This window comes from Pavona decussata, unplaced genomic scaffold, assembly GCF_977016875.1.
Source record: "Pavona decussata unplaced genomic scaffold, jaPavDecu1.1 SCAFFOLD_100, whole genome shotgun sequence".
Classification (NCBI taxonomy): domain Eukaryota; kingdom Metazoa; phylum Cnidaria; class Anthozoa; order Scleractinia; family Agariciidae; genus Pavona; species Pavona decussata.
Window position 1 is genome coordinate 2987549 of NW_028145515.1, and position 67452 is coordinate 3055000.

At 38.0% G+C, this 67452-nt stretch overlaps 4 protein-coding genes and 1 long non-coding RNA gene across 9 annotated transcripts in view; 2 read left to right on the forward strand and 3 right to left on the reverse strand.

Moving 5' to 3' along the window:
- Positions 1-3571: 3571 nt before the first annotated feature.
- LOC146472346 (uncharacterized) lies at positions 3572-5932 on the reverse strand. Its single transcript, XR_014866635.1, has 2 exons — positions 5183-5932; positions 3572-4911 (listed from the first exon to the last, which is right to left on the reverse strand). It is a non-coding gene; the product is annotated as an uncharacterized LOC146472346 (long non-coding RNA).
- Positions 5933-8695: 2763 nt separating this feature from the next.
- Positions 8696-26868, reverse strand: LOC146472347 (transmembrane protein 163a-like). Of its 3 annotated transcripts, none has more exons than XM_085119757.1 (8): positions 26614-26868; positions 14851-14973; positions 13599-13642; positions 12362-12456; positions 11140-11236; positions 10279-10390; positions 10027-10168; positions 8696-9178 (listed from the first exon to the last, which is right to left on the reverse strand). In XM_085119757.1, exons 2-8 carry the CDS (start codon positions 14966-14968, stop codon positions 9124-9126), a joined length of 663 nt encoding a protein of 220 aa, XP_084975883.1. In that variant the 5' UTR covers positions 14969-14973; positions 26614-26868; the 3' UTR covers positions 8696-9123. The 3 variants fall into 3 exon arrangements, with proteins under 3 accessions (XP_084975883.1, XP_084975882.1, XP_084975881.1); XM_085119756.1 differs by lacking the exon at positions 26614-26868 and adding an exon at positions 21993-22158; XM_085119755.1 differs by lacking the exon at positions 26614-26868 and adding an exon at positions 15776-16245.
- Positions 26869-32536: 5668 nt separating this feature from the next.
- Positions 32537-43412, reverse strand: LOC146472348 (transmembrane protein 163a-like). Its single transcript, XM_085119754.1, has 8 exons — positions 43194-43412; positions 39848-39970; positions 39495-39538; positions 39250-39344; positions 37992-38088; positions 37146-37257; positions 36260-36401; positions 32537-35093 (listed from the first exon to the last, which is right to left on the reverse strand). Exons 1-8 carry the CDS (start codon positions 43306-43308, stop codon positions 35030-35032), a joined length of 792 nt encoding a protein of 263 aa, XP_084975880.1. The 5' UTR covers positions 43309-43412; the 3' UTR covers positions 32537-35029.
- Positions 43413-44047: 635 nt separating this feature from the next.
- On the forward strand, positions 44048-59923 carry LOC146472349 (glycerol-3-phosphate dehydrogenase, mitochondrial-like). 2 transcript variants are annotated; one of them, XR_014866617.1, is made up of 14 exons: positions 44048-44482; positions 45445-45619; positions 46722-46846; positions 47548-47645; positions 48596-48759; positions 50165-50272; positions 51550-51751; positions 52708-52778; positions 53337-53459; positions 54227-54540; positions 54833-55123; positions 56327-56608; positions 57855-58209; positions 58243-59923. XR_014866617.1 is itself a non-coding variant. In XM_085119730.1 (13 exons), exons 1-13 carry the CDS (start codon positions 44396-44398, stop codon positions 57972-57974), a joined length of 2160 nt encoding a protein of 719 aa, XP_084975856.1. In that variant the 5' UTR covers positions 44048-44395; the 3' UTR covers positions 57975-59923. The 2 variants fall into 2 exon arrangements, 1 of the variants encoding a protein (XP_084975856.1); XM_085119730.1 differs by having other exon boundaries at positions 57855-59923.
- A 1997-nt stretch (positions 59924-61920) lies between these two features.
- LOC146472350 (transmembrane protein 163a-like) overlaps positions 61921-67452 on the forward strand; it is a 15356-nt gene continuing 9824 nt past the window's right edge. For both annotated transcript variants that reach the window (XM_085119835.1, XM_085119836.1), the window contains exons 1-4: positions 61921-63080; positions 63477-63569; positions 63731-63774; positions 66397-66497. In XM_085119835.1, coding sequence (XP_084975961.1) covers positions 62960-63080; positions 63477-63569; positions 63731-63774; positions 66397-66497 — 359 coding nt within the window. In that variant the 5' untranslated portion in view covers positions 61921-62959. The remainder of the gene's footprint in view (positions 63081-63476; positions 63570-63730; positions 63775-66396; positions 66498-67452) is intronic.

Below are 67452 nucleotides of genomic sequence, written 5' to 3' on the forward strand. Positions count from 1 at the left end.
CACTCGTTCGTAGCGCTCACTCGTGAAATATTTTTCGACACTCGAGGAGAAATTTCGTATCTCCGCGCGGCCATGTAATATCCTCTTCATAACTTTCCTAATGTTCCAACCTTCGCACATCGGAAGGACAAAACACTCAAAGACTTCTCTTGCTTCCATTCTAAATTAATAAAAAAAACTCCAAGATTTGCTGTAAACATATATGGCCCTTCCCCCGACTATCTACCCCTGCCTCTCCAAGGACGGCAATAAAAACAACAGCAACAACAACAACAACAACTTTAGTTTTTTATGTTGTTTTGTAGTAGTATGCACTGTAATGAATGTATTTACCTGTGTTGTTCTGCTCACCGCTGGCAATCGAAAGGAAGAAGAGGTGGAAAACATAAGAAAGCCAAAACACCTATAAAGATATAGCAATAGCATAATATTCTCAACCGCATAAATTCCAAAAGTGGCTAGATAAAAACTTAAAGACTTAAACCCCTAAATGGCATCACAAGAAATTACTATTCTAAACAGTAATAGTAAATGGCAAGAGAAAATTAAAGTGGAGAGTGGAATTAAAATACTGAAATATCACCAACTCAACATTATTAACGAACTTGCCGTCAAATATCAAGATTATTTTGGAAAACAATTCTCCAGTCTTCAATATGACAGGATCATAAAACAATCTATTTTCTCTTTTTATTTTTTTATTAGGCAAGTTTTAGAACAGAATTAGCGACAATTTGATATAGTTATATCTTTGGGTATCTTTCGATTTATAACGCTGTTTATCGAGGTAAAATAAATTTTAATCGAACAGTTAAATTAAAAACCGTTGTTAGGTTGCTGTTCATTAAAAACAAATCTTGAAATTATATAGCCAGAATTTTTCAAGTTTGTGGAGATATTTCGTAAATAAAAATGTGACTTAAGAAAAGAATCACATAGTATAGTTCTAAGTCTCAATTGAAGTAATAGAAATCACACTTAATTCAGGGTGTAATTTTGTTTATTGCAAAGACCAGGTTTAGTCAACTCGAAGATCCACAAATCATAATATAACAAACAAAGCCAATCCCTTGGTCACCACATCAGATAATCTGCAAGCCAAAAAATACTGTCCGGCGGCCGAGTTAGTTTGTTAAACAGGGTTCCGGCATTGGAAAAAATGGACTCAGGCAATTCGAGAATGAAAACGTGTTGGAAAATTATATAAATAACATTCTTCTCCTCAAAGAATTCAGAAGAATTTACAATTTAAAAGTACCGGACAGGAAGAAGAACTCTTCTTTCACTTTGTTGAAAGAGACAGATTTGAACTTACCTTAAATAACATTTTTAGCTCCATGATTTACTGTAGGATGGACGTAAACAACATTTTTTATCGCGTTACAGTTTCTTACTCCTGATAACTCTTAGTAATTTTCCTTTATGAAACACGTTCTTCAGGCGGTCTAAATAGTTGTATGGTATAACAAATGTTACTTTCCCACGTTACCTAAAATTCTTCGGGTATCCCCCGGTGCCTTTTAGATTTTCATAATTATAAACCAATGTTTTCTGGCACCCCTGCTAGCGAGAGGTTGTAATAACTTACTATTGTACAGTTTGGCGAACGCTCATCTTGGTGATTTTAAGGATAGAGCAAAAAGGCGAAATTCTAACTGTTTTAAAAAAATCACAAACACAATTCTTCTGTAAACAGATAAATTCAATAAAAATTATGATGTACTACTTCACAAGAGTTACTTACAAAGTCCAGTTTTAAAACCAATAATCCTTTTGCAATGGTCAAGTTCAATATTTTTTTTATCATTGTTCAAAGTGTCCTCGCACTTACAGTCGAATTCATCATTGATTTAAGGTGGCAGGGGAGGGGATTTTACATTTTTTTTTTCAAGTATAGTAAAAGGTTTCTGTCTTTAATTAGACGCACCTTTTCAAATCTTCACCGTTAATTGTTACTTGGTTTGTTCTGCATTCATTACCATCCAGAATAATTTATATTTTTGTCAATTTCACAAATATTAAAAAAAGAAAAATTGAATACCCAATTTAGCCCACTTCTCAAGTCAATATTCCTTGTGATCTTCCGTGACTATAAACTAAAGGAAGGAATTATTTAATCTAAAAGAAATTTTCCAAAGAATTTGTTAAACTTGGAATCGAAAACGCAAACCTTACATAGAATTTTACGTCAACAAGGTCGTTAACATGAAAAGTAAGTTTTGTAAAGGAATTAAAGCAATTGACACTCCAGCCCTCTCCGGTTTAAAACTTAACGGCGATTATGTTAAGGAACAATGAAGGTGGTTATAGGAGAAATTCAACATGTTTTGAAACAAACTATGGACACCCCACTATAACGGAGATTAGTTTTCGAAAAATGCTCAAGAACGCCTTTCCCGGACTCAAATCCTAAAAAGGTATTATTGTTTACCTTCATGCCGTGACGCAAGGGACTCCTTACAACCGGGTTTAGTCGCTCAAACAATTTATGAACTGCTGTGAAAGAAATATCATGTTTTGCTTTTTTTTAAGCCTGATGAATAAATAATAAAGGGATTTCTTTCTTTCACATATCATTATGTCACTTATCAAATCCATGCAGTATGCAGGATGTTTGTTACATGAACCTAGTTTAATAGCCATCCTTCACAAGTCTCATATGGCTCAGTGGTAGAGCATCCGAACTAGTAACTTGAAGGATAGTTCAGACTCCTTTTCGGAGAGCTCGAATTCTTTCTCGAGTATTACTGTGTCACGGACTGAAAAAAATATCTCCATTAATTTACGTACCATGGAAAAAAAGCGAAGAGTAGGGAAAAAATCATGTGTGTCACGTGACAAAATACTCCACAATTCGTTTGCAGCGTGTGCCGGGGTCTTCTCTGTACCGTCATTTTGAATGTCGCAAAGACCCTGGTGATGAAGTTTCGTTGGAAATTGAAACTCTTTATGATGGTCAAATTAACTTATCAACCTTCTTGATCAAGCCAAACATTCGTTTCCACTCACCCACCGACGCAAAACCGTAGTTTCTTTAGAAATTAACCCTCATATCCATAGATAGCTACTTTGCTGATGTGACAGTTATTGAAAACCATTTTTATCTTTCAACAAATTAAAACAGCAACTGTTCAAGTAAATCAATGATTTATGAGAGTAGTATAGTAAGTTTACGCACAGTGGAAATTGTCAAAAATGCGGGATACACTTTCTTTCAGTCTTCCACTGAATTATTCTAACACAGTGAATTTGAAGAAGCCTCCATCCTCCACTTTTTTAGGCGGAGGGGGAGTGGGGTGGGCGAGGGATCTCCCAACTCGTACTCTAGACCCCACCCTACTTTCTCCACTGACCGTTGTCTATGTACCAGCACATTTTGAGGCAGGGTTACTGAAAGCTATGCACTGGTCTGAGCAATTTTAAGTAGAGTGAGGGCTTTAAACCATATTGGATAATTTAAACGTAGTTTTCGCATAGTCTTCGATTCGCGAAAATTAAGACCCAGTCAAGTTGTCCTCCATTTCGATGTTTACCGTTGGCACGGAAATTCCTTAACCGCGAAAGGAAAGTGTCACGGAAATTATAAAGTTTATTGAAATCACCAGATTATAACTAGAACAAGAAATTAAAAGGAAAGATTTAGAGTTTTGAGAAGTCGTCAATGTATATATTTTTTATTCTTTTAACCTTTAAAGTCATTAAACTATACTAGATTGAAGAACTTGATTGAGCAAGCGATGCCATAGAATCCTAAAGTGTGACGTCACGAATATTTTAATTTGAAATTATCTTCTAACGACTTTTTCTCCAATGCAGACGTTCTTGAGCTCGTCGCGTCACGCATTCCTCCCCAAGTGGGGAGGAGTGCGTGACATGACAAGCTAAAGAACGCCTGCATAGGAGGCTACTAACGATTAGAACTGAGACAAAATTAGAGAGATTTTTTTACAGTCATCGGAGTATAAACTGCCAATATCTCACCCTCAAATTTCAATAAGATGCTGAGTTTTGGCAAGTGGGCATTTTTCATCAAGCTCTTTTTGAATATCTCAGCAAAGTTCATAATTTCTGGCTCTAGTTTTTGTGACGTCATCGCTATAGGACCCCATTCTCGTTACTCTTTGTTTAGACTGGGTAAGATTAGAACGCATTTGCATCAATAAAATTACAATTTATCATATAATTATGTTTCAGTTTTACAATCTAAAAAGTTTGAAACAGTTAGATTAAGTAGGTCACAAAATGGAAAGTATAAAAAACTTTCCATTGTTAACACTACAAAACATTAATTACGTTACATTGAATGATATTTATAGATCTACGCAATTAAATTCAGTTCTCGTAAAGGGGCATCTTAATCTTGTTGAGCACGTTGATGGCGTAACGAAACACGACCTTTTTTTTTTTTTTGCTTTGCAGAGAATTTCATTATTGTAAGATCAGCCTAATGCTACGCTAACGTCACAGAAAAACCTCTTCCGTCAAGAAAATGGACAAAGAATAAATTTGTAACTACAAAAGATATCTTACATAAGAAGGTAAGACCTTATTCATTTCATAGATTCCTTCGCGTGGATGTTTTTGGTTTCGACTTTTTTCCCGGCCTTCGTCAAGTCGTTCGCCATACATCTGCGTACATTTCCACTGGCAATGCTATAAATATATAAAATCATATATAATATATGATGCACTTGCCTAAAGGAAGTTAGGAGAGCACTCAAGATGCTAGAAATGCTTGAGGCGCAGCCGAGAGCAACTCTTACGTTTCTCTCTTCAAACTTCCCACGTTATTAATAACTCAATAGCTTGAACCAATTGTCAAATCTCACAAAATCCAAAAAGACCGGCGCGAAGGAGATTTTAACGCGAAAATGGGTGATAATTATATCCAATTTTTACAACAGTAAAATGCTTTCTCCATTTTTTGAATAGCCTGCAATGCAGGCGTATTTTTGGAGCGGGAGCGCTGAATAATCCTTTGTTGCTGTCATCTTGGGCGAGGAAGCGCGAGAGGGCTGGAGCGAGTCAAAAGTGACCCTAAAGGAGACGACGACTGGCTGAGAAATAAAGGAGGGGGGCTCTCATTTCCTGCCCCCCTCCCCCTCCCCCTTCCCCCTTAGCCTCCTTCAAATACGCGAACTAAATTTATTATTCAGCGCTTGCCCATGAAAAACGCCTGCACTGCAGGCTATTTTTTGAACTAAGCTTAGTTTGAAATTTAAACATGATTTTCATAATATTTAACGTCAATTTATTTTATTAGTTTAGGTTCCTTTAATTAGAACGCTAACCCTGTAATGGACTAGCATCCATTTGCTTCGGGCTACAAAGACAAAAACTGGCGTGGTTAAGCTCCTTCCTTGTGGGCCACTGAACTCATGATAAGACTTTGGCTTTTTGAATTAGAACACTTGCGTTAGAAGCTTTTTTGTAAATTGGCAAATTGTTATAAAAAATATAAGTCCTATTGCCATATTTTTCTTATTTGTTTTTATTAAGACTATTATTAATAAAAAATGTTTCCATGAACCACAAAGCAACTAATTTTTCCTTATTCTATTTCTAGGGTTCCCAAAACGGGGTTAGGAGGAGGGATACTCTGGAGCTGGGATCACCAAATGCCAAACCGAAATCTTTCTTGTATAGCCTGGAACCCACATTGTTTCTGTAGTTAAAAGTCCTGACAAAATAACCTATTCTGGTTTATCTCGGTCAAACGTCAAAAATAAGAAAAGTACGTAAAAGACAACGTTTTTGTTTGAGAGGATTTTTGTGATTCTGTGAAATTACTTAAGCATTTGAAAATTTACTAAGTGGATCAGTCTCCACTTAGGGACCGTTCATTTTTTATGAGCATGGGGGGGCTGGTGGGATTTGGTTATATACCACTACGAAACTGTATGACCCCCCCCTAGCATGCAATTTTTTTCCACATGGCCCCCCCCCCAGCAGAAACAATTTTTTTCTGATGACCCCCCCCCCCCCCCTCCCGCCCAACCAGAAACAAATCATACTCCTAACTTTAACAAAACGCTTATGTACTGTTTATATCAAAGATAAACGTAATTGTTACTGTGATTTCTTTACAGTACTATTAAAAAGTTACCATTCTCTGCTTAGGTTAGGATTTCTCTTGTTTAAAAAAACGTTTTATAGATAGCAACACGTTTACGACAACGGCAAACCCTAAATTTCCATTTAGATTCTCAAATGAACTAGAAAAATTAATCAAGCAAATGGTTAACGTGAATTATTAAATTCTCAGCCTCGGATATTGCATTTCTAGCGTTCTGATTGGTTCACTAAATCCCGGTTATCAGCTCATATACCGTAGTTTGACCTTATATGGAAAACGAATGCCCCAGGTGTCGCTAAGCTAAATTTTTTTTCCGGCGGGAAGCGAAAGTTTCTTCGGAAAAATGTAGAACAAAAGAAAGAAAAGGAAGAAATACCAAACAATGCCATCTCAATATAACAACAATAAAAGCCACAAAGTTCGGTATGACACTATTTAATGGTACGTATCTCTGAAGTTTCCTTTAAAATCTTTAAAATTGCACGATTTTACGATTTAGATCACATAAACTTAACAACAACAACAACAACAACAATAACAACCGGTTACCTTCAAAAATTTCAGGATGGCTTGCAAATCCTGGCGGCAAGAGGTTAAAATCGATCGAAGAAATTTCTCAAGAAGAGCTTAATGCCTGCCTTTATGTTTCTACGCATTTACGAGGACTCCAGTTACAAAAGTTCATCTATGAAATCCGTACGAGCGGCGGCCATGTTCGTTTCCGTCGCTCGGCACCACTCAGCAAAACATTTGCACAAACGTGCACAGCTCTTACGCTTCTCGATAAGCTTGAAGTTTAAAAACTTGCACTGAATGCTTGGCTCAGTGAGGTTGTACCTCGTACACTTGGACTTGCAAATTTCAGCGCAAAAAAAGCCGTCCTTGATCCCTTCCTTCGCTCGGCACCACACAGCAAAACATTTGCTCAAATGTGCACAACTATTACGCTTCTCGATGAGCTGGAACTTCAAAAGCACTTGAATGCTTGTCTCAGAAAGGTGGTAACTCGTACATTTAAACGTCTCTTGAATTTGAGATGTCCGACTGTGTCTGATCTTCTTCGCTTTCGATTTTTCATTCAACTCCGTTTGCAAAGAGCTGCGCGTGTCATGTGACCATTAAGTTTCGCGCGCTTTGGTGGGAAGTTGCCTCAACATCCGGTCGTTTTAATTTGAAAGAAATTTTTACTTAAAATAAAATTCAGTAAACTTCAACAGCAATACCCAAACGAGGAGAATTTAATAAAACAATTATTCCATTTGCGCTTGTTGGATATGAGATTGGCTATAGCCAACTCGGCGCTTCGCGCCTCGTTGGCTATTTACCATCTCATATCCAACGCGCGCTCATGGAATAATTGTTAAATAACTCCCCTTCGAGTAGAAACAATTAATACACGTACAGATCTGACTAACAAAATACGGATCGAAGCATACCAATCAACGATTACGAGTCATATTAAACAGAAAAAAACAGCGGACACACAGATATCAGGCGCGTAGGTAAGGGTTATATAGGGGTGTTCGTTGAGCCCCAAATCTTGCTGAGCGCTGGAGGCGCTCTTACTAGGGGGTCCGGGGGCATGCTCCCCCGAAAATTTTTGAAAATCTAGGTTCCCAGAAACCTCATTTCCTGCATTTTTAGACCCATTTTAGGCGAATCACAAATTTGTTTTACAGCAGCTTTTTAAGCTATATACATCATTTCTGCGGCATAATTGTTTCAACTTAAATAAGAAAGTTCAATGTACATTCCGCGCCCTGCCAAGTTCTGATAGCTTTTCGATCTGCTGATAGTCATACACCAAGCTGGTAAACTGCATCATTCTCGGGTGTAGGCCTTCAAACAAATTGACTATCTCGTCAAGATTGACAGGCATATCATATTTGATATGCATTTAGAACCAGGGCGGACATTCTACTCTCTCGCATGGTACACCTCATGTAGTTGTTCAACCTCCTCATTGTGCTTTTTCTTCCGCCAGTATTGATCTTCAAAGGGGGTTCGTTCAAACCCCTCGAACCCCCCTCCTACGCGCCTGGATGTTAAAGTACTGCCATTAAAAATGACAGTTACAAGCTTTTCTGAATACTACTGAGTCTACTGATACTCCTGGGTTCAAATAATTTACCAATCAACAGTCTTTATAAAAGTGATTACTATTAAACCGGCAGAACATTAATAAACAATCTATTGATATAGTTCTGAGTACAACCACTTAATAGAAAACTACTCCCCTACGGATGATTCAATAGTGAGACTGTTACGTTTTTATATTGATTTGAACTTGTACAAACATAGGTGTCTACTTCAGTTTATATTCATTATTGCTTTTCCAACAGATATGCTTCATTTCCTCAGTTGTTGTTAATATGAAATGCAGATTTCGACCTCAGTATGTAAAACAAATTAAAAGTGGTTAGGAAATTGAAATAATATTCAATTTCTTCATCTGTTTCTGTGTTGAGCCACTTTCAATTTCCCCTACTAGCCAATTATTGCTGGTGATCCCCCCCCCCCCTCCTTCACTCAATTTTTTTTGGTAGCCCCCCCCTTTAGTGCCATTTTTTTTCTCGTGGCCCCCCCCCCCCCCCAAATCCCACCAGCCCCCCCATGCTCATAAAAAATGAACGGTCCCTTCACGTCAAAAACAAAAAACTTGAAACTTTCCTTTTAACGGGCTATTCTTATTTTGTACGTTCGGCCGCGGTTAAACTAGACTAGGCTATTTTGGTTGGGCTTTTTAGTACAGAAAAAAATATGCGATCCAGGCTCAACAAGAAAGATTCCGGCACGCGTTCAAGCCTTGGGACAATTTCAGATAGGTCTGAGCCCCAAATTTTCTAATCTTGGGGCCGGGTCGAAAGACCTCCATTTCTTTTCTAAAGTGACAGAGCCCTGGAAAGGTAAGCTCCCTGAGGGAACCACGTTACTATGACTTAGACCTTCATGTGAAGATAACAAAAAGTTTGATGCCGTGGATGAAGATATTCCTACGCACTGACGACCCATGTAGCTCAAAACCAAATACCAGTGATGGAACCGAATTACTTGTTTGGAACGGGCTCCAGTCCTTTAGTAAGCAGAAGTTCTATCATCGTCCTGAAAACAAAAATACCCTGCTGAGTCTACTCACAGATAGCAGTGTGCTATTGTAGCTTATTGTTAATAGAGTGGTTTATCAATTGAGCATCGAAAGTAATTTCTTGTTAGCTTTGGTTTTGCACAGTTCTAGGCTCTATGATTGGTTGGCAAAACTCGCGCCACTTTCTCAACCGATTGGAAGCTAAACCAAAACCAATCCCCACACGCTTTTTCCCGCGCTTGGCTTAACATGTATCTTTTTCGATTTCTGATTGGTTCATTGCGCTATTTGTTACATGCAATATAAAACCACTTTTAAAGGAGCTCGTTGCTCCTGACCTTAGTTATATTCACTACAATTTTGTAACAAATAATGATAGTTTTTTTTTTTTCAAAAGAGCTATTAATTTTAAAAAAAATCAAAAGTGCAAAAAAGAAGCAAGAACCAAAAAAGTTGAAAAGCTCAGGTCTTACCGTTCCCAACTTTCCATTATACTATGGCTCAATTTAACATACAGTCAGTTGAGTCACAATAGTCTGATAGAGTAAATAACCTGGCCTCCCATAATCCTTCTTGTAGTTCAGTTCTTAGGTGTGCGGATGGTCGTGGGTTCGATTTCCGTTGGTACGCTACGTGTAGCCGTACCCACCCCTCGAGAGGAAATCGTGGGGGTGGGGCAAGGGGAACTTTGTGCCAGTTGGGTACGGTTGCACGTTAGCTATCCCGTCGGACTCGGATATTTCTTTGTCTCACGCTAATAACATAGTGACTACTAATTTTTCAACAATTTCGTACGAAGAGTAATAATAGAAACAGGAAATCTCTAACGAAAAACATACAAAACAAGAACTGTGTATTCATTTACCTTAAGCCATAAACAAAGAGAGTAAAGGCGATGAAGATAGCAGCAGAAGCGTCTAAAAACCAGATGTTTGGATTTTCGTCGTAGATAAGATCGCTCATGGCCATTACAAATGCCATTACAGCTTCTGCTGTCGAGTTGAAGGCTGTCGAGAAAAAATATATTACATTGTACATATTACATTAGTTCAGTCATGGAATGGTTCGATTTCACAACGAATTGTAAAAAACTTAATTTGAGATGTCAGTGTCTTACCGTCTGTTCTTAGGGCTCTGCTGTCCACTCTGTAGGCAATGAGGTATTTGAACCAGGCAAGCAGCACCATGCATCCAAACGTAGCGAATGTAGCGATTAACAGAGCTGAGCTCTGAAACAAATCGTGAACAGTAATAAATTAATCACTATTGGACAAAATAAAGCTATTATCAATCATTCACAATCTTAGGTATGACTTTCGTAAGTATTTAGTACCGTAGTGCTAACTGGGGTCACTGTAATAACAAGCAAATAATGATTGATTGATTGATTGATTGATTGATTGATTGATTGATTGATCGATTGATCGATTGATCGATTGATCGATTGATCGATTGATCGATTGATCGATTGATTGATTGATTGATTGATTGATTGATTGATTGATTGATTGATTGATTGATTGATTGATTGATTGATTGATTGATTGATTGGCAAATATTCCACTTAGCAATTAGTCACTTGTCTTGTTACAGCTTTGAATTGAACAGGCTCCAGATTCTTTCCATTTTCTGTCAAACTTTTTCTTTAATTTCCATACTTTTCCAGGTCTGGAAAATTTGTTTGCAGATTCCATACTTTTCAAGATTTCCAAACTCTGTATGATCTCTCAAGACTCTTTCTAGCCTTGATAGGCTGCCCTTGAGATGTATCGTGACCCAACAGAATAGTGATTTCCGAGTAGCTGTGAGCCTCATTATGCAAGCGAGGCTAAGTGCTAAGTTTTTCTTATGAATGAACTGACTAATTTTCATAATAAAAACTTAGCACTTAACCTCGCTTTCGTAATGAGATTCAAATCATCTCGGAAATGGCCTATTGTGTAAGATAGCACCCCTTATAGCTTGTCTCGTTTCTTACCCTCTTCGGTTCGTTGTCGATAACCAACATGTAGACAGCTTTTGACAGAATTGCACACGCGGAGAGAACAAAACACCCACCGATCACAATACAAGCTCTGGAGAAATAAAATGCAATAATAAAAATACATGACTGGGCCCAGTTGTTCAAAGCCCGATTAAGCTAATCCTGGGCTGACGAGAATTTTGATTCGAGTTTTATTACTAAACAGTTAATCGGCTTTCGAACAACTGGGCCCTGGTAAGTAGATGGGAAAACAGAAGAATAAACATTTTGTAGACAGAATAGGCCATTTCTGAGTTGCTGTGAACCTCACTATGAAAGCGAGGCTAAGTGCAAAAACATTTCACATGAAAATTAGTTTTGTTTGCATATGAATGAAAACGAATTTCATAACAAAAATTTTGCACTTAGCCTCGCTTTCATAATGAGGTTCAAAGCAACTCGGAAATGGTCTATTGACTTCTCGATACTCAGAGAAACATTCAACTTTGTTATTTGAAATATGATACGATAAATGTTGTTGTTCAGTTATTATTATTCTATACTCGTTGTATTTATATCACACCAGCTAGCGGTTCTATTTTGCATTCTTATTTGAAGATTGTATTAATTATTTTCATTAATTCTCGGTTATTGCTGTTGTTATTTTCTATTGATGCGTTATTTTTATTGTAATAGGTCTTATCACGGTTTTCGACGCCATTTCGACGGGTAGGCAAACAGGCTTGAAATAACAGTGTTTGTATGGAAATCCGAAAGTTTTGAACTTTCCATACATTTGTCTGTATAGCGAACCAGCCGTGCATGAACTGCTACTAAAAATAGTTCGCGGGAAAAAATACAGGGAAATGTATGGAAAGTTCAAAACACGACTGGACGCTTTCTGGCACAGCTACATCCCTCCAATTTTGTTCTTAAAATCCTTTTTCTAGTGCCAAAAGTTTCCAATTCATGAATTTTTCAGAAGCGATGTTTTATGCAAATTATTTGACATTGGATTTCCATACAAACACTGTTATTTCAAGCCTGTTTGCCTACTCGTCAAAATGGCGTCGAAAACCGTGATAAGGCCTATTGATATTCAACCCAGAACCTCCGTGAAAACAACTTTGTGAAGGAGCTTTCTGGTAAGATATTGATTCATAACTACTACTAATAATAATTTTGAATTTTACCGACAAACTCTAAGCATTAGAAAAGAGAGACGATCTAAGCTTACATTCTTTCTCTCTCAAATGAATATTTTTGTCCGGCTTTTCCACAGAATCGCCACACCACCACTGCGGAAGAACATGCGTCCAAAATAGCTGCGAACTACCAAAACATAGAAAAAGTAATTAAGCGGGCAAAAGAACAAGCAAATAAATGAAGGAGTAAGGAATGAAGGAACGAGGGAATAAAGGAATGACTCCACGAACGAAAGATAAGCGAAACAGTGAATGAACGAATGAATCGTCATAAAGCATTTTAAAACAAACACCCTAATTGTCAGGAATCTATTTTCTGACAAATACACAATTTTTCTTAGCAACTGCTTTGAAACGATACATGCATGCACCACCTAGTTTGGTCATAGTCCCATCCCATCAGGACATTTCACGTCCTAGTCGTGCTGTGACGGCAAAGAAATGTACCAAAAAGTGTAATGCACGTGCAGAGTTGTTGTTTTGGTTATTAAGCCTATTGCTTTCTTGAAGTTCTCGTTACCGTGGCCGCTGTCGTTGCTAAAGCTCCCTACAGTTGTGTTCATTAGGGAACTTCCTCGATAGGGCTAATCTCTGACACTCCCTTTTATATCCTTACATAATTTTTTTCAATTCAAAAATTAGTGTTCGCTTTGCACAAAAAACACTCGACTCGACTTCTACCAGAAAATGTTTCAAAATTAAAATTAGCAGTAGACCTACACCTTTCAAAAGCTCTATTTTCACTGGACCCCTGCATTGTTTTTGGGGCTGCATGGGAGCATTGTTCTGTTGTTCGTAGTTGTGTTCTCTCGACCAACCATGCAAGTCGTTACAAACCAAGATGGCGGCAGCTCGAACTAAGCTGGGAGTCTTGAAAATCCCACAAAAAATAGGGACTGCGAACAGTCAAAACACTATACGACAGAATTAGTGGAGGAGACTTCATTTCCCTCAGCTATATACTTTGTAAATCATACGAAAGCTGTTATAGATCAAGTCTTACGGTAATGGACAATAATTAATAGTTCCTAATTGTTCTTGCCTGATATACCGCCCTGGTTATAACTGTAATTCCTTGGCATCAAAGTAAAGCACAGACCCTGAGTACAAATTTCTTGTTTGGCTACCATTCGAACTGACTGCAGTCTAAAATTTTAAATTGATTTGGTCTGGCAACGTAAAACTTTCCGAGTGGCTTACTGGCGGCGCCAAATGTAACATGATGTAAGAGTTTCATTTTTTAAGGGTAAACATAAAGATCGTTCTCACCGCGAATCCAAACGCTGCTGGGCTACCGTCAAGGGTTGATAATACTGTCAAAGAATAGATAAGAAAAAGGTTGACACGATAACTCCAGCTTTCAACAACTCCAACGACCATAACTTTATTTATCCACGGCAATGAGAAAATTATTATTTAATAGCATAACGTCAAGCTAAAGAATTTCACTGGAAACTGGCTCGGCTTCCGTACGACTACTACTAATAAGGGAAATTGCTTTTAAAAGAAAAACGACCAGAAGAAAATTAATTGGAACCTCGATTTAACAATGTGCAAAGGGACTAGGGAAATTGGTTCGTTAGATCGAGGTTTTGTTCCATATATTTTAAAAGGCCGGGCTAGAAAATAGATCCTTCGTTATACAGAGGACTTCATTATATAGAGGTTCGTTAAATCAAGGTTCCGCTTGTTGTTGTTGCTGTTGATTTCAGTTTCTGGCACATTCCCCAAGATGAGCATTAGGTTAATTCTAGTCCAATAAAGGTGATTGTGTATGATTCACATGCAGATAAGTAAAATAAAATAAGATATACAGTTATATAAGCCAATATTGGCCCTTATCGTCTTGCCAGACGGTCATAGCAGTTTGCTGGATGTCAGTTTTTCTTGGTTCAGCTCCTCTCGTGGCTAATCCTACCAATAGGGAGCTTAAGCAACGACGACGGCGACGGCGACGCCGCAAAGCAATAGGTTTAATGAGCAAAAACAATCGTTCTGCACGTGCGTTTTACATTTTGGTACATTTCTTTGCCGTCTTCTGCAAAACAACAACGCGAAATGACCACATTTAATTGAGGTTTTGTGGAGAACGTGAACAAACGACTGTGAATTTTTCATTTTCTTTCTTAACTTAAACACCACTCCTACCAATTTGGTTCCTGGATAGTTCGCCATTTTTGAAATAATTGCGAAGTAGCACAAATGAAATAAAGATATATTTTCAGGTGACGTTTTCGTTGCCTTTGCCGTCGTCGTTGCTCATGCATGAGCGGCAGGGCCGGCTGCAGTATAAGCCAATATAATAGAAGATTTGCTAGGTAATAACGAGTAAAACCATAGTTCAAGGCAGAGGTGTTCAGTGAATACAAAGATGGCAGGTAAACATTCGAGTGGTTTTGACCAAAACGCAAAGAAATCTCCGTGACAGTATCCTCTTAAATTGTCACATATTCGGATTGGACTGATCCCGTGACTATGTACGCAAAAACAAAACAAAAATTATCAATATGCGAATACGTACCAAAATATACCGAACCCAAAGCCAAAGTTACCACTATTGATAAATACGAGACAAGAAACGCAGCCCGGAGCCATGAGGGAGAAATGTCCGTATCAAGTTTTTCCACCTCGCGAAACATTCCATCTGCAAAACGCAATACGACGAAGTTTAATTAAAAATATTCATTTGACTACCAAAGTCAAAACATATAGGTGGTTTGCATTGCCACCATGTTGGTGTACAAAAAAAAGAAAATTTGTTCACATAGTTTGTATAAAAATGGAAGTTAACTCCCAGAAGAGAAAAAATTTATTGTTCCTGTATAGTACACCAACATGGCCGCCATGACGTCACATACAAACCATCAATAGTATATTTAAGAATATAGCACGTTAAAAGGTCTGGCATGAGGAAAATAAGTAAAATAAACTCAACGAAAAGTTTCAAGCCCATAAGGTTTTAATATATATACTTCGAATGAAATAACGCTAGCGCTTATCATATGATGAGGCTGGCGTTTTTTTAAAATATCAGGTAAACCAGTCCGAGTACACAAGTTCGTGGATACGATTTTTTGTATTCATAATCGCGACAGTAGCAAGAGACAATGTTTGGTTTTAATGAGGCAAAATACAGCCAACTTTAACCTGTTTACTTTTTAATGAGCTAAAAAGTCCTGTGAGAACTGCAGCTTTCTTGCCTAGTTATTTGTAAAGCAAAAGACAAAAACTATTTAACTTCCGTGCTCTTTAACGGCAGGAAGAAACATTTATGCACCTTAAATTTAAGAGAACGTTTGTTCTAAACATACGTATAACGCCTGCTTGCATTCTTGTTTATGATCAAAAAACAAGCAGGCAACTTCAAGTTCGCTGCGGCTTATTCAACATAAGTCAAAATTAAACTGTTACAAATTACACACGCAAACATGTTATTCCCCACCAACCTTCCTGCGCGCATCGGTTTGTCCGCCTGTGCCGTTCGAAGTCAAAGAGTCGCGATACATTTTTATATTGAATCCACTCTTTCTCCGTTGGCGTTGTGTTGCTTTGAAGCATGTCCAAAGTAGCGTTTTATATCTTTTAATTTGTACCACGGCTTCAGCTCAGCGCAAACCGTACTGGCGCACAAAACATTTGAATGTAACTTTCAACAAATGACGCGTCTCTTCAAATGTGATGCCTTGTTGGACACTCTCGTGACGATTTTCCCCTCGAATCTTTTGTTAAAGCCCCGCGTCGCGGATCCAACCTTTAGCTTTTAAAATTTTTTGCCGCTTATGGGCAGGTGTTTGAGACACGAAAGGAATCAATAAGTGATAAAAATCCTAATTTCGCGGGAGCCATACAGCGAACAGTGGGCCGCTTAAAAATATTCTTATTATTCAAAATACCGCGTCTTTGTTTTGGGAAGTCTTCAATAATTGTCTATTTTTTTCTTTGAAATGTAAATTTTTTCAATTCGATTCCTGCAGCGATATGACGGCTAAAAAGTAATGAGTTTGGAGTTAAAAGCATGTTTGTAAATCGATCCATTAGCACTTTAAGTTCTACTTTGGTTTTCCCTTTAGATATTATAAATATAAAAGTTCAGCTGTTAAGATTAGCTAGCTAATTGAACATTTCCTTTGTTCAGTACAAGGTGTACTTAACAGTGTTTTTTTTTAATGTGTCGAGAAATTTCTATGAAATATTAACTTGAAACAATGAAATTGCTCGATAGTTGCATCGTATGGTGTAAATAATGAAACGACAGCTTAGTGGATGGACACTCGGTTGGTGGAATATATTGGCTCTTTATTCCGAAATGTTACAAAATTCAGTGAGCTATTAAGAAAATAATTCTTCTGGTGTTGCAGGAAGCCAACTGGGTAAGTTATTGTCTAATTTGAATGGTCAAGCTTTTTTAAGAATTCCATCCACAAATTCAAAACTTAGAGGCATTTGTACAGCGATTATTATAATAAACATCACCACAGGAAAGTACTGCTTTGTAGCTTTCATTTGAATGGTCACTCACAAACCACCTTGTACATGATTTTATCACAAGACGCAAAATTTGCAACCACCTGATATATGATTGAACGTTTGACACAAAGAATAAAAGTCTTCTACATCAAGCGATCTTTTTGCACTTCCGTCAAGGCACTAAATAAATTCAATTTCATGCACACTGGGTTGTATATCCCTATCTAAAGGTATAAAATGTTCTATTTGCATATTAAAATATTCCCTTTGAAGACTTGGCAGACAATGTCGACAGATGAGTCCTACAAGAGTTATGTATATATAACTAGATAAATAAACATTTTCGAACAACGTCTGACACAAAACTAATAGTCTTCACTATTAAAATCTTCCATATAGCCTATATAATTTTGTGCTGAAAAACGATTTTGATGTCTCCAAAACTTTGTCTTAAAACAATCCGGCGCGCTTTCAAAAAAATAGTCTGTTTTTTAAATTCTGGATAGCGGCCAAGTAATTACAAAAAGCGGAAAATGCAACGATTAGTCCATCTGGTATGATTTCAAGCTTCGATATCGACGGAAAATCTTCAAAGCTTCGCGCATCGATGAAAGACTAAAAAAACGTTATACATGAACTAGTTTAGATAAACTAACTCGGATAGAAAAGAAGGAATAAACGAAGCTAGCGTGATTCAGGTTCATTACAAAATGAAAACAGAAACGAAATATTCAGAATATTTAATTCACAACAAAACGTGACTGAATTAATCAGTAAGCCATGCCGGGTTTATCTGCCGTGTCAGGTGACGCTTTGTAACGTTATAAATTATTCAGATTTCTCTGGAAGCCGCACTTAACTGAAATGTCATGACAGTTTTTTGGCATTTTCAGATATCGGCACCACAATGAAACACCTCGTTTCCGCAAATTTAATTAAAGTGCATCGAAAATGTGGTGATAACAACAGACTTCAGCGCTTCAGGCTTCTAATACCGGCCCTACGAGTCAAGAAACAAGCACAGAAAAGAAAGACTGTCTGGTTTAAATCATACAAAGGTCCCTTCAGTGCCAGGTTCTATCGTCTTATAAAAAAATCTGACTGCTACGCTGCCTGATGACACTGTGAATTACTTAAGAACCAATAAAAATCCGTAAAAATGAGATTCAAGATCAAACTCCATCCCAGGGTCTCTCCTCCGGTGTCTCGCTCCCCTGGATCATGGACGTGAAGAGAAGAGAGCCTGGGAACAAGGTTGACCCAAGATGGCGCTTCTCGATGCTCTGATTTGAGTAACTAAGTACCCTTGGAACGCACGCCTACCTCCTTAATTATCGGAAATAGTGGAGGCTACGAAAATCTTCGTCATTTCTACGACGGTCTTTGTGAATGTTGGCCCTTCTTCTTTTTTTCCAAAATAGTCGTAGTTGAAAGTTTTCAGTTTATAATACTAGAAATACGTTACTCGCAAAACCTCGCGAAGCTGGGGTTGGGTGGAAAGCCCTCTTTACTCGTATTGCAGCATCAAATGAGGAGGTCAAAAGGGGCATAGGATTTTTTTGATGAGCATGGTCTTTTCGTAGTTCCACAGGCTAGTTTGCGGGAAGCTTACTTTTTTCAGGAATCTGAAATTAAGCCTCTGTGTTGAAAGAGACGTATCATTAACTAACGCCAGTTTCCAGGTGTCAAAAATATCAAGAGGAAGATATTTTTGACATAAAGATATATTTTCTTTCAAAAACTCGACTAAGCAAGCACACTATTAACTTACTTAACAAAAAACACTTAACCAGGAAGGAAAGCTCTTAGAATAATATAAGGTATGGTATGGCTGGATATGGTATGGTGAAGGAGTTTTCCATCTCCAATTTATCCGTCTTGCTCACGAGTCGACAAGCCCTTGACGGAAAACCGTTTTTCATTCAGTTCCGTTCAGATTCATCCTGAAATACGAGCAAATATATTTGAAAACAATAAGACCTAATTTATACCTTGCACATTCAGTCTTCGTTCTCGTCAAAACTGTCCTGTTAAACTGGCAAATACCATGGCAACTAGAGTGTAAATCCGGCGATTCTCAGTGTCTGTATAACTTAAATTTTATTAAATTCCAATTATTTTCCTCTTTTTTTGCACGACCAGACCAAGTCTAATGAACAAAAAAATGAAGAAGAAGAAGAATAAGAAGAAGAGATACCAGAAAAAAGAAAAAAGAAAACAACGTCTTCGTTGAGTGTTGTCTAGTCACTCAAAAGTTAAACTAGCAAATACTTCGACAAACAGTACAAACAACAAGAGAATTTACTTTAAAAGATAGGGTGCAAATCCGGCGATCCTCAGTCAGTGTCTGTATAACTTAAATTTTATTCAATGCGAGGTTGTCCCAATTTCAATTACTTTCCTCTTTGCACGACCAGACCAAGTCTAATGGGACAAAAGCAAATGAAGAAGAAGAAGAAAAATACCAGAAAAAAAGAAAGAAGAAAAAAACGTCTTCGTGGAGTGTTGAAGACCGGAAAATAATTTCTTGCCGACTTCTGTTTAATAAAGTGCAAACCTTAATATTGTGTTTGTATTCTGTTCTCTTCACGTTCGTCCTGGAATACGAACAAATAAACTTGAAAAAGATAGCATCTAATTTATACGTTGCGCAGTTCAGTCTTCGATCTCGTCAAAACTCCTTAAAACCTAGCCTGAATACCACGGCAAACCGCACAAAAACAAGAGAATTTGAAAACTAAGGTGCAAAAAAGTTGGTGATTCTCGGTTCTCTGTCACTTAAAGTTTATTCAGCGCGAGGTTGTCCCATGCAATTCCAATTACTTTCCTCTTTTTTTGCACAACCATACCAAGCCTAATGGGACAAAAGAGAAGAATAAAAAAAGGAAGAAAACACCTGCCATTGTTGAGTGTTAATGAAAAGAAAATAGTTTCTTGCTGGCTTTTCATCGTACTCAAATCCTATTTTATGTTTTCAAATATACAAACCGATTCAAGATGAGAGTAGTCTTATGCAAATAGTTACTTTACAGACAATGCCTTTCTAATCAGTTTTGCTGGTACTTTAAATTTCATATTTTCAACGAGGTGCAGTTGCCTTAACAACCTGCAGTCTGCCGAATTGAATAACCTCTTTGAACGCGAGGCAATTGAATTCATTTATAATTCGTGGCGTTCAGTGTTTTTTAATAGTGTTCGTTGGCACCTTAACGATATTAAAAGAACCTTTTCATAAATTTCTATTGCCGCTAAACAAAGTCTTCTTTAAGAGCACTGAATGGATAATTTTGCATGGTGGAAAGTATACAGTATTATTTATATTCAGAATTAGACTGCAACACCCTCATCACTTCCATTTTTCGTATCGTGGGAAATTAAAAATCAAATGCCTTTTGCTTTTGTTGGAGGCACAGAGAAAGGAATCCCTCTGGTATAAAGAAAATCAATACCTCAGATCTCCGGTTACCAAACACAACGGACCTCCGTTAGTGGTGCACAAAACAGCAATAGGAAAAGGGCAAAAAACCACACATATTAATCGACAAAGAGATTTGAACCTGCGTACAAGAGCTGGGTTAACACCTCATTTAAAAACATCGAAATAGCAGAAAAATGTCCAGAAATCGGAAAGCTGCGATTCCCATAACCCTCAGAACGTTTTTCTTTTTAATTTGGGGTATAACTGATTCCGTTTTCGAAACTTTTCTTCTGCTTGAATATAATATTGATCCAAACTCAATCTAAACAAATCATACGGCTGTGTTAATTTAGGCAAACAACTCCTAACGCCGAAAAAAATCATATGGGAAAATAATATTTAAAAACAGACATAAGTTAGATCTTATCTTTTACTAATTTTCTTGCTGGGAACCCCTTGATCAGTTCTGTACTCTGTTACCTTCAAGCTACAATAGTTGTACCGGTCACGCCGGAATTAATTGTAACATTTTGCTTCCGGAATCAACGCTTGTACGGACATGAAATAAGATCTCCAATAACAACAGAAATGAAACTTAAAGGAATTAAAATCCTGATCAGAAAACATATGTATCAACCTCTTACAGTTTTAGTTGCAAACATTTACGACGTCAAAAACATTGGGGGATCATTGAGGAACCGTGTTCCAACAATCGCAAACGATTTTTCCTCTCATTAACTTGACAACATAGCGATATTTTATAACTGAAGAATAAATATCCGTAAAGAAATATTATTAATCCACTTGTTCTTTTTTTTTTTTTTTCAAAACAGGAACACGATTTTCGGCTATCGCCGACCAAATAAGATTTTTTCTTATCTTTGAAGTGTACTTTCGTTTAACGACTACTCAAAATCTGAGCGTTCGTTTTAAAAAGAAGCATGAATTTATCACGCTGCCTCACAAATGCCATAATAAATAATTTGACCTGGATTCAGGACGATCAAGCTCCTGCACAGCACAATAGTGAATTTGTGACTAATTTCGCAGTTACCTGAATTGTCGTAAAATAAATAACGAAATGAATTTGAGCTTATATTTTTTTTAGTTGTTGATATGGCAACCAGGAAATGTCCCAAGATTGTCACCTTTCCGCTGTGGTGTTAAAATTACTTTCATATTGCTCGCTTTACTGCTGTCTAAAGTTCAAAGATTTGGCTATAGAAAACAGTTCTTTATCGCATTACCGTCGTTTCATTTCGTTGTATGAAAGAGGAAAAATGTCAGTTTAAGTCGTTTTTTAATGCGTTTCAGATGCGCGTAGGGTTGTGACAAACGCGCCTTCGAATGATGAAATTGCAAAAAATGGAATTGTAATTTACTTACTCGATCCAACCTAAAATTAATAGCTCAGTGGAAAGCGTTGATTTCTTACTAAAGAATCGTCCATTTGTTTGACCCGCTTTAAAATACTGTCCATTGATCAGTAATTTTTGCACGTGTATAAACACCACAAAATATTATTTTCCCCGATAAATTGACCATGAATATTGCACAAAATCATAAACGAATGTTCATGAGCTTGTCAAGAGAATTTTGATTAATGTTGTCTTTTTTCACAAATGAAGATTACTCCACTGCGCTCATGAAAACACAAGGTGAACATCGATCAGTATGAAATGTTGTTAATTATTTACGGAACACTGTCAAGCGAGTGTACATTTAAATTTAGTGGATTTAGTTCAGTTTACTGAAAGGAAGGTGACCGCTATACTTACCAATTTAGCCACGCAGCCTGTATATGTTTAGAGCTGAAATATTTTAAACTTCCCTGCACCAAGCTGTTGATAATATAGCTACAATTCTAAGAGGTACTTCAATGTATGATTTGATACGATATTTATGGTGAGGAGCCCTTGCTTAATGATCCAAACAGCTGGAGATCAATTCATAATATAACTTTCAAGCTAGATGAATAAATAATGAGCTAATTACTCAATCAATGACTGAATGCAACCTCGTTCCCGAAAATGGGAACGAGGTTCGACTTGTATTGGCGTCTAAGACAGTAGAGTGGTGGAAACAAGATTGCTCTGTATTAGTTCTAAGAATGTGTTATCTTAGTTTGTAAGTATCAATTCTCGATCCTTGTAGTCAATGCCCACCTTTTTGGTCAGCGGGTCGAATCGTAGAGAAAAAAAGAAACCGCCGAGCCTTGGGGCGAGAACGTTCTCGACCTGGTTAAGGCGGCGTGGAAGATCTTTTGTATGAAGCATTATAAGTAGGGTCAAGAGCCCCAGCTTCTTCTTAGATGAAAACTTAGAGGAAAAAAATATGAGGTTAACGCGAACCTTTTGGAAAACATGCACCAGATATTTTTTTTTTTTAGTTTTCTTTTCTCCTTCAAAAAACGTGCCACATGTTTAGATGTTGTAACTGGGTGATCTAAAAACAAATCTGAGTTATTGAAAAAAGAAATAAAATTTGTATGGACCCAAAAACTTTCTGATTAGAGTCATTAGGACTGACTGTTCTTGAAAAAGAATTCCCTTTAAGTCGAACTATCAATAAAAGCTAATGTAAATAGTACATTACTGTAATAAATATATTGTGAAAAAAGCTAACGAGATGCTCGCATTATATTCAATATACATAGTAAACATTTGCCCAGGCGTTCGAAGAACGCAAATACAAAATCTATAGAGTGTTTTCACAGTGGCCATATATTGGAGGAACGAAACAATAGAATGATTTTCCTTTGGGAAATAAAGTTTATTTTGTAATAAATGTGATGGTATATTTCAATCCTGGTGAATGAATGAGAATGATGTATTATTCTAGAAAGTGACACAGGCATACTCGGAAAAAGAAATCCGTGTGCTCCTGTCAGCTGTCGAACCTTAGACCTCCTGATTACTAGTTTGGATGCTCTACCACTGAGCTACAGGAGACTCGTGGGAGCTGAGGCCATTAAACTAGGTTCATGGGACAAACATCCTGCATACTGCTAGGATTTGAATGTCGAACGTATGGTATATGAAATAAATGTGATGGTATATTGCAAGCCTGGTGAATGAATGAGAATTTCATTTTTATGCAAATATCTTTTATTGTTTGGCTCCTCCAACATGGCCGCCATGAACAACATCAAAAGACTGCTATGTTCGGTATATTACAAACCAATTGCAAGTGATTAAAAAAAACCGTCTACCCTTTTACAATCAAAGTCCCGAAACAGAACCTTTTATGCAGTTAATGGAACCACAATGTTGTTCTTATTTGACATCTTTTTTTTCATCTTTGAAATTAAAACCGTTACAATCATGATGACCTAACAGTATCACGAAATATTATTAAAAGTGTTTCGATGGGAATCTTTTATATTAAAGAAGTTCCTCCAAAAAAGTTTATTTATGATAAGTTTTAAATCTGACAACCTAGCTAAACAACGAGGAAACAGATTCCACTAATCAAATCTTAGGAATGTATATACGAAGCTTTGCATATAGCGCGATCAAGCGGCTCAATATCTTCCTTTAGATTTCTTTCTACTGATACTTTCGAAATAAACTGTATTACATTGCATTGATTGCATTGTACTGTATAGAAGCGTGGCGTCGCATTCAGTTTCATTTTTCTGTACATTTGTTCGAAGTTATCTTTGGAAGATTCACGATGCATGAAAGACACAGCCTTTCAAACCTCCGTTTGAGTGATGGACGCTGCGTTTAAAAGGCTCTGTTGGTTGTCAATTGTAAAAAGAATGTCAAGGCTCTTAAGAAGGATTAAAATGCAAAATAAAAAATCAAATACTAAACATATTGTTTTACTTTGCGATTATTTTTTTAAGCTTGAACTTTGAGCCACTGAGAGGCACATATATTGTTTTTAATTTACAGAGGTCTGAATGAATCAAACTTCTCAGTCAACCAGAAGACAAACGTCCCCCTACGGAACTCCAAGCCAGGCCAGGGACCTACGAGCCCGAGTCCCCAGCTTTTTGATGGTGTCTCATCTTTTGCAGGTGTATACTCTGGCTGTAAGTCGGAAGCAAACTCTTAACGATTCCTGAGGCATATCAAGGTGCAACTAGTACTAAACTAGGATGTCACCAGGTTACAGAAAACGACACAGTTGTCTTTTCGGCCTCAGGCATTCCCTGTAGGACTGCTTTGAACCTCGTTACGAAAGCGAGGCTAAATGCAAACCTTTGATGTTTGGTTTGCATAATGAATAAAAAACTAATTTTCATAACTATGGTCGAAGCCTCGCTTTCATACTGAGGTTGAAAGCAACTCGGAAATGTGCTAAAAGTAAAGGAAAAGTAATTTATTTAGCGTCAATATCAAGGAGAGTGCTTGCGCAATCTCCCGAGCCAGTGGCTCATAATAAAGTGCTTGACAATAGGCCTTATCACGGTTTTCGACACCATTTTGACGAGTAGGCAAACAGGCTTGAAATAACAGTGTTTGTATGGAAATCCGATGTCAAATAATTTTCATAAAACATCGTTTCTAAAACATTCATGAATTGGAAACTTTTGGCACTAGGAAAAGGATTTTAAGAAAAAAGCAATGGAGGGATGTAGCTGTGCCAGAAAGCGTCCAGTCGTGTTTTGAACTTTCCGTACATTTGTCTGTATAGCGAACCAGCCGTGAACTGCTACTAAAAATAGTTCGCGGAATAATACAGGGAAATGTATGGAAAGTTCAAAATACGACTGAACGCTTTCTGGCACAGCCACATCCCTCCATTTTTTTTTAAATCCTTTTCCTAGCGCCAAAAGTTTCCAATTCATGAATTTTTAAGAAGTGATGTTTTATGAAAATTATTTGACATCGGATTTCCATACAAACACTGTTATTTCAAGCCTGTTTGCCTACTCGTCAAAATGCGTTGAAAACCGGCCGTGATAAGGCCTATGGCTCAGATCGAATTAAAATTTGGGAATTCTGTGAAGAATTTGGAACGCTGTGAAGAAGAAATCGAAGTCCATGTACAAACACTGTATTTTGCGTCGTATTTGCCCGCACATTTAAAATGACTGACCGCGATTATGAGTGTGAAGTTTAACTGACGATTTTTGTTTTTACAAATTTGTAATTAAAATTTATAAAGCTCATTTTGAATTCCAAAGGATTTGTTTTCTGAACAGGTCCTTACACCTTCAAATAATTTCTATTCATAGTTTAAATGTGGAGAGTTACACCTACAAACAGTGTAGCACCTGATTTATAACACGTCCCAGAGCTAGAGCGCTGAAGCATTTAAAATTAGGCAGTGATCGGGACAAATCTGGCTCCTTTTAAAACTTAAAGCTTGTCAAAAAAGAAACTGATTCCGCTGGTAGAGTTTTCAAGAATTTTCCTAAGGATCCTGTCATTTGCTTTGTATTATTTTCCAAGAAATTTATAGTCTATTTCCATTTTTTCTGTCCGCGGTGTAAATAAAAGCAACGAATAACCAACCACTATTACAAACCTGTTTTCAAAGGAAACAAAATTGCAACAGTATTAAACTAAAGGGGGAAATAGGCACGAAATTTGGAAACACGCGTATTGCGGAAATAATTAATTATCGTTGATTTAGAAACACATTAAAACAAAAATACAAAAATTTAAGCGGTTCGAGGTTTCGATGTAATAGTTAAGATCATTATCAAGATATCAAGTCAATTAAAGTTGTGAAGGTCAGCTTGTTATACCATTTTTATTCATTTTGAACTCTATTGCTGACCTTAAGAACTTCAAGTGACTTTGCTGCTTGATAATGATGTTAATGAAATATTGTATAGAATCGCTTTAATTTTTATATTTGTAATGAATTATCGGCAGATATTTTCGTGTATACTAAATTTCCTTGATAAAAAACTTCTGTTTGGTAACAAAATCAATCTTCAACAAATTTAAGTTTAATTTTATATATATGTCTTTTTTTATAAGGTCGCGACGAATATATACCAAGTTACGTATAACGAGCTTACATGGTTGTTCGAACTTTCCATTCACCGGTCGACACTTCTTGTCAACTGATGATTACGATTTACCGTTTTCTGTCAGTTTTTTGCACGGGGCTCGAACAACATTCGAAGCGACTAACACGCCAGATATCAATAACTTCTTACCTCCAAATGTCATGCGCTACTCGTAATATTTTTTCTTCCACTTCAAACAGTTCCTTGTCAAGGAAGGCTGCTTCGCTCAGCCACAAATGCGTTTGTCTTGGTATACTTAGACGAAAACTTGTGTCAAAAATCTGCTCTCAGTGAGTTTGACTTGACATTGATTTAGAGAAAAACGTTTGATGAAAACGATGGAGGTAGCATTTTAAGGAGAGACATGAAATTGGAAGTAGAAGTAACAGTTATCCTACATTGAACAAAAATATGCAAATACTCACCTAAATCGGACTAAAACGGAAGCACGCCGCGTGGACTTCACGAATTTTCCCGCCTTTTCTTTTCAAAGTTTACCACCACTGCGCGAAAAGTGCGCTGTGGAAATACCGGCAGTAAAAGTGCTTTCAAAACTAGCGACAAAATCTCAAGAGTATATTGTATAATACAGTTGAAAATGGTTCATATGGAGGTTGTCTTTAACAACACCTTCACCTTTTTTAAATTGTTCAATAATAAATGAAGAACTCTGAATTAACAAGGCATTAAATCCCGTTATCCAATGAGAAGGTCTCCAAATGAAGGTTTGCATGGTACTTGTATTATTAGAGTGACTACTAATTGTCACTTGAGGTCAATATGGTATGGGCCTGTTCACACTAGTGGGCCAGTAATATTCACAAATATAAACAGGGCCGGCAACTGGGACATCTTCAATGCACAGAATGATCACCTGACGACGGTTCACAGCCCTTAAAATACACATTGAAAAGAGCTGGTTATAATGTAACAGATAGCATAATGGGTTAAAATTCTAACTGTGGCAATACAGTGTACGTATTCTTCGTGATTGTAGCATAAATTACAATTACTAGACAGTTGGTGTTAACTGCCTTTCCAGAAATAGGCTACTTCCCAGTTGCTGTGAACTTCATTGTGAAAGCGCGGAGCTAAGTGCAAAGCTTTTCATCTGAGAATTAGTTTTGTTTGCATATGACTAAAAAACTTTGCACTTTATAACCTCGATCTCGCTTTCATAATGAGGCTCAAAGCAACTCGGAAATGGCCTATTGGCAAATAAACGCATTCTTAACGCTTTTTGATAGTGATTTGTGCAAAGAGTTTTAAAAACGTCAATGTAATAAACCTAACCTAACGACGATTTGTAAAGCGATTTCGTACATGAGCTATTTGGTTGCGAGTTTGCGACGACGAAAGCGGGAAGCGTGCAATGTCAGTATAAAGGCTGTCTTGAGGTTCCTGCCCCAACGGAACTTCACCTTGTTTTACAGCTTGTATACGTATACGCGCCTTATAATCCGTAGCCGGAAAAAAAATGTCCAGATTGGAAACGCAACGAGAGTCATCCTCGTCTAGTTCATGCGGTAGCGGCAGAGGCATGAGTTGGAAGATGGAACGACGTTGAAAGCGAGCTTGAAGAGAAAGAAGCGTCTTGAATCATGGTCTTCATCGCCTCAGAAATTCGGATTTAGCAGTAAAGAAAATGTACAGTACCTTCGTTAAAATGTCAGCTCAAAGGGGCAAATGTTAAAAAATGCGAAGAAATGTCAATTATAATGTACATAGCTGCCCAAACCCAAACTTAGCCTTGCAAAACGAACTTTTAGATACAGTAAAAGCACTCGCGTAAGAACCTAGAAAATTAAGAACCTCCTGGCAGAAATTTGCTACTTTAATACCCCAAAATATAAGAACCTATTTAGCCAAAAAAATTCCAACAGGTTCTTATATGCGGGGTTAAACTATTTTATTTATAATATTTTACCAAAAAGGTTGTCTTTAGAGATCAAAAAATTGCACAGTGAAACTAAAAATGCACAATGTATGTTAAATGTGAACTGTTGTTATAAAACAATTCGGCTACAATTAAGAGAATGTATCATTTGTATGTAATCTTGGTCTTGGTTTAAGTGGTCCATGCCTGTATCATCTTGAAACTGGTTTGTTCTTGATTATAAGCATTTATTCTATAAAATACTGTTTTTCAGTAACAGTTTATAATGAAGAACAAACCATATATTATACTACAGTATTTTCTACTCCATAAAAATTACGAACCTACTTAGCCTAAAATGCCAGTAAGTATCCCAAAATATAAGAACCTGTTTTGCCAAACTCTAAAAAAGTAGGTTCTTACACGCGGGTTTTTACTGTATTCGGGCCCAGCTCTTTTTAGCTTCTTACCCCGTAGTATTCAAAACGCCGAGTCACTTTCTTCTTTCAAAGCTTCAATTGACACCTACAATTTTTAAATTTTATATACACTAGGCTCTTACAAATTATTGCATGCTTGTTTATAATTTATACTTTTTAAAGGATTGCTTGTATCTTTAAATTTAAGTCTTGTATTTTTAAATTAATTCTATTCTGTATTTTTAAATTATTACGATTTCTTGTATTTTTAATTATTGTATTTTTAGTCCAGGACCCCTCTGGATGTCAGCCTCGTTGCTGAATGGGCCACCCTGGCAAAATAAAGTTTACCTCACCTTACCTAGCAAGCATGTTCGTAAAACCAACAACAGCTCATAAATTTAGTGGTTACAAGGCCGCTTCCTAATACTTTCTACAAATTAACTTTCTGCCACTAAGGCATCCGAACAGACCAATCGATAGCTTACACCAGGAGCCATGATTAGGGATGGAGACCGTGAGCGTGGGCCCCACGCGTCCCCATGGGTTGTACCAAAAAATCTATTTTTAGAAAAAATTTCGCCACCTTTCGAGTCATAAACCCGCGCGGATACACGCAAATTTGCGTGGACGCGTGTATCAACTTGGTTACGTCACTGACGTGACATTGCCGGAGAAGTGTTTTTACCGGATTGTTTTTACGATAAGGTAAGACATAAAAAGACGAACTATAAGTTTATGGAGACAGGGTTTAAAAGCACCGATACACCAGGTAACAATACCGTGGCTGAAGATGCTATTGTTCCCTGTTTATGGCTCTTGCTTACACCAAGAGAGGATTACCTCTTTAATAGGGCAGAAAACGATCTTGGAACACAGGAAACGTGTCGTGTCCCCGCATTTTCGCTTGGTAGATAATAATGAAAGAGAAAGTGAAAACAGAAAAGTGGAATAGGAATGAAATGGAACCGTTTCTTCAACGGATTTTGTATCATCAGCTATCACACGCTGTTGTGCACTGTTTGATCGCAAACATAATAGTTAGCAATCGTAGTGGATAATTTTTGGATCAAATCGACTATCATGTAGTCTTCAAGAGCCCAGTTGTTTCACCCACCGAGAAAAGAGCTACTGGAAGGCGAAACAAAAGGCAGAAATGCATGGCGTCTGCTCTCACAGGCTAACTATCATGGACCACTTTAACAGGGTTTAGCGGCGCGAGCTTGAAGTCCTTCTCGCGGGATGGAGTTGACTCTGGGAGAGAGGGTGCGGTGTAAAGGTCTGCAATTCTCATCCGGTTGCCAGAACAGAGGAAAAGCGAGGTCTGATCATGAGGCTTCTTGTAAAGTTCAGTCAAAATCTTTTAGAACTTATGATTGAGCTAGAGAATTTCGAGTGGTCTCCAAGGTTCCAGACCTCCGACTCAAATTGGTCGCATCAATTCAAGACCTCGCTTATTGTTGTCCAGCCAGGCATGCGCAGTCAAACGAAAACAAATATTTGGTTTTATCAACTGATAAGGTAATTTGACTACCGTAATGTGGTTCGAGCGCTGACGTTTCGAGCGTTAGCCCTTCGTCAGAACGAATCCAAACGGAATGCCTGCGAACTATAACTACACGAGCCACAAAGAAACACGCATGTCATTTGGTTGACATGTTTTTATTTTAATCTTGCGGGGCCACAACAAATTAAACTGGCTTTTGTTATCTGGGATTGCCGCAGTTTTATAGTATAAAACTGGGACTATCTGCTGACCAAGGCGCCTGCAGACGCTGGGTACTAGATTGAAATTTCTCTGTTGTGACCAAAATTTTGCCGCGTTTTTACAAAATGAAAAACAAACCACCATACTCTGATAATCTGGAATCTGTTCTTGTAAGAACGTACAATGTTCACTTTGAGATCTATACAAAGGGTAAAAAACAAACGACAACAACAACAACAAAAAACATTAAATTGTTTCCAGTCGTTTCGCTGCAAAGTTGTTTGCAATTCATCAGTCGATTCACCGGCGTCATTTTAAAAGTAACATATATGTTTTTGTTTTGGAACATTTTTTGTGTGTCACGCTTGCATGTCGTTTTCATTATTATTGTTAGTTTTTTCTGCATAACTTTGTCTATTGTTCCTTAGTTCATTAGTATAAATTCGCGTCTTTGCTTTTTATTCATTCTCGTTTGTGCTTTGGATGATACAGTTTTAGGTTTTGCGTTTTTTCCTACATCGCTTCGTTTGTCCGTTTTAAAGGCCATATAACGTTTGTAAGTATTATTTTTTGGCTCGTCATTTCTGCTTAGTTTGTTATTTCTATATTCTTGTGTTTTGGTTCGTCCTTTTGCTGTAGTAACTTGTATTTTCCTTATTTATTTCTCTAGCAACCGTATCGAATATTGCTTTCGCATCGTTTATCGTAACGTTTACCTCATCGGATATTTGACATTAAAGAAGTTAAGAAACGCGTTGGAGCAATGGTTTTTGGCCCCTTCAATATACTATAATATTTTTTGATAATTTTCTTGGCACAGGAACCTTGTGATACACGGACGAAGCTAAGATCATCTTTCTCCCGAAGTAATCTTTAGAACCAAAAAAACAAACAATAGCACGTTCAAGCGAAACGTCTTTACAGCGACATGACAGTGCAAAGAAACGAGCGGATACTACAAAACAAAAAAACATCGTGCATTAACCACTCAAGTACTAGGCTCAATAAAACCTTAAATTATTTTCCTTTAACTAAATACCCTCGACCTTAAATAGTGCAAAATATTTAAAAAAAATTACTCTGTGAAACCGAGTCGTAAGTGAACCCATCGCCAACGTGGCGCTCAGCGTCGAATTGGCTATTGGTTCTTGTATCAAGTGACTGAGTTGAATACATGTAATTGTTTTGCAACATACTCACACACAGGATAAAATGTCTATTACCCGAAGGAAAAGAAAGAAAGCAGGAATAGAATGGGGGCAATTTTCCCAAATCTTTTTACTTATAACACTGGCTCTCCAGATAAGCTAGGGATAGTATGTTTTTTATTCCACGAGCGCGCGTTGGATGTGAGATGAAGGATGGCCAAAGAGACGCGTAGCGACGAGTTGGCGGCCATAATCAGCCCATATCCAACAACCGCGGGTCTCTCCAATCTCGTACCCAGAGTCTTCAGGCTTTTAGGTCAGCGGGGCAACGCTGACCTAAAAGCGGATTTCTGCGATAAAACAACGAAAACCGTTACGGAACAGCCAATCAAAAATATTGAATTTTTTCGATGTCTCCAGAGTCTTCCCGGCGTTGCCCCGCTGACCAAAAAGGCTGAAGACTCTGGGTACGAGATTGCGGGTCTCTCCAGGTAACCAACCGCTGGCCAAAGGGCCTGAGGACTCTGGGATCGAGATTAACGAGAACTCAATCTCGTACCCAGTCTTCAGGCTTTTTGGTCAGCGGGGCAACGCCGGGAAGACTCTGGGGACATCGAATTTTATTACCGCAGGATTTCTGCGGTAAAACAATGGAAACCGTTACGGAACAGCCAATCAAAAAAATTGAATTTTTTCGATGTCCCCAGAGTCTTCCCGGCGTTGCCCCGCTGACCAAAAAGCCTGAAGACACTGGGCACGAGATTGACGAGAACTAGGAAGGGATTTTAGCCTCTCGCCGGCCCTTATGAGGGCCTGCAACAGGCGAGATTTCAGATTGCAAGGGCAAACACTACTAATAAAAACGGTTTTATCGCCCCTATTTCTGGGGCGCAGTCTAATTAGAAAAAAAAAACCCTTCAGGTGGTTGGTATATCGCAGGATAATGTCAGAGACTGAAAGGTTGATGAATAGACTGAAGTTTGCCAAGAGAGCGAAGCTTCTAGGGCAACTGTGATTTTGAGGACAATCTTCAAGCCGTTGGCATTATCATCCTATACACCAGAAAGTCGGAAAGCGGTTTTTATTTATTTTATAACCCTCCGATTACTTTCTGAAACGCACGCACTTTATTGTGGACAACACAAAACAGCCAGTGATTGTCACGACGTGACCGCAACCAAATAAATGCAAGGTAACTACAGTTAACTGCATTTTATTAAACTGTGATTGGATTACAACAACTAAGACCTAAAATTTGGACTTCTTTCTTTATTTTTATCGTGGAAAAAAAAAATCGGACGGACTGTTTTCGTCTGTTGTTATTCAACACATTGGAACACTGCCCAAATATGGTCATGGTGCGCTGAATATTCGTCGTCCTTAGTCAACAGATATCCTGCGATATACGTAATTTCGTATGCCGGGGAGAAAAATGGCAATTAATAAAGATCGTCTCCGGCGTTTCTACAATAAAACTGTGCTTTGTTTTCAATGTGTTGAATAACTGAACAATTATCTTGCTCAATCTCTCGGAATATCCCCTCATTTCAGCCAACTCGGCCAGTATCAGGCGATACCCCGCGTGATTTTGCATTGTTATATAACCGCCGTCTGATTTTGTACCACGTAACGCGTTTTGTCCAATGAAAACGCACAGAAAGTAATCAGTGGGTTATAATGGCTGATATCGCATCGCCACTAAGCCAATCAAAACAGAGTTACTTTGGAGTTGCATTATTCTATGGTCATTTTTTAAAATAATGCACAAGATACCTTAAGTACGGAACAGATTAGATCGCTGAAAAGTACATTTTCCTGTGGTGAGTATGTTATAAACATACATGTATTTTTAATTTCAGCCTGGAGTTAAGTGATTCAACAAAAATGAAATAAAATAAAATAAAATAAAATATAAAAGATACTGAAATTGCAGTCTGGAATGGACATAATGTAATGTAAAATGTGTATGACTCTGACTTGTACAAACGTTAAAAAACCAAACGTTTATAAAAAACGTAGCAAGACGTTTCGGCCGAAAATCGTCGGCCTTCGTCGGTTTAAAAAGTGACAAATAAGTAAACGCTTAGCGCAAACTGTGAACCGTTAGATAAGCGTTTGCTTATTTGTCACTTTTTAAACCGACGAAGGCCGAAGATTTTCGGCCAAAATGTCTTGCTAAGTTTTTTTTATAAACGTTTGGTTTTTAACGTTTTTACAAGTCAGAGTCATACACATTTTATATTACAAAATAAAATATACATGCTTATAATGTACAGTTTCCCCAAAGGGCTGTGGCCATTTACACAAAATAAATTAACACCTTTTGTTTTTAACATACCACTATGTACATATGACTGAAGGGTTTTGAAGCAAGACCATTCATGCATCGTAAATGACTTTTTTTGCTTTGAAATTGTAATATTGTTCCAGGTAAGCTCTAGTTTGGCACAGAGACTGATGATCTTGGACTTGTTCAGATTCGCACACAAAAGAAATCGCTCAAGCTCACTTCGTCAATTGGGTAGGTCCCTTGCATGTTAAAGTGAGCCTCCACTCCGACAACAAATTGACGGTAAATTGTCGGACATAGTGTCTACGTTCTAAATTTTAGTTTAAAAAGTAGAAGTGACATTAAGTGTGCTAAAAATTAGATATGATTATCGCCATTTTGGATTTCATGACGTCATACGGTTGCCGCAATTGTCAGCAAGCAGAAGTTCTTTTGTGAGAAACAATTGAGCAACCGTATTACGTCATGAAATCCAAGATAGCGGCGCCCGGGAAATTTAAAATGAAAAATAGGGTCGGGATAATCTAATTATGTTTTGCAAGCACAGAAATATGATTTCCATGTTTTCCAACGAAATTTTCAACAATTTAACGTTAATTCATTTCAAGAGTGGAGGTTTCCTTTAAAGGAAAATAATCAGCTCATTTCTTGTTTCTTTAACATTTTACTCAAAACCTAAATACGCAACTAAGTTCTTTACATGATAATTGGTCTTTGAGCCAAACTAGGGCTTACCTGGTTTCAAGGCAAAAAGTCACTTACAATAGCCTTTGCATAAAACCTTTCAATATTACTGTGTAGTTCCAGTAACTGTCCATACCTGACCCAAGCAAAGTCACTGGAAATTGCATGGGGATGAAGAGGAGGGGGGGGGGGGGGGGGAGTATGAAGCTAAACTGGAATACATGTAGTTCAGATGGTGATGACAATGATGATGGTCTGCATGAAAGGACAACAGAAGTGTCCGTTTTACATTATTTTGCTGGGAAATAGGACGGGACGTCAGCTTAAATAGGCACCAATGGCTGCCACTATCAAACCATTTTTTGGTCCCACCCCTTTTTTCAGAGACGTGGGAAGGCTCAAATTAAAAAAAATCTGTGAGGTGAGGACAGTGTATGGACAGTTTTCTGAAATAACACATTCTATTATTTTTTATGAAATCCCTTGTTGGTCACACCACAAATAAAAATTAAAAATCTTATACATTCAATTAAACTGCTGGCAAGAGCATAAATATGACATAAGATCTAAAGCACTCATTTTCTTTATGGGAAAAATTTTACAAGGACACCCTAGAAAGATAAAAAATTTGCTTTGAGATCAACTGAAAAATATAACTTCTGCATGTTAATAAATCCTTACATAAACTACTGCACTTGACTGTTAAGATAAAATATCTATTCAAATCCTTCCCCAGGAGCAGGGAGCTTTCCTTTTGCAGGTAAAAGATTTCCCAAAAGCCTGTTGAAAGATGAAAATATTGTATTAATTAAAGAACAGCAACTCCTCACACTTGGAGAATCAAGGGACTGAATTCATACATACATGTCACTTCTTATCAAGTTTGGTCAGCCGAAAAGCTGACTTTTACTAATAATTTGGTACATGTAACCTGATTTGTTGGGTGCTTACTTTAGATTGATGTCTTTGCTTAGGACTAGATGCCAAAAATGACCCTTCAAGTGAAAACTTAACTGTTCTGTTTGTGCGTCGATTTAAAAGTAACCAAGGTTTTTATTTTGCTCATAAAAGTGCTTTTTAAAGCTAATTTTAAGTTAATGTAAAAGAAATGTCTAAGTCAGAATGATTAGAAATTAAACTTAAATCTGAGTTCATGTTAACCCAGGATTAGCTTAATTGGGCTTCAAACAACTGGGCCTTGATTTTGAAACAATTAATATAATTTCTTGCAGCTAGTACCAAAAAATAACACATGGAGGAAAGTTGGAAGAAAATGCTTGTTGATAATGGGGCTTAAAGGCATAAGAAGAGTTTTTTTCAAACTTCAGTTACAAAGAGCTTACTTGATGGCCAATGTAAAACTACATGTACATGTATGAATACAACAGGCTTTGTAAACATCACGATTGATGTTATGTCAGTGACAAAACATTGCCATGTTAGATATTAAATTAGGTCATGCATGACAGTGCTTAGCTGCGACTGAGAGTAACGCAAATTGTTAGCCAAGTGCAAATTCTTGAAAATGTTTAAGGACGGTGCCTACTATTGTTACTGCGCATACTTTCTGTGCATCTCATGATAATCGGTTTCCTATAGGTGGGGGCTACTAATACAGGGATACTTTTGAGCGGTTTAAAACTATGCGGAGAAAGTAGAACTTAGCAAGTGCTTCCGGTATCCAAAAAGAAAAGTGGGGGTAACCATGCATTTTTCAGAGATAATAAAGCTTCAATTTGGAAAATTGAAGCTTAGCTTTTTGGAATAATTGCTGCTTAATTATCTCTAAAAAATGCGTGGTTACCCCCAATTTTCTTTTCGGATTTCCATAGCCCTTGCTAATATCTGCTTTTCCCGCATAGTCATAAACCGCGCAAAAATACTTCGGTATTAGTAGGCACCGCCCTTAACTAGTAAGTGTGTAGGAACAAATGGGAGTCACTAACCTCAACCCATAGCCAAACAAACCAACTGCTATACAAAGAGCCACAGATGCATCAAGATACCAAATATGTCTGCTGTATTGATAAACCATTGCACTTAAAATGATTCCCAAAGCCATGCCTGCACCTGCAGTTGAATTGAAAGCTTAAAAGAAAAGCAAAAGGTCAGTGAACAAGTGAACATAAAAAATGCACTCGACAGGTAAATGACAAGTGGAACCCCGCAAAACCATTGCTTGTATTTAAGGTGCAGTCAGACTAATGGGAAGGGGGGGGGGGGGGGGTGTCACATTATTACAGCTTGCCTAAATTTAACAGGAAGCAGACCTACAAATGTACAGTCAGTCATAATTTTTTTAAAAAAGCAGCTTGACTTCAATAGTGAAATAAGGCTTTAAATCTAGTTACATGTACCAAATGCTGACTAAAAAATAAGATATAATACAGCTGTATTTTGATATCAATTTTTCTTTGTCAATTTCTGTAGACCTGTGTTTGTTCATTGGTGTCAACTGTGTTTGTTAAATTGGGCAATTTTACAAAAACAAACTTACACTTTGGAACTACAAAGTGGGTGGTTGTTGGTTGCATTGACAAGGTGATCAGATTAACTATGTCGTAGGTCATCTGTATAAAGAACTCTCTTTATCATTATGATCACTATTATTATTATTATTATTATTATTATTATTATTAATATTATTATTATTATTATTATTATTATTATTATTATTATTAACTGGGTTTTGAGATAAGAAATTTACTGAGCTTTTGTTTGGGCCATGAAAAAGTTGCCACAATAGCATTGTGTCAAATGATTAACAAGTTAGTCAATGGCAGAGCTCAACTGTACCGTTCATAATAACAAATTATTGTTAAAACTACTTACCATCCGTGCGAAGAGATTCACTGTTCAGTTTATCAGCAATTATAAATTTCATCCAGGCTAGTGATGTAAATGTCACCAAACTCACACCAGCAATTGCCTCAATGCCTGTGAACTGAAATGGTGGAAGAATAAAGTGACTATTTGCAAATTCAACAAACATCATGCTGCAAAGTGACTTAAAACATTGTTATCAATGAAATTTTGAAATAGCTTATTGGGGTCTTTTAGAGCTAAAAGTGTACAATGTACATGTATATTGCTTTTGTTGACACTCGTCTTGCAACAATGTTGAAACCAAGTAAAATTCTACCCACCCTTCTGAAAATACACCCTTTTCACTTCTTTGGGTATAGAAAAGTACATCATGTAGTGGTAACGTACTAAAGTAAACTAGAGTAAATTAAAGTAAAGTCATGCAGTGGTAAAGTACTAAGTGCTAAAGTAGTGGTACATCATGTATGGCTTAATTAAGTGCAGTCACTTTACTGTAGCTCCAAAGCAGAGTCGTGATCATCTTAGACTTTGGCATTTTGAAACTGACTTTGATGTCAACTTCTTTTTCAGTTTGACGTGTTGACCTTGACTTTCTGAGTTTGAGGTAAGAAAAGGACATGTAAGTTGTATATGGTTCGTGAATATCTATATGCAGTCGTTTTACTGTACCTCCAAAGCAGAGTTGTGATAAGCTTAGACTTTGGAATTTTTATGTCAAGTTCTTTTCTTATAGTTTGACCTGTTGAACTTGACTTTCTAGCTAAGCCGGTTGAGACCTGTTTGACTTTGGTTTTGGCCAAAATTGTCAGCAAGTCTATCTTGCACCTTTTGATGAAAAATGATGAGACTTACTCTAATGGGATGCTTCTCCACAACCAAAGACCTGATGGCTCGAATAAATATCCCAGTGGCAGATAAGACAAACAATGTTGCAATTGCTATACAAGCTCTGCAATAAAAAGAAAAAAAAATATTATAATCAATTTTGCTATTAATAATTTTCTTTTAATTAAACAGTACCTACAGGGTATAGCAATGGCTCAAAATGAAGTGACTCTCCAACATGCCAATGGCCAGGGTAAAATAATATAATCATTAATGGAGGTCACTGGCTGTGAGAACCCTATTTGCATTTGACGTAGAAAGAAGGCACTCCAAATATAGATTGGAGTCAAGATTGTATGGGACAACGTTGATTGAATGAACGGATCTTGGGAGGTGTATCTGCCATCCCCCACAGATTTTGCATCAACCAACTTGGCAAAGAACCTGGGATCAAGATCATTGAACAAAAAAGTTCCTTAATCTTTGATAATTAAAAGACTAAGTAATAATTTAAATTAGTAATAATTTATTGACTGGAAAAATGCAAGGTCTTTGGATTTTTTTCCCTCGTTAATATTTCTTATACCGGTAAAAAGGAAATAGTTACTACCTTTTGAGGTCAAACCATTTTAATTTACAATTATTGTAAATTAAAATGGTTTGACCTGAAAAAGGAAGTAACTACTGTATTATTTTAAGGACAGTGCCTCCTTTTGTTTCAGCTGCACATTCTGTGCAACTTGGGATGGTCTGAGAAAGTGGGGTATGGTGGTTCCTGCTAAAACAGAGATACAGTATGTGCATTTTTGTGCTGTTGATAACTATGCAGGAAAAGCAGATCTTGGCAAAGGTTAATATTGGAATCTAAAGGGTCATCACACATGGGTTTCAGACATACTGTAATTTAGCTTCAGTTTGGGAAAACATTTCATCCATTGTTTTGTATTTTAGCACTTTCTGGAATTACACGTACATGTACATGTATTGTTGCTTAATTATGTACGATGAACAGTGCATGATTACCCCCAATTTTCTTTCTGGATTTCAATAGCCCTTGCTAAGATCTGCTTTTCCTGCTCAGTCGTCAAGAGTGCCCAAAAATACCTCTGTCTTAGGAGGCACCCTCCTTAAGTATTTGGGGAAAAGCTGAACAGCTGAGGCATAATACATGTATGCCAAAAAAAAAAAAAAAACCAATAATATTACAGTCTGTAACATATAGTTGTCAAACATTATTGAAATCATTTTTCAAACCAAACATTTTTTTGCAGGTACTGTTAAGTACCTTCTCTCTCTTTCCCAGGAATATGTTTTCCCAGCTACACCACAAAATCTCCAAATTACAACCAATGAAGAACAGACATCTAAAAGAGAATCAAACTGAAGGGGGAAAAAAGCAAAATCCATCATAAATACATGTATAAAGTTCAAAAACTGAAACACACTTGGAAGAGAAGAGAGGGAATGCCTCTGCATTAACGAGATGAAGCAAGAGTTAAAAAATTGGAAAATTAACATCTAAACACTTACTGCAAAACCAAATGCAGCGGAGCTTTTAGCCAAACTGGAAACAGCTGTGGAAACAAGGAAACAGTCAGCCACAAATGTAATACTGTAAGTTTGAAAAGCTTATATTTTAACTACACAATAAATAGAAGCACTTTCATGTAGTGGTAATGTAGTACATGTATCTAGAATAAATCCTGGATGATTGCGAAGACCATGTAAGAAATTTCAACTGTTTCCAAAGTTAAATTGATTGTGTAATTTAAAATGGTTGCCCAGCCAAGTGTTCAACTTCACATGTTTATAACACAATAATATATAATCATGTAAATAAAAATGTTGTAATCTTGAATGAAGTGATCAATCAACATGCTTACCAAATGCACTCACTCCGAGGACAAAAGTACAGAACACAGAGGCATAAGATACAGCGAGAGCTGCCTTAACCCATCTGTCCATCAACTGAGCAGGGATCTGCTTTTCTTTATGTAGAAGAAAATCTGCAATGAGTAAAACAAGGGAAAAGTTAATAAGTCACAACTACAAATGCATGCATGAAGTGCCATTACTTTGATGTTTGATGTTGTAAATTACCTAACCTTAACAAAGGAAAATACAAATCAACCTACATATAGGTTGATTTAGAAATCACTTTAACCTGGATTCATTTTAACCTACAACATATGTCACTCCCAGTTATCCATGACTACAAAATTAATTCAAGCAGCAAGACTAATAACACGTTTGCTACACATGTATCTCAAAATAAAATTTTTTATTTTAGTTTTTTACATCACCTGCAATGTATGTGATACTGTATACATTGTAATTTTTCAAACATGAGGAAGTGTTTCATCCAATGTCCAAACACCCACAAGTGGGTTGATAAAACATGGCACGGTCGAATGTTTTTCAACCAGCTTCGAGACATTTGGAAATCGGATGAAACACTCTTTCAAGTATTTAGTGAGAAGCTATTAATACCAAATTTTGGTATAGCTTCTCAAACCATAAATAATAATTCTTGGTGAAATTCAAAGCAAAAGTTCACCAATTTTTTTTTATGATAACTAAAATTGATCACATTTCCAAGCCTCTTGCACAGTAGTGATTCCCTTTGTTTTTCGTTCATAGATTATTAATGAGAATGAGAACATAAAATCCAGTGAGAGCTTTGTACATGAGAAAAGCAAAATGTTTTGGTCCCCAGGGCTTTGTGACAGCAGGCTTGTTAAAATCTTAAGGCAGACCACTCAACCCTTGCAAACCAATTACTAGAATAAACCCAAAAGTTCTCTAAACTTGTAAGTTTATTTTTCAGCACTTTCAAAAAGAGAATCAAGAAAATGTGATTTGTTTGAAAAGATTAAAATATTTAAATGTTTTCTTCAACCTCAAGTTTTACGTAGTAATTAATGAATAAGTTGTTGATATTTTTTCTTTCTAACGTACAGGTATTAAAAGAGAAAACAAGAAAAACCTCAGAGAGCACAGCTCGTTTCCCAAACGCAAATATGAAATCAATGTAATTATTATTTCTATAGCCATGGTCTGAATAAAACTGTAGGAATTAACAGCAATATAATGCATGTACATTATATATTTATAAATACAGAACAGCCTCCCAACTTTAATTTATACTATCACTTATTACTAGTTTGTACCAAATCAGTGGAGAGTGTTTTTTACAGACTCTCATTGGCAAAGTCCGAATAGCCTTAATAATATTTTTATACAGTAGTAGTTGTAATTCCAGGCATATATACTGTTCTGAATTTACGCACAAGTTTTTTCACCAGTTTGTCCAAAATAGTTACTTATACATGTAATACTTAAGACTGGCTATCCACTGGTTTAATTTAATACTAAAACAATTTACACTGAGGTGAGCAATAATTTATTATTACTTTGCATCAGTGTCAGTAGAATATATTTACTTCAATCACCACTATTATCCATCTTCACTTCAATGAATAAAATATTTATTTTACTATAATTTGCTTAATAGCAGTAAATAAATGTACAGTGTACAGTAGATTCTTGACAGCTTAAATTGTCTAAGCAAAACAAAAAAAAACCTTAAGATATGAATAGTTTGATATCTGCATGTACCAAAGCACAGGAAAATTTGTACTGATTTGATTCACATTACTGTTCAAGTTGCAGGAGACCATTTTCAAGAGTTAATAAATTAATACGATTCCACCCTATACAAGATTTCCTTCCTTATCTACATGTATTTGCCATCTTCTCATTACAGAAAGAAAATTACTTCCAAAAATAGTTGAATTTTACAGGTGTGTCAGGGATTAAATTATTTATTTTGCAAATATTACAACCAATCAGCATCAGTAATATAGTAAATCTCAGTCTACATTTGTGAAATTGAAATCTCTGTGAGAAGTTGGGCATTTGTTAAACATATGTTTCAAAGCTCTGCCCATTGAGTTATAATGCTAACAGCTGCAAATTTTACATGCAGAGCTTGTGGGCATAAAAATCATTCAAATAATTACTGTATTTTATTTTGCATTTTGGGATGTAAAATGAAGTTTTAAATGTCTTAAAAAATACATGTATTCTGAGGAATTTTTAGATGTGATTTATCCATTTTGACAAATAAAAGATTTTCAAAGTTTAAGTAAAAGCAGAGGTAATTTCATGTAAAATTTACATGTACAACCTTGATTTTCAAAATTATTTATTAAAAAAACTATAATTTTTAAATGCAATTAAATATTAAAAATAATTATAAACGCTACTTCTGACAGAAATTATCTTGGAATTCAACACACACTAGCCCAAATACCTTTTACAAAAACTATAGCTCGTAAAAAACGACGCTGAATTTTACTACACTGTAGCTCCCGAACACAGCTTGAAGGTGAAAGTTAAACTTTAATAGAAATTTGATTAAATTTTAACAATGGTTTCAAGACTCGCGGGAATTTACATGCAGAAAATTTGCCTTGAGAAAAAACGTCGCTCTATAGTCGTTTTACAAATAAGGTTATTTTAGTTTATAGAATAATATAATATTTTTACAGTGCCCGAAGCAGTCTTTAACAAAGCGTTTCATTCTCGAAGCCACTTAAGACACGAAATGTTGAACCAGTTTATTTATTAAATATGAAGAAACGAAAATCCATGCAGATTACCACACCGTTTCAGAACTTTGCTAAGCCACTGCTTCAAGTTAAATATCAAAAGAAATTAGCCCAATTTTTTTCAACTAAAGGCTACATCTTCAATAACTAAAACGACATGATAAAATGCTTTAAATTCTACGCACAACACAACATGTCAACATCAAACAAGTTTGTTCTAACAAGATACTACCAGATCAAAGAGTCGAAGGGATCGGATCGAAGGATCCAAATTTTTTTTACACATTCTCTTTCGGAAAAAGGCATTAAGATCAGATCTTACTGCCAACCGTTCCACTTTTTTCTCAAATCATAAGAATGAATGTAATGAAGCTTTCAAAAAAATATGTTTGACATTATTTGAGTTGAGTCGGATGAGATCGATTGGTAAGCTTATTTCCTCGATACTTCCAAATGAAAGCCGGCCTACTCGAAATTTTGTTAACAAAAAAAAAAGATTAAATAAAGTTAAAAACTACCGATCAAAAGCTGATTTTCAAGGGCAGCGATTATTTTAAAGATAATTTGCGATCGACTGCCGGTTGGATGGCTTTGACCGACAGAAGTTCTAACTCACCGTCATCCAAGGGCGATATACAGTGAAATTCTTCCACGTCACTTGACTTTTCTTTGCCAGCCGTGACGTTTGTTAAAAGAACGGTAGAAGAACCATACTTTGCAGGCTCTTCCATGATGATTTCACGGCATCAATCATGCCGCAAGCAAGAATCCACCATACTCTATTCAACTGGTTCCATGTTTGAAAACCAAAATGAACAGTATGCAGGGTAATTTTCAACGAACCGTCAGTGGTGGGTGACCTGGGGAGAGGCGGAAAGGAAAACTGGGGGAGTGGGGGAGAGTTGGTTGGCGAGAGGGAGGGGGAGGGGGTAAAATTTGGTGAACACTTTTCCCCTCCTCGGGAAAACGGTCCTCCGAAATCGAGCCAGTACTAAAAGCTACAAAAACTCGAGTAGAAATATATATTTATCTTGTGAAACTGCATCTTCCCTATTTGACAAGACTTAACTGTCTATTTAAGTCGGGTCGAGGGGGGGGGGGGGGGGTAGGCAATAGATTTTTAAACCAAACCGGCGGTCGCCCTGCCGTACAGCGCTGACACTACGGCAAAGGGCAATAAGAGCCAGGCAATTATTTTTCGAAATATTGGAAAATATATTTCCCTGATCGTCACATCATCCTTGCTCTCTTCTTCTTTTTTTTTTTTTTTTGCTTTTTCTTTTTTGTATTATTTGAACACATTTCTGCTTTTCGTGAAATAATAAAGTGCAAAATCGCAAATTTTGCGAATAGAAACCCCGAACGTAGCTAGTCAGTTCTTCTGCTCGTCACGCAACACTCCTCCCTGCCCTCAGCTGGTAGGGGCTGGTGGGAGACAATGATGTGACAAAGAGGAGTCTGGGAACGTTTACAAGGGATTTACCGAAGTCCTCCGAAGTCAAGTACCCAAAGGAAAAGCACAAGGAATCATTATTGTTGTGTTACTTGAGATTCCTGTTTCTTTTATCGTCGGTTGCTGTGAAAACTTGCTGTCAAAAGCCAGCTATCGACTACGTGCGGAGATTACGTAAACGCTTCTTTGGTCGTCATTTATCTTGGCTTCGCTGGAAATTTTGCCCGAGTAGAATCGAACAGACAGTGGCAGGCTTTTCCAGTTGCAGATGAAGTCTTCTTCCAGATAAAATCCATTGCATTTTTACCGGATTTTGAGAGGCTATATCCGTCAGCCGTTTCCTTTCGAACTCGGTTCATTCCGTGATGTCTTACATTCGCATTTTGGGAGGTACAGTCGCTGTGAGCTGTGGACTTTATGCACTCCACAGATTTCGTGACAACAGACAACAGGTGTGTGTATTCACTTTAATAGAACCTCTTGCATTCGCCAATAATTGTGCGTTTTGAACTATTCTGTTTTGTACATGTACATGATTAGGCTGAAGCTCTATTACACTTTTAGTAAAATGGTTTTCAATAAATTTTCATCCTAAATCTTGCACGCCCTATTAGCCGGTAACTATACACTCGATTGCAAAAAACGTTGACACCTAAAAAGCATAAACCGTGAACGATGAGACCCAATGGCTGTATGGGTATAAGGGTACTAAATTTATTTGCATAATATTCTATTCTCGTGCGACGGTTGATAACCAAAATTAACTGCACATGGTGAATCAAGTTGGCCAACAAGGGCCAATTTTTAAACACTATCCACAAATCCGTTGGGTCTCATCGTTCATGGTTTATGCTTTTTAGGTGTCAACGTTTTTGCAATCAAGTGTATATAAGCTTATGCATATGTTAAATTACTAGCGTAGCTTGGGTACCACCCTAACTTTCATTTCCTTAAGGACGGTGAAGTGCCTACTAATACCGAAGTATTTTGCGTGGTTTATGACTATGCGGGAAAAGGAGATCTTACCAAGGGCTATTGAAATCCAAAAAGAAAATAAGAGAGGGTAACCATGCATTTTTCAGAGATAATCATGATCAAGCAACAGTTATTTTGAAAAAGCCATAAAATACAAAGCAATGTATGGCATTTTTTTTTCCAAATTAAAGCGTTATTATCACTGAAAAATGTATGGTTACCCCCAATTTTCACTTTGGTTACCAAGAGGACTTGCTGAGTTCTGCTTTCTCTGCATAGTTTTAAACCACGCAAAAATATCCCTGTATTAGCAGTCACCGCCCATAGGAAACCCAAGTATCTTGAGATGCGCAGAATGTACTCTGTATGCGCACTAGCAAAAGTAGGCACCATCCTTAATGAAACCCCTGGTAATGTGTGCCAATTTGTTCTTCTATAGAACCCCTTCTTGTCAGTGACCGCTGCTGAAAAGGTACCAGGAGATCGACCAAATGTGCCTCTTCCATCAAGATCAGTGCACATCAGTGCTTTGAAGAACACACCAGAATTTGATGTTTTGGTGATAGGTGGGGGTGCCACTGGATGTGGAGTGGCCCTTGATGCTGTGACAAGAGGTACAGTGTATGCAAACATAATATAAGATGTACAATGTAGTAGGTCTGTAATTAAAGGAGATAAGCCAGGGTGCACACCTGGCCCTGGTTGTTCAACAAGTGGATAACTCAGGTTTCGTACGGGTCATGGAAAACCTGGAAAGTCATGGAATTTTAGAATTTCATTTTTCAGGCCTGGAAAGTCATGAAATTTAGGTGTGGGTCATGGAAAGTCATGGAAAATGATGTTTTAATTAATAAAAAGTACAAAATAAATTGTTTTTTTTTTCTGCAAAGAAAATAGTAAAAAACATACCCAAAATGAAAGATGATTTCCAAGAAAATGGTCAAATTTAGGTCATGGAAAACTTGGAGAAGTCATGGAAGAGGTCATGGAAAGTCATGGAATTTCAAAAGCTCAAAACATTACGAACCCTATAACTTTATCCAGCAGATAACTGAAGTTGCTAATCAGTGGATAAGATGTATTAGTTGGAGTACATTTTATCCATTGGATAACGTTATCCACTCTTTCAACAACCGGGCCCAGTACAATGCAAACCATCTTCAGTTGAAAAAAGTTTGGTCACAGTTTTTCAAGTTCTTTGTCACTTTTGTTGAATCTAGCACGGTCCATTTGATGCTGGGCATGTTGTCTGTTACACATATAGCTTAAGTATCTGTCTCAACTTTGTTTAATTGCTTCCATGATTCACCAAGGGTTTTAAAGGAAAAGGTGAATCTCAGTTATTATTTTAAAATGATTTGCAAAATTAATGATGTTCAAATCTGTCCATTCTTCCATTTTTTCTTGTTGTCATGTTATGACTTGTTCCATCACCTTAGCAGAGTTGGTTAAAGCACTATTGTTGAGTTCCAAAACAGCTCTTCCACTTGTCTGAGCTGTCCTCAGTAATTCTCTGAGTTTGGTCTGGGAATCTGCAAACTCCAAACCTGTCCATTCTTTCATTTTTTTCTTGTTGTCTTCCTCTGCTCCTTCCACCTTTTACAGTGAGCATTTTCAAGATAGTTTTGTGCTGCCCAGAAGAGCTTGAAATGTGACTGTAGTCCATTTAATTTTACATTGAAAAGTTCTACTAAATATGTACTGAACGTTTTTTAGGTCTCTCTACTGCTTTGGTGGAAAGAGATGATTTCTCATCTGGCACTAGCAGTCGCAGCACTAAACTGATACATGGAGGGGTGCGGTACCTACAGAAGGCCATCATGCAATTGGACAGGGAGCAGGTAAATATTATTATTGTTTTTCTCTTGTCAGGTGTGTAATGAGTTTTAGACATGGCAAAAACTACATGTATATGGTACTTGTGTGTAACTGATGCAGTTCATAATTTAACCTGTTATCAGTTTTTATGAAAGGGAGCACTGCTCGTAAGTGAATTAGCCTTACATAGGGGGATTACATTGTATATATTTCACCACTCGCCCTTTGTTTTGGAAAACCTTGACTGTCATCATTATACACTTCACTATCCTTATTGCTTCCAACCCCTGCTATACCAGTTACTAAAAATTTAATGTACCATTATAAGCCTATTCTGAAGAGGAGCGATTTTTATAAGATTTTAAACTTAGTTTTGGCAAACTCTGAAGAATGGGGTTCAGCTTATACCTAAGAATTTATGAGTTTTTCCAGAACAATAGAAAAATCATACTTGTATTTCTTTACTTGGCTTAACCAAATCATTCAGTATACACATAAATAAAATAAACGAAACACAAAAAAATCTTAAAACTGTTTCTCTTGGATTAGTCTGAACAATAAATTAATTTAAAAATACCATACAGTATATTGACTCTTATTATCAAGTGTGGGAACCTAAAAAAAATAACTTCTTCTTTTCATGACTTTTACTAGTCTCTGAACAAGAAGAGATATTGGGAAAATTTCTCAACTGTCTTTCTGTTTGATTTGTGTTTGTTTGCAGTATCGTCTTGTGAAGGAGGCTTTACATGAGAGAGCCAATCTGCTCTCCATCGCTCCACACTTGTCTGCCCCTTTACCAATCATGCTTCCAGTCTACAGGCAAGTTACACCATAGTTTAATTCACTTGTTTTGTGACCATTATTACAGTCGACCAAATTACAACCTTTTTTCAACACAGTTGATAACTTAAGATAATTTGGCCATCATAAAGGAGTTTATAATGGTAATTGAAATGAGTGGAGTGCAATCTGGTCTGACATCATACGCGTGATTTCAAAATCGAACAAGTGCGCAGCGCGAGTTTGATTTGAAATCACAAGTATGATTTCAGACCAAAATTGCACAACACAAAGTTCAATTACCACTTTATTACACCTATTTTGAAATCACAGGGTGTCATTGTCAATATTAATATTCTATTTTTGTTACTTCATTTCCATTTTGTTGGGCTAAAGAAAGGATGCGATTTGGAGCAAAAAATGGTGCAATTTGGGAATAAATCGCACTGTTGAGAGCCAATCAGATTGCAGGGATCACCGGTGATTTCAAAATGAGTGTAATAAGAGTGCTAATGTTAAATGAGTGTTAGCACATTCTCAGATGCTCTGATGAAAGACATTTGAGTGTTGACAAAGGGGCTAATGCTTGAAACATTGAAACATCAGCGCTCGGATCTCTTTACAATGGCCATTAATTACCTTATTTACATCAGCTCTGTTGATAAAACCATACACCTCTTTTCTGCTCCTCACCAATGCAGTACCACAGTTTCTTTAGAAACTTTACCCTCTTATGTGAATCCTACTCAATTTATTCAATTTTCAACTCTTTAAATTGTTGGTTAAAAAATGTGACTCATAATATTTTTAAGTACGTTGTTAATTTAACTCAACATATTGAGTAAAATGAAAACTTTACTCAAAGAGTGAGTCATTTTTACTCATTTTCAAATAGGTTTCTTTTGCTGTGCATTTCATTGCAAACTTTTATTCACTTAAACAAAATTTAAAGCATATGTCATTGTTGTTATCTTGTGTGTCATATGCAGATGGTGGCAGCTTCCTTACTTCTGGGCGGGAATCAAGATGTATGATCTTGTGTCTGGACGGCAACTTCTTAGGAGTAGCTACGTTGTTGGAAAAAAGAAGGCCTTAGAGCTGTTCCCCATGCTAAAACAGGAGAAGTTGTGTGGAGCAATTATTTATTATGATGGTAAGTAAATTTGCTGTTCAGTTGATGAGATGTGTGCAGTGAAAACTTTTTTTTACACTTGCTTGCATCATCATCATCATCATCGACATCATCATTGTCATCTTCATCATCGTAGTCAGATACAGTAGAACCCCACTAACTCCAATTCCCAAGGGAAACAAAAAAATAGTTCGAGTTAGCGGGTTGGTGTTGAATTTCAAGTATCCTCTCAATACTTATCGTGATCACTGCAATGTCATGGGCTACAATAATAAGAACGTTTAGTTTGGGAATTTTGCTGATATTTTGAGGCTTACCAACTGACATTTTTAAAACAAAGTTCGGGGTAAATTTGAGACAAAGGGAAGAAAAATTAGTTTGAGTTAGTGGGGAGTTCGATTTAACCGAGTTCGGCTGATAGTAAATGGCTTAAAAATCGAGGGGAATCGGATTTTGTTCGAGTTAGTCCTGGCGCACTTTCTGTTTGGCCAAAATTTTAATTTTATTTATTTATTTCAGTTTATAATGAGGAGGGTGGTAAAGAGGAGCGGTGGGGGGGGGGGGGGGGTACTCTTGATCACGTTTCACGGACAATAAAGTAAGCATTTCACGTTTTCGCAAACTTTTCGTGCCAAAGGGAAAAGCTTTTGGCAACCATTTAGAGAACCTCGTTTTCGGTTACAATCTTGTGAAATGTCATTGGTAGATCAAAAAGCTTGCGAAATGGCGCATGAAGCCGAAAAAATAAAAGTGGAAATTCTGTGCAAATGGAACGGTTAATTCCTTTCCAACCGGTTGGTACTGAACAGTGATTGGAAAGTACCCCCGAAGATAACCTGTGCAGCAAGTGTTTCCATTGGGGCTTAGTTAGTCTCCTGCCGTTCTTAGTGGGGAGGAGCGTTGCGTGACGGCACTAAGAACGGCTGTGTAGGAGACTAGGGTTTTGTGTGTTTTTCGCTATTTGACCTCGCGGAAATTGGGATGAGAACGAAAACGCCTGGGGATTTCTTAGACTGCGAGCAGTCTTTTTCTTTTCCTAAGTTCTGTCATGCGCACGCGACTTCTAGCGAGCGGTAAAGACGCCTCCTCGTTCACTTTTCTAATTTGCAAAATTTTATCGTCGCTTTGCGCGCGTCATCCGTCATCCTGTTCGCAGTCTAGGTTTTTTCGCTCTCGTACCAACTTCCGCGCGTTCAGACAGCGAAGCAAGCAAAAAACTCCACGGAAAGACTTGCTATGAAGACTACTCCGAAGGTCGCCCGCTTGTTCCGGAAAATTTCCGGTATAAACGCGCGTTCCTGTGTACTTCAACCGGTTAAACTGAAAAGTTTTGCTAATGAAAAGCAACTCAGTGTTAAGATACACAGCATCCGAACCAGTGTTCCCTTTAATCGCAGTTTATACATCACACGTATCTTTTTTTCAGGACAGCACAATGACGCACGGATGAACCTTGCTCTTGGCCTAACGGCTGTCAGACATGGAGCGTCTGTCGCTAACCATGTGGAAGTCTTGTCGATTCTAAAGAAAAAAGGTACGTCTATTTACCGTAGTATGTTGAAAACAGATGGAAGTTGCTTTACATTCAATAAAAATTCAATGAAAATAGACAATAATCAAATCCTGAGAATGAAGTATTATTCAGTAAGTGACACAGGCATACTCGAAAAAAATCCGAGTAGGCGAACCTAAGACCTTCCGATCACTAGTTCGGATGATGCTCTACCACTGAGCTACAGGAGACTCGTGGGAGTAAAGGCCATGAAACTAGGTTCATGGGACAAACATCCTGCATACTGCTAGGACTGGAATGTCAATGTGTGGCATATGCGCAATGGAGTAAATGTGATGGAATATTCAATCAAATCCTGTTTCCAACGAAAGTTGAAACAAGACTGTATTTTCAATAATTTAACGTTAATTTGTTTCAACTCCTTTAAGGGGTTCTTCTGATGTAAAAAGAAACGTTGATCGGACGATGAATCGAGGCCTTCATCAAAAACAGAACGAAAGATATTCTCTCAGTTATTTAAAGACAAACTCTTAGAATTTCAAACAAGAAAGTCCTAGACTGTATTTCTAAACGTCTTGTTAACACCGGTTTGGAATGCCAACTTCAGTAAAAGCAAAAACATAATCCAAGTGGATAGCAAAATAAATGTGAATGGCTTAAAACTTTCAAATAGTTTCAGTATGAGATAGGCAAACTGGCCAATCACAGCAAACGTAAACAGCGCAATGAACCAATCAAAACTCAAGCAGAAACATTAAACCAAAGGAAACCGGTGCCAAGCGCGGGAAAACGTGTGAGGAGGTCACGACTGGTTTTGGTTTTGTTTCTCATTGGTTGATAGAGTGGCGTGAGTATTTCCAACCAATCACAGAGCGTACGGAAGCAAAACCGCAGCGAACACACGATAAAACGCAAACTCGAGCACAGCAAAAATTGCACTAAGAAAGTTTGACAAAAATTGCACCAAAATCGTATCTGTAAATGGGCCTCAAAGCAAACGCGAATAGGCCATTTCCGAGTTGCCGTAAACCTCATTATGAAAGCGTTGCTGAGTGCAAAGCTTTTCATTTGAAAATTAGTTTTGTTTGCATACGAATGAAGACTAATTTCCGTAATAAAAATTATGCACAAAGCCTTGCTTTAATTTCATAATGAGGTTCAAAGCAACTCGAAAATGGCCAATCGCTTTCTACAAAAACGCCTTGGTTCATCCGTACACTCGATGATCTTGTGAGAAAATAAAACCTCTTTGATTCTGTGAAGTGTGCCAAGGAATTCTGAATTAATTTTCTTTACAGAAGAAGGTAAAGAGGATGAGGTGGTGTGTGGAGCCCATGTACGTGATGTCGTAACTGGTGAAGAATTTGACGTGCGAGCCAAGTGTGTCGTGAATGCTACTGGACCATTCACGGATGCAATCCGTAAGATGGATGATCCAACAGAGCGAAACATCTGCCAGCCAAGCTCAGGGGTGCATATTGTGCTGCCAGACTACTACAGGTACTGGTTGCGGTCGTCATCAAGACGAAATGCTGTCAACAACAGCTTTAATTATTGGCCGTATTTTAGGCTTTCATCCACAGTTAGAACCGCCTTGCACTGACTGTAATAAGCAGTGCCACAGGAAAATGGTGTTTGATAGCTTCATTTGTTTGGTCAGACGGAAGTAATTTGTCAACAGATCAAAGAGTTGAAACGCTTCGAACAACGTAATAAATGTCATCTAGGAAATTGGTGCTTTGTTGGACTTTGACAAAGAAGTGAACGTTAGAACCAGCACCACAGGAAAGTACTGCTCAGTAGCTTTCATTTTTTTCAATTAAATTACCTGACACTGCCAGGAGCCATAATCAGGTCTGGTCCTGACAGTGCCTGATAAACAGTGCCATTGATAAGTACTATAGTCGAACCTCCAGGTGCGACCACCTCTCGTAAGCGACCACCTCCCATAAGCGACCACCTATCTAAAACACCAAATTTTTCCCAGTCAGAACCTATAGTTGAAACCTCTTTTAAACGACCACCTCTCATAACCGACTGCTACCACTTTTTGAGCTGACGGCATAATAATTTTTCATTGTTTTTAACCTCTTGAAAGCGACCACTTGACATATGGTCTGATCTCCTTGTCCTCTGTATATATTACGCTACTCAGAGTTTATGAGGAACGTTTAGTGACAAACTAGCACTCCTCGTATTGGAACTAGAAAAATGTATGCATTCAATTCTCTTCGAATAAATAGATATGCCAGACCCGTTCCCGAAAAACTCCCCCTCTAGTTCGACTCTCGTAAGCGACCACTAAATATTGGCATTTTGGGTGGTCGCTTACGGGAGGTTCGACTGTATTATGAAAGTACAGCACTGCCTAGCAGCTTTCAATTGAATAATATTGGCTGCGCTAAACTACTGTACAATAATTTGAATGTTGGTTTCATTTTTGTTTGTTTTTGCAGTCCAACTAACATGGGTTTGCTGGATCCCGCTACAAGCGACGGACGAGTCATCTTCTTCCTTCCATGGGAGGGTGAGACAGCTGAATTTTGTTTTAGTATTTTTCGTCCTCTCCACCCCTCACTGCAGTTTCAGTTTCAGTTTTGTAAATTGTAAATCGGTGATTCATTTAAGACATGCTGCTTTGTGATGCCTTAATCATATCGTCTTTTAACAACGTGATTGCCTTCAAATTTGAAAGTCGTACCTTAACTCAATCTTGTAGTCAAATCTAATGGTCCCTAATTATCTTTGTCCGTCCGCTGTCCATTACTTTAGCCTGCGTGGCAGGCGCGTGAAAAATATATTGGGCGCAAAAAAGGCGTGGAGCGCGAGAGAAGCTGACACTCGAGGATTACCCTCGCGTGTCTCTCTCGCGCCCGCGTGGCTCGCGCACCCTATATTTTTCATACGCCTGCTACGCAGGCTATCATTACTTTGTCTTGCGTTTTAATTATCAGTATCTACGGCGTTGACTCGCTCATTACTTTGTTTATGCGTTGATTCGTCCATCTAGACTGTTCATGCAGGGAATATTCAAGGAAAAATGAGCTATCAATTTCATCTTTATTGTATCATTGTCATTTTGCAGGGAAAACGATCGCTGGTACCACGGACTCCCCAACAGAACTATCATATAACCCACCACCAAAGGAAGCCGAGATACAATTTATTCTTAGTGAAATAAAACATTACCTGAGTGCAGATGTGGAAGGTGAGCTGCTTCTGAAAACCACATTTAGGGGTATTTCGTATGAAGACTGATCTCGTTGTCAACAGGCTAAATTTCCTAGACTGCAAAACAGGTGTTCTTCTTTTGAAGGTCGCGGATGGAAATGCGAAGCGCTGAAAATTCGCGCGAACTCGCGCGACTTAAAGTGCCGAAAGCGCAGATTCTCGCGCGAGACCCTTGCGCCGTGCTGTGTGTGTGTGTGTGAGGCGTCTCTCCACAATATCTCGTTCAGTGACACAGGCATACTCGGAAAAAGAAAATCCGAGTTGTTGAACCTATGACCTTCCGATTACTAAAGTTATGATGCTCTACCACTGAGCTACAGGATAGTTGCAGGAGCTAAGGCCATTAAACTAGGTTCATGGGACAAACATCCTGCATACTGCTAGGATTTGAATGTTGATGAGTGGTATATGTGAAAGAAAAGAGATGTTGTGTTCTTAGCCTGGTGAATAAATGATAGATGAATATTTCAGTCAGTGACACAGGCATACTCGGAAAAAGAAAATCCGAATTCTCCCAACTGGAGTAACTGACTGAAAAATTTATGTATTTTATTTACCAGGTTAAAAACATGACATCTCATTTCTTTCACAATTTATTTCTATTTGCGCAATGCGCTCTCTAGAATAAACTCTGCTGAAACTTCACATCTTCTGTCACAGTTCAACTTTCAAACAACTGCCTTTCAAGTTTTATAACCTTTCCCGGGCGTAACTCTACCTTTTTTCGGATCCATTCCCTTGCAGTTCGCCGGGGTGATGTGCTAGCGGCATGGAGTGGAATCAGGCCCCTGGTCATAGACCCCAACTCAACAAACACGGAATCAATCGCCCGCAATCACCTGATACTCGTCAGTAAAAGCGGTCTAGTGACGATTGCCGGCGGCAAATGGACTACCTACCGCTCCATGGCAGTTGACACCATGGAGGCCGCTATCAAAGCTCGTGGGCTCAAGCCAGTGAGAGAGTGCCAGACCGATGGACTGTTCCTTGAGGGAGGAGAGGGTTACACGTCTAATTATTTCATCCGATTGGTACAGGATTTTGGCCTTGAAGTCGAGGTTGGTTTGAAGTGTAGTACAGTAGAACTCGGAACTCGGTTAACTCGAACAAAATCAGATTTCTGCTGCGGGATTTGGCTGCATCTTTTTTCCAGTCATTTGATCACCCTACTCGAACTCCCCAGTAATTCAGTTTGAGCGCTAGGCGACTGATGTTAACGTAAATTTGAGGCGCAAGTGTTTGCAAAAGCGCGTGAGATTCTCGTCAAACGTAGTCCCAACAGCTCGCTGCAATTGTTCTCATTTGACCCGATTTTCAAAGTTTACTCAGTTTTCTATCTTCGTCCAACAGGTAGCTAAACACCTTGCCCATACATACGGGACAAAGGCACCTGAAGTTGCCAAACTGGCCAACATCAACGGAAGTCGCTGGCCTGTAGTGGGCAAGCGTCTCGTGGAACAGTTTCCGTACATTGAAGCTGAAATACGGTACGGCGTGCAGGAATACGCATGCACTATTGTAGATTTCCTCGCCAGGAGAACGCGTCTTGCGTTTTTGAATGCACAGGCTGCCGCCGATGCCATTCCGAAGATTGCAGATATCATGGCGAAGGAAATGAACTGGTCAAAAGCCAAGAAAGAGGTAAACAGACGGGAGAGTAACCTTGTTCCCAGGGTCTCTCCCCTCCCCGTCCCCCCTGGAGCGAGAAGGACGGAAGAGGAGAGACCCTGGGGACGATGTTGACGCGAGAGTCAGTGAAGAGGCAACGGAGTTTGTAGGGTACCACAAGACTGGCGAAACGGGGAGGGGATCTGACAAACGTTCTCTCATTGGCCCCCATTGACATTCCAATCCTAGCAGTATGCAGGAATGGCCTTAGCTCCCACGAGTCTCCTGTAGCTCAGTGGTAGAGCATCCGAACTAGTAATCAGAAGGTTTTAGGTTCGACTTCCGTTGGGAGAACTCGGATGTTTTCCCGCATATACACTGTACTTGTGTCACTAACATATACCGACTGACTCATTGGTATATTGTCTCTGTAAAGTCGGTATCCATAGCTTCTTGTGTAATCTGTTAACATTTTTCCCAGCTACTTTAAACAACAGTTGTAGTAACCTTTTTTCTAGCCTGCGAACGCAGACGTATTTCCGGCTGTCGCAGGCTACCTTTTTTCCAGCGCCTCCAAGTATCTATTTTCCATCCTCGCTCCTTCTAGTCGTTCCCACTTCTCACTAAGTTCGTGTGATTTGTTTAGTACTCATCTATAAAATCAAGTCCACACTTTGGCGTTTCTATGCCTCGGCTCTCGAAACTGAACTTGAAATAATTACAACAACAACGGCAGCCTCTTCATTCAAATAATAAAACAATAACAGACAACACTCACAAACCCGTACCTAGCGATCCAGCCAGTCCAGACAGATGCAAGGAAAAGATTAAAAATAAAAGAATGAATACAAGATATGAATATACAAACTCTGGAAGCAATCTAGTTTGTAATACTGTATTATCGCAAGGTCTTGTTTAGCTTTTATAATGGCGTGCTACTAAAACATCGCTATATTTTAAACTTAAAAGTCGTAATGTGAGAGACTCCAACGTTGTCATTGCCAGTCTTCAGAGTTAACAATTAAGGCCATTTCCGAGTTGCTATGAACTTCATTATGAAAGCGAGGCTTCGTGCATATTTTCTATTATGAAACTTAGTTTTCATTCGTATGCAAACAAAACAAAGTTTCACGTGAAAAACTTTGCACTTAGCCTCGCTTTCGTAATGAGGTTCAAAGCAACTCGGAGATGTCCTATTCAGATTTAAATAACTTCCCTTTTTGTTTTGTTTTTCAGGCTGAAATTAAAGACGCGCATGAGTTTCTCGGCGCCATGGGATTAGACGTTCAAGAACATGTACGACGCGTGGAGGTGAACTTCAGCGACGAGGAGATCAAAGAATACGAGAAAAAATTCCAGAAAGTTAACAAATCAAAGCGGGGATGTCTGAACTCGTTCGACTTAAGAAACATGTTGAAGGAGATGGGAGAGGAAGTGTCAGACAAACAACTGCATGAGTTGATAGCTGAGGTGGATACAAACAGGAATTCTTGTGTTGATTTGGATGAGTTTGTACAGGTATGTGTGTATCATTCGGTAGCTTTCATTTGAATGGTTACACTTAAGGATTTCATCCACAGACTCAAAACTTAGAATCAAATCCTACAGCATAATTAACAGCACCATAGGAAAGTACTGCTCAGTGGCTTTCATTTGAATGGTCACACTTTAGGATTTTATCCACAGACTCAAAACTTAGAATAAAATTGTACAGCATAATAAACAGCACCATAGGAAAGTACTGCTCAGTGGCTTTCATTTGAATGGTCACACTGTAGGATTTCATCCACAGACTCAAAACTTAGAATCAAATTGTACAGCATAACAAACAGCACCATAGGAAAGTACTACGCAGTAGCTTTCATTTGAATGGTCACACTTTAAGATTTCATCCACGAATTCAAAACTTAGAGTCAAATTGTACAGCATAATAAACAGCACCATAGGAAAGTATTGCTCAGTAGCTTTCATTTGAATGGTCACACTTTAGGATTTCATCCACAGACTAAAAAAATTTTAAAAAAAAAATAGCACCACAAGGTTCTAGATTTCAGATTCACGAAAGCTTTTGTAAATTAAGATGTATCCCATCCATAGTTTTTCTTTTTTCTTTTTCTTTTTTTTTTTTTAGCAGTACTTTTGTTGGACTAACAATAGATTATTAGTGAGATTTAGCATCGCGTTTACGTGAAACGGCAAACGTCACCTTGCCGTTTCACGTTTCACGTAAAATAGCGTGAACCTTTTGACTTAAGCGTCGCGTGTGTTTAGCTTTTGCGTGTTTAGCTTTTGCGAGTTTGAAGTTTCGATGAAGCTGTTTTGCGATTCACTGTGGTGAGTTCATGAAGAAAAGTGCGGTATAAAGAGTGAGTTATGAAGGATTTTTAAACGTGAAATTTAATTTGCCCTAGTATGACTTGCCGGAAAAATTATTGGGGTACTTGTTTTCAACAATTATTCACTGATGTGTATGAGAAAAAAAGGAAGAAATACTTACTTAGTTCTCACGTAGACGACAAACGCGAAATAGCCTGTTTTCACGTAGAAACGGCAACCGGCAAACGCGTAAAATGGCGGGAAAACCGTGGTCACGTGGTCATTTTTGCCGTTCGCAAAGTTTCACGTATACGCGATGCTAAATCCCTCTATTGTCTGGAAACAATCCTTAGGATACATCTTAACTTAAGAAAGCTTCGTTAATCTGGTCCCAGCTTACTAAGCACACAACTGTAAATTAAGTATTTAACATGTTGTTCCCTTTTAGTTGATGAGCGCCCTAAAAACTGGAGCCGTCGCCAACAACCGTCTCGCCGTCATTATCGATCGCCATCACAAACACTTGACTGAACAGATACCCGTGGACAGGAGCGGCGGCGGGTTGTGACGTCAACAATAATTTAACCAATCACCATGGCTGTCTTGCCGCCAGTTATGATGTATCATATTGTCGGCCAATCATTGAATAAATAGGGGCTGGGGAAAATTAAACTATGTAAACTGTGCCAAGCGCTGGAGAAAAATCATGTGAATCGTATCTTCGCTCTGACTGGGTGGAACTTGCTGTACAATTTCTTGAACCAATCACAGTCGTTAAAACAAATCCAAACCTTCAATGGCCAGTCACAACAGAATAAAATAGCGCACAAGCTAAGGAAGGAAGGAAACAATCAGAGTTCAAAGCAAATGAACAGTAGTACCTTATTATAGGATGTAAACGTTGCTTAAAATTAACGCGAATTTCAAAAACTCGTGTTACAGCTTGTAGGTCGCGTTAAGTTCTCGGGGTACCAGTGGAGAGTTAATTTCCTCAACGCTAATTTCCATCATTCAGTTCACGGCAAATACCGAATCGTGTTCGTTCATATAGCTGGACATTTAACAACAGCTCTCTTTCTTTAGGATAGCTCAATTATCGCATAAAGCATCCACAGAATTGTTTAATTTTCGCCCCTCGTAAGTGTCTTTCTAAAAATTCGATTCGAGTTTGCTTGAAAAGTTGTTAGAGGAATCAGCAATGTAGTTTTGAGACATCGACGCTCGCTTTAATTTACTCCATTTGGATTTTTTTTTTCATGAAGAAAAAACAAAGGAAATCACCACCGTGAAGGAGGTTTGGAATTGTGATATATCAAAATAAACATCATCCGATTTCCAAACACCTCGAAGTTGGTTAGAAACAAGAAAACTCGACTGTGGCTAATTTTCTCAAGCCACCTCTCGGTTTTGCAAATCGGATGAAAAACTCTTCCTAGTGTTTGATTATATTACATATTCTCTTTTGTTATTAACTTCCATTTCAATTTAGTAGTCCTCTTTTCTTTTAGTTCGCTTTATTTAAATCGAGTCACACGCGTTGATGTCCTATAATAATGTAACCGGCAAAAAGCGCGGGAAAACGCGTGGGACAGAGACAATTGCTTTTGGTTTTAACTTCTGATTGGTTGAGGAAGTAGCACAAGGTTATTTAACTAATCACGGAGCGTTGTTAAGCAAAAACGAAGCAGCACTCAGTGGAAGCACATAACTCAGTGTTGCTATTGGAGACTTTTGTAAAAATTAATTTACAGGGATAACCCATTTTACTGGGAGAAGCTACAGTGTGACAACAAAGAAATTAAGTAAGAAAAGTAGGAAGGTTCGTATCAGAGCAAGGTCAATATTTAATTGGCCGACAATTGTAACGTCTAAATTTATCCATGCGATTGAACTTACTCACCAGGCCGATGAATCAATACCTGTAATCCAAGGGACTCTGTAATCCAGGAATTTATCAACAGAGAAATTTCACAATGTGCGGCGAACAGAAACGATCGTCTGTTCGAATGTTAAAGGCGTGGTGTGGTGAGGACATAAGCTTGTATAGTGAACTTTAGGAGCTCAAAATTGCTCTGTGCGGTCATTTGAAAACCAGAAGGTACACGTTGGTTCTCTCCTGAGCGTATGAATGACCAAAGCCGACAAGCTGTTAGAAAAAAAAAAGTTCTAGAAAAGTATGAAAAGTATCGGAAGGTGACCGCGCGAAATAAGTCAACGGGAAAAAACCCGGTCCGTAACTAACAGTACGGACCTCGACTCGGTTAGTAAGAGGTATGTACATTTGTTTACATGTTTAAACAGTTTCCTGTACGGCTGGTAGGTCATCATGTGTCGCTCCGCCTGCGTGGAAACGAAAAGAAAGACTGTATAGGGTATAGCGGACTAGCCACAGTAACCAAAGCATAACGTAAAACTATTTAAAAGTAAAGCAATTTGCAAGGGCACAAAAAACGTCTGCCATAGTTGGACATGGATTTTAAGCTGTAGCAATAAACATGGACTTGTCGTTTGTTGTCAGTATTGTTTGTTGTTGTTGTTGTTGTTTATTTCTTGTTTTGCTTTTCTTTGGTTTTTTGGGAGGGTTGGCCTGCCCAAAGAGTTTGACAGCTGAGTGTGTCACGCTATGCATGACATGACATTGCTTTCGCAAAATAGACGGATTTGTTGCCCTACATCTCGGACAGTTTATGTCTGGTTCCCACTTAAGGCTGATTTTCACTAGAACATAAGCATAAAGATAAGCAAGTGAGAACAATCTAAAGCATTTGAACAGACGCACTCGCAGGAAACCAATTCTTGACGGAATTGTCGATACCAGCTCCCCTTGATGTCAAGCAAGATGGCGGACGAAACGGTTGACTGCCTTGTCGTCCCCGTCTTTATTAGTGAAAACTATGACATAAGCATAAGCACAAACGCCGCCAAAGCAAGCGAGGACAACTGCATGCAACGTAAGAATAAGCCCAAGAAGAACGAACACGTTCCTCTTTCTTGTGCTTATGTTTATGTCCTAGTGAAAACCAGGCTTAATGCGATGATCATGTGAGCACAAGCAGTGGGAAAACTGTGTGTGAACCGGTAAGAAAAGGAACTGTTTTCTAATCTTTTGCTTGTGTTTGAACTCATCTGTGCTGTGCGTACGTATACCACCGTGCTTACTTTACAAGTGGGAACCAAAATGAAACAAGCACAAGAATATCAAAAGCGCCCCATGTTTCATGCTAGCTTTAACAATTTTTCTTTTGCTTCTGGTTATGCATATCTCATAAGTGTAAACCTAGTTTTACACTGTAGCAAATACAATCGTTGCTGTTGTCCAGCGTTGTTTTGTTGCTGCCCGTTTACAAATCGATTACTCGAGTAGAATTTCAACAATCCTTCCCATGCAATAGAAAATATCGATACAATTGTAATGGCATAAATAAATTAGATCTCGCAAAGCTCAAACTTTCTTTCTCTCGCATCGAGGGCCTTGCGCGCCTTGCGAATGCCTCGTTCCCAGTCCTTATCACATTGACCTAGCGAGCCGAGCTTTATCGGCTTGGAGGCGAGTGCGATAGTAACAGAATCATTGCCTGATAGTTTAAGTTTTTTCTATTTTAGTCTAACCATAAGAGGGTGAACATCGACCCCCCCTCCCAAAGAAATTGTTTTGTTGGCACACAAACCTCTAAACCTACTTTGTTTCCAAATAGTCAAATTAGACCGCGTTCTACGTACGTGTAGCTGTTGTTTTCAACAGGCATTCAATTTACAGTCCGTCTACGTAAGTGTTGTTGTGTGTGCAGAGCCCATCACACGATCTGAAGTAGGCGCCTTTCATAGGGATAAGCGGGTCCGTTTCTAAAGAAACTTCGGTGCTAATGGACCTAACAATGACTTCTACTTTTTTGTTTTTTCAAATCAACTCAAAGCAGTAGATCACGAGGTTCAAACTCCTGCATTTCTTCCACCGAATTCTTGTTCCCAGGTCTACTCGTCTCTTTTAAACAAAACGAGAAACCAGATACGTGAAGAATGACTCCGGTTAGCTTTAATCTCGACCAAGGCAGGCACAAAATATATTGAACCGCCGTGTTGATCGCGTTCGGAACAGTCCCCTGGTATTGACCTGACCTGTTTATCCTGACTACAACATAAGTTTATATTCAGATTCTGATCGATCGAGGTATATTACAGATTTACTTCCAGGAAGAACTTTGCCAGAAGCAATGCATTTACATCTCCTTTAATCGTATGGCTCCCAATGTTATTAGTTTCAAGAGGGGACATCGGAAATTTCTTTTGAGTACTGGTGCATAGACTTCTTGTATTAGTCTATTCTTATGGAACTTTCTCATGTAATTTTCCTTTGTGTTATTAATTATTTGTATTATTTGGAGGTATACACATTCATATCTATTTTTTTCTCTTTATTGTTTTCTTTTGTCTTTTTTTTTCTAGGGGAAAAACCCCCTCAATTATGAAGCATGAATAATTATGTTTATTTGAGCCAAGAAAGACGTAGTGTTATCGGTGTCTGTTTGGTGGAGAACAATGGGTCTTATCGCAGGTGTATCAGGCCGGCTTCAAAGATCAGTCCTCTCTTTGCTCATAATCGCCCTGTGGTAAAGTTAACTTAGCTTCTAGCTGCCTCGAAGATCAAACCCTCCTCCGTTTCCCCCTCTCATCACTGTGACACTGGTCTTTTAGTAATTTTATTTCTTGGCGTTTTATCTGTCCCCACCTTTGATGAATGGTGGTCATTCTTGTTAACACTTCCCAGTTCAGTAAACGGATGTCTGATTAGTGTCTTACTTTTGAAGAAAGGCCATTCTCGTGGCGAATTAATCCCAAACAGTGTTGTGGTAATTTCCATTCTTCAAACCGAGCTCGCAGCGAGCCGTTATACAGAGAAGGTTATTATAAATTTGTAATCTCATTAGGGCTGGTGAGTTTTCTTTCGATTCGTAACATAAAGTGTTTTTATTTTTTTTTTCTAAGAATGGGTTCAGTGACTCTTTCAGTTCAGGCCATCCTGGTGGCACTAAGGTAGTTATTTATTTTTTTATTTCATTTGATTTATTTTTTATTTTTTTCCTTTTGTAGTTTTAGCATGAATTGTAATAAATAATAAAATAAATAAACAAAGAGATGTACTTGTATGTTATTAGACTGGGACAAGGAATCTTGGACGGCAATCGAACCCAAAATCTTCCGCATACATGTCGGGTGCTCAAAATATAATATAATAATAGCTGTTTTTTATCGAATGAATTCACTTGAAATGTCTGCGAATTTTTTTGTTTCGTGATCTTTTTTCAAAGAACAAAACAAAGGGAACAGTCGGTTGGCCAGGTAGCATTATACACGAGAAAAGAATGAAAACAATTCACGCATGCACCTATAACCAGTCAGGCTTATTTCCGTACACGTCAAAATAACACTTTAGTTGCCAAGTTTGAAGCAATTTTCGCTCAAATAGTGCGGAAAAACAGGCAGTAACGAGAACAGGCTTGACAAGGCTCAAAATGCTAGTTTCATATCTTTGACGGGTCATGAACGTTTGCAGCAATGGGTGACGAAAAGGGCGACAATTTGGAACTTCAAACTTTGTTGAGCGAGAATGGAGGCGAAGGACAGGAAGGAGGGGGAGACGCTGTGGGGCCGAAGGAAGCTGAGGATCTAGGTCAAGGTAAGAACTTTTGTTTAACTGGTAAACAAGGTGTGAAAGCCATGATTAATAGGACAAACCTAGCTTTTCAACCTATGTGGATCGGATCGAAGGTCTTGTGGCCATTCAAACGATAGCCGACTGAGCGGCAGTTAAGGACTGAGATGGGTTTCTAACTTTTGTGTTTGCGAGACAAAATCGTAAAATGTGACCACCCAGATGAAGGCTTTTTCAAGAGCAATACTTTTCTGTGGTGCTGTTTATTATTTTGTACCGTCGGGCATACTACGTTTTGAGTAGTCTGTGAAGGAAATCCTAAAATGGACATACAAGGACATTGCGCGGGCGCTCGCATTGCTCGTTAATTGAGAAACAGTCAAAGAGTTACACTGACAATTTCTGTTTTTAAATTTAAAGGCGGCGAGAATTTCACAGTTTGGAAAAACGCGGCGATTTTAATCTCCTGCGTTAGTATAATTTTCACCACTGGTTTTGGAGTAACATTCTTCGGTAAGTTCTACTCAAGGCCAATTATTAAGCGAGTGTAATTCTGTCGAATTCTTAAAAGATATTATTCATAAGTTGCTTTGGTTTTGCTGCCTTTCCTCGGGGTATTGTCCGATTTTAATTAGTAAATGAAGTTTTATTTTCTTGTGCACTTTTCTTCGTAGTTACCTCCGAAATTGCTGGAAGCCCTGCAGGGTTTGGATTCGCCGTAAGTTGTTAAATCCACGTTGTATTTCATGTTTTATTAAGGTAGCCAAGATTATCGGGAGACATTCAATCAGTGTATTTAATTGATTATAGTTATTCTTCATGAGTATTTGTTCAGTTCTAGAGTAATTATCCTGGATAATTATTTTGGGCAAGTTTTGTGTTGGGATAATTCAGCAGAGTCGTGATTTCTCCTACATTTAAAAAACAGCCTCGGCTAGTAATATTCATGCTATTGAGAATTTGGAATAATGACGTTTTAACAGCTGTGGTGTCGGATTATAAATTGACGTTATTTAAACATAGCTGAGACGACAGCCGAAGGGATACATATGAAAATCATAAATTCAACATTGAAAATATTAATTTTATTCAGTTTGAACCCTGAGAAAAAGACAAAAGTGTGTTTCGTTCAGTTTTTATAATCATTGAGCTGTATAATTCACGCATGTACTTCAATATGTCTTATTTTCAAAGCAGAGCATTTGTGCAAACAAATTACTATTCGTGCTGAACAAATTAAAGACACATGTCACTTCAAAAAACTAATTAGTCTCTTATTTAACATGAAGTCACAAGAAAACGAGTAGAGTTTTTCTAGGTTTTCGAGAAATACATTGTTCTAGAGGCGGATAACGGAATGAGCACGCAAAAAACTTGGGTCCGGGCAGCCTGATGATCTTTAAACTACCTGAAAATAGATAGACACTGATTTGCCGTATTAATAAATTTAAAGGGACAGTATCACGCTATTTTTAGTAACACATTGAAAATCGGAAAGACGCTATTCGGTTGATACCAGCCACGATATAATGACAAAATTTCATTAAAAGACTATCAGAATGCAAAGAAACTATCCACGGATATTTTCGCCGGCAGATGACCAAGATAGGGAGGGGCTAAAATTTGAAAACGTCTGGCAGACGTTTTCAAATTTCCGCTGTTGTAACGCACTAAAAGTGGCCGGTTGTGCTATATTTTGGTTCAACCTTTCGTCTTAGAATCACTATTAATATTTCTTTAAATTAGCGATTGAGAAATTAATTAACACAGTGTTCAAAGTTTAAATATAGTGAATTTTGGCCAAAAATCATGATATCTCCCATGATACTGCCCCTTTAAGTCGCCTTCAATTCTTGTTCAGCCTCTAGGTTTCTCGTTTAAGGGAAATTTGGGAAGGCTCCAAAATTTTGCTCCCACACAATAGTGAAGAGTCATCCGGTATATTCCGGTCAATCAAAAATCTCTTTTGAGGGACTTTTACTAATCATTGTATGTATTCTTTAATATTTCGGAATTAATACCGGCAACTAATCGAACTCACCCTTAGAAATGAGAGATAAGTTTATGCCACGAGAGTGATTCACAACGTGGGACAGAAGGGAAAAAAGATGAGACTTCGACAGGAACAGAGCAGCTTATCGCATGCTCTTCATTCGAGGCTAATTAAGCTACTTGGAAAGTCATGGCGTCTAAGCGGCGATTGTTTATAATTAGGTTCTCAATGATGTACGCGTCCTGCATACTGCTAGCTCTGATCAGCGATGTTGAGAGCATCCTGTGTTTGTTTAGCCTCCCACGCAGACGTCCTTAGGGGTTCGACACCCCTAAGGACGTCTGCGTGGGAGGCTAGTGTTTGTTACAGATGAAGAAATCTGGTTAAATTTAACTTCAGTAATCAAATGAGAAATATCTAATAGTCATCTTTCTCCACACCTTTTTCCAATTTTTCTTTATTCATTGCTGTAAATTTAATTCACTGATTTCCATAGCCGCGCGGTGTAGCCCGGATAATTCAAACGCGACTATTTCGCGCTGAAGCGTGATCCAACATTAAAAATTAAAAATTCGTCGAAAACCCGGAAATTCATACTAGCCTGTGGTTGATGCTTTTTTTATTCTTTTCGCGGACTTCACAAGCAAGAACCGCAGCACTGCTTCGCAGGCTAAATTTCTACGTCACACAACTAGAGTTTTTCAGTTGCCTGACCGTAATACCTACAGTATTGCAAAAGCACAAAAAAATGAACCTAAATTACTTCAGCGATAATGATTTTTCACGCAAATCGAAACGAGATGAAATAGATACCAAACAATTATTATGCACACTGAATTTCTAAAGATTAGACGAACTCTACTAACTTCTATCGAAAGAAAAATTTGCAGTTCGACATACATTCATAGAAAGTTACAGTGAATAATAGACTAAGATTTAAGTTTACAGTGAATAATAATAATAATAATAAAAGAAGAAGTAAGAAGTGGCGAGGAGACCTCAAGAAACCCCGGGCTTATACTGAGAGGTCTCCTCGGAGATATGTTAGGACTGTAACACTAGCTAGTAAAGACATTGTATTTAGATTTTTTAAACATACGGTGGTAAGACGTTTAAGTATCCATTCCGAGGAACAACCGAGAGAAGATTGTGTCCCTTCCCAAGTCACCCCGCGCGCCTCAATCCACTCTCACGCCCAATCTTCTCTCGCCACACAAAACAAGTAAACAGCGACTGGATACATATGCATGTTATAGGTTAACAAACTGTAAACCAGTCTGCTTGATTAAAAGTTTTCTACACTTTTTTTTTCTTGCTAAAATGTATGTGACATTTGTTGTTGTCCAGTTTGCAGCGGTGCTGGACTCGTTTAGTTCAGCTGTAGTTTTGTGGAGATTTTATGGACCAGAGAGCCAAGAATCGAATTCAGCTTCCGAAAAAGAAAGAAGGTTAGACCGGGTATGACACAGGCGGCCCAAGCTCAAGCTGTGAGCGATAATCATCTTGCGTAATAGCGGTCACGGCGCAAATATAAGAGTTTGTATGGGAATATTTACGATCGGGTTTAGGCGGTAGAAATACTAGAAAGTTCTTAATAAAAATGACATACCTTGCTTCTAAGGTGTATTGCCTATTGTCTGTTTGCTATTTTGGCTGATTTGGGGCCATTTTAACGAGTTATCACTTCTTAGGTTAAGAAATAAGTAATACACCTTATAAACATGTATGTAATTTTTATTAAGAATTTTCCAGTATTTGTACCACCTAAACCCGATCGTAAATATTCCCATACAAACTCTTATATTTGCGCCGTGACCGCTATTACACAAGATGATCATCGCTCACAGCTTGCGCTTGGGCAGCCTGTGCATATGATTGCTTAAAATTTAGAGAAAGGTTTTTTGTGGGGGGGGGGGGGGGATTGAAGGTCGTAATTCTGCATTCTATATTTGTTAGTGGCTGCGATAAAATTCACAGTGAGTTCTGTTTTGATGTGAAAGATTTTGTTTCCCTGAATTCGTGAAATACATAAGGTAGAGTATATAACAAAGCGCAATCCTAGACTTGATTGGTTTAGCGACCATGAGAAATTGCGATTATACCACGCCCGAGTTAAAGTGGTCTTTGGATCGTATTCTGGTCATCCTTGCAAAATGCATGGAATCAGTAAGATCCAGCAATGTTTATTACGCGGGATGCCCTGAGGGGGCATACCGTGTCTAAAAACGGGACGATTTCTTTTTCTTCGTCGTAGCTTCAAATCGGTACATTAATTTATTCATTAAACTCACCCCTCTCCTACTCGGGGTGTATTGTTCTGATTGTCTTCAACAGAAGCAGGCCAATCAAAATCCATTCAATCAAAATCCATTCTTGTCGCTTACATCGCGAGGGAGGGGACCC

Bases quoted from the DNA above. Each gene is read 5' to 3' on its own strand.
- LOC146472348 (XM_085119754.1), bottom strand. From the start codon at position 43,308: ATGGAAGAGCCTGCAAAGTATGGTTCTTCTACCGTTCTTTTAACAAAC. The intron at 37,258-37,991 runs GTAAGTCTCATC...CCACCATTTCAG, and splicing joins TGGAGAAGCATCCCATTAGA to TTCACAGGCATTGAGGCAAT. The intron at 35,094-36,259 runs GTTAGTGACTCC...ATCTTTCAACAG, and splicing joins TTGTTTGGCTATGGGTTGAG to GCTTTTGGGAAATCTTTTAC.
- LOC146472347 (XM_085119755.1), bottom strand. From the start codon at position 15,887: ATGCTTCAAAGCAACACAACGCCAACGGAGAAAGAGTGGATTCAATAT. The intron at 13,643-14,850 runs GTACGTATTCGC...ATTCTTTGACAG, and splicing joins TTTGGGTTCGGTATATTTTG to TATTATCAACCCTTGACGGT. The intron at 11,237-12,361 runs GTAAGCTTAGAT...TTATTTCTCCAG, and splicing joins TCATTTGAGAGAGAAAGAAT to AGCTTGTATTGTGATCGGTG.
- LOC146472349 (XM_085119730.1), top strand. From the start codon at position 44,396: ATGTCTTACATTCGCATTTTGGGAGGTACAGTCGCTGTGAGCTGTGGA. The intron at 53,460-54,226 runs GTGAGCTGCTTC...ATTCCCTTGCAG, and splicing joins CCTGAGTGCAGATGTGGAAG to TTCGCCGGGGTGATGTGCTA. The intron at 55,124-56,326 runs GTAAACAGACGG...TTTGTTTTTCAG, and splicing joins GGTCAAAAGCCAAGAAAGAG to GCTGAAATTAAAGACGCGCA.